General features: G+C 45.7%; 6 protein-coding genes and 1 long non-coding RNA gene across 11 annotated transcripts; 4 read left to right on the forward strand and 3 right to left on the reverse strand.

Moving 5' to 3' along the window:
* Positions 1 to 22,292: 22,292 nt before the first annotated feature.
* On the forward strand, positions 22,293 to 27,167 carry LOC109770117 (CRM-domain containing factor CFM3, chloroplastic/mitochondrial). Its single transcript, XM_020328831.4, has 9 exons — positions 22,293 to 23,632; positions 23,780 to 24,299; positions 24,390 to 24,520; positions 24,920 to 25,270; positions 25,430 to 25,586; positions 25,677 to 25,969; positions 26,054 to 26,113; positions 26,204 to 26,293; positions 26,557 to 27,167. Exons 1-9 carry the CDS (start codon positions 22,400 to 22,402, stop codon positions 26,638 to 26,640), a joined length of 2,919 nt encoding a protein of 972 aa, XP_020184420.3. The 5' UTR covers positions 22,293 to 22,399; the 3' UTR covers positions 26,641 to 27,167.
* A 1,205-nt stretch (positions 27,168 to 28,372) lies between these two features.
* On the forward strand, positions 28,373 to 35,275 carry LOC109770118 (uncharacterized). 4 transcript variants are annotated; one of them, XM_040390308.3, is made up of 19 exons: positions 28,373 to 28,934; positions 29,031 to 29,128; positions 29,281 to 29,416; positions 29,574 to 29,702; positions 29,777 to 29,899; positions 30,004 to 30,107; positions 30,262 to 30,397; positions 30,553 to 30,678; positions 30,770 to 30,871; positions 30,958 to 31,062; positions 31,159 to 31,269; positions 31,361 to 31,492; positions 31,584 to 31,691; positions 31,784 to 31,879; positions 32,837 to 33,020; positions 33,136 to 33,263; positions 33,384 to 33,454; positions 33,814 to 33,945; positions 34,928 to 35,275. In XM_040390308.3, exons 1-18 carry the CDS (start codon positions 28,502 to 28,504, stop codon positions 33,931 to 33,933), a joined length of 2,442 nt encoding a protein of 813 aa, XP_040246242.1. In that variant the 5' UTR covers positions 28,373 to 28,501; the 3' UTR covers positions 33,934 to 33,945; positions 34,928 to 35,275. The 4 variants fall into 4 exon arrangements, with proteins under 4 accessions (XP_040246242.1, XP_040246244.1, XP_020184421.1 ...); XM_040390310.3 differs by having other exon boundaries at positions 31,593 to 31,691; XM_020328832.4 differs by having other exon boundaries at positions 30,773 to 30,871.
* A 1,080-nt stretch (positions 35,276 to 36,355) lies between these two features.
* LOC109770119 (uncharacterized) lies at positions 36,356 to 39,989 on the forward strand. Of its 2 annotated transcripts, XM_020328836.4 has the most exons (4): positions 36,356 to 36,574; positions 36,714 to 36,953; positions 37,547 to 38,468; positions 39,003 to 39,989. In XM_020328836.4, exons 3-4 carry the CDS (start codon positions 37,567 to 37,569, stop codon positions 39,499 to 39,501), a joined length of 1,401 nt encoding a protein of 466 aa, XP_020184425.1. In that variant the 5' UTR covers positions 36,356 to 36,574; positions 36,714 to 36,953; positions 37,547 to 37,566; the 3' UTR covers positions 39,502 to 39,989. The 2 variants fall into 2 exon arrangements, with proteins under 2 accessions (XP_020184425.1, XP_040246246.1); XM_040390312.3 differs by lacking the exon at positions 36,714 to 36,953 and having other exon boundaries at positions 36,451 to 36,574.
* A 201-nt stretch (positions 39,990 to 40,190) lies between these two features.
* Positions 40,191 to 44,327, reverse strand: LOC109770120 (THO complex subunit 6). The gene is made up of 12 exons (XM_020328837.4): positions 43,964 to 44,327; positions 43,764 to 43,870; positions 43,577 to 43,653; positions 43,020 to 43,065; positions 42,845 to 42,905; positions 42,631 to 42,684; positions 42,374 to 42,454; positions 42,241 to 42,280; positions 41,849 to 41,955; positions 41,630 to 41,740; positions 40,609 to 40,725; positions 40,191 to 40,497 (listed from the first exon to the last, which is right to left on the reverse strand). Exons 1-12 carry the CDS (start codon positions 44,219 to 44,221, stop codon positions 40,402 to 40,404), a joined length of 1,155 nt encoding a protein of 384 aa, XP_020184426.1. The 5' UTR covers positions 44,222 to 44,327; the 3' UTR covers positions 40,191 to 40,401.
* Positions 44,328 to 44,574: 247 nt separating this feature from the next.
* LOC109770126 (uncharacterized) lies at positions 44,575 to 49,179 on the forward strand. Its single transcript, XR_005757261.3, has 3 exons — positions 44,575 to 44,760; positions 45,473 to 48,478; positions 48,578 to 49,179. It is a non-coding gene; the product is annotated as an uncharacterized lncRNA (long non-coding RNA).
* Positions 49,180 to 49,484: 305 nt separating this feature from the next.
* LOC141022801 (uncharacterized) lies at positions 49,485 to 50,818 on the reverse strand. The gene is made up of 2 exons (XM_073499071.1): positions 50,810 to 50,818; positions 49,485 to 50,651 (listed from the first exon to the last, which is right to left on the reverse strand). Exons 1-2 carry the CDS (start codon positions 50,816 to 50,818, stop codon positions 50,166 to 50,168), a joined length of 495 nt encoding a protein of 164 aa, XP_073355172.1. The 3' UTR covers positions 49,485 to 50,165.
* LOC109770122 (agmatine deiminase) lies at positions 49,485 to 56,162 on the reverse strand. The gene is made up of 11 exons (XM_020328838.4): positions 55,924 to 56,162; positions 55,328 to 55,441; positions 55,093 to 55,188; positions 54,930 to 55,005; positions 54,807 to 54,857; positions 54,445 to 54,488; positions 54,245 to 54,323; positions 53,845 to 53,979; positions 53,393 to 53,628; positions 53,039 to 53,179; positions 49,485 to 52,711 (listed from the first exon to the last, which is right to left on the reverse strand). The coding sequence occupies exons 1-11, from the start codon at positions 56,098 to 56,100 to the stop codon at positions 52,586 to 52,588; spliced, it is 1,275 nt and encodes a 424-aa protein (XP_020184427.1). The 5' UTR covers positions 56,101 to 56,162; the 3' UTR covers positions 49,485 to 52,585.
* Positions 56,163 to 69,293: the final 13,131 nt, after the last annotated feature.

Genomic DNA, 69,293 nt, shown 5'->3' on the forward strand with positions numbered 1-69,293 from the left:
TCAATTGTGGATTTGACTAGTTGCAAGCAGGAGGAGGGCGAGTCCACAACCCATTGGGTGTGCCGGGTCAAAGCCATAATACATTCGTCTGATAAGATGGATGCCGGCTGTCAGGGATATACCCCGCGGTGTAAACCGGCCAGATGTATAACCCGGCCGGAGAGTGCTGATTCATTGGTGACCCGCCCGGAGCTTGGCGACTCATGGCTAACCCGCCCTGGATTGGCGTAACCCGGCGGGCGGGTCAGACAGAGGATGAGGCCCAAGGCTTAGAAGGCCGGTTCATGTTATGGTGGGCCGGTTTAAGAGGAAAGGTGTAATGAATATTTTCCTTACAGAAGAAGCAAGACTAGGACTCCACTTGTAATAGAGTAATCCTAATCCTACTAGGACTAGTCATTTAACCCGCCCCTTCAACATATATAAGGAGGGGCAGGGCTCCCCAAAGAGGTACAAGGAATAAGAAATAATCTCTAGGGCTAGACACAAAGAGTCGGCTTACCGGCGACTCCCTCGTGATGATAATGAGACCTAGCCACAAACAGCATGTAGGGTTGTTACCGGATGATGTTTCCCGGGGCCCGAAGCTGTCTAAACCCTTGTCTTGTGTTGCGTCTCTCGATTCCGCTCAACCCCTCTCAAGCTACCACATAGATGCGCTGGCCTCACGACTAAGTCCTCACACTAGGACAGCTGCCGTGACAATTCTACGACAGTTGGCGCCCACCGTGGGGCCCGCGCACGGTGGTGTTGAGTTCTTGGAGGGATCTCTTCAGGGGTCGAGAAGCTCCTGATGAGCCGGATAAAAAAAAGCCGGCGCAGAGGATCTATATCATCAGCAGGCAGTTGGAACGGCCTATACAAGGTTCGATTGGATGAGTTAGGGTTTATGGCCGCGCGGCGCCGCAAGTCGCCGAGTCAAAGACAGTCCAAAACTCCGACGCGAGACGATCTGTCAATCGTTGTTTGCACAAAGACGGACAGGAAATCTCTGTTGCAGTTATTCTATCCAAACCATCAAGTTACGTTTGCTGCTCCGCGCCTCCACACGTGATCTGCCGAAGGATCAAGTCCCGAAGTAAACAGTGGTACTACGTCGGTGTTAATTTCTGGCGTAAGGGGCAAGTCAAATAGAAATAGTCATCAAGTACTACTACTACTACATCTCATGTGAAGCAAGCCACGGGCAGTCAACCAAGATAAGCCGCTGAGGAATCTGTCGGGTCACCAGAATTAAATATCAGTATTTGAAGCCTCAAGATTACTCAAGGAAAAAGTGCTAGTTGGAGCACGTTTCGCTAACAAGTGATGGATTAATACCCTTCTGCAAAAGTACTGCTAGTACAGCCTCACGTGAAGTGTCCAAGTAGCCAAGACAAGTTGGCATCATCAGGAAGCAAATCGTGAAAAAAGAAGAAGTCAAGGACGCCAGACGCAGCACAGCTGCATATATTGGGACAGAAGTGCCTGATGCAAACTGTGGCCTCTGCTCCCGTCATATCAAACTCCGCACGAGAGCAAAAGCTGCGGCTCTGAAGATTCATTGGGTCGCAGGCGAAGAAAAAAGAAGGGGGAAAGGAAGGGGACCGAGTCCCTATACAATTTGGCCAGCCATTGCTGTTGTCCGCTTTACCAAAAATCAATCTATTCGGTGCAACACAGACCGATGAAATCACGGACCAAGGTTAGACGAGTACACGCAACTGCGACCACACATCAAACTACATCCATGATGGTGCAGATACTAGATCGATTATGTGTACAAATTGCTGCGCCCGAAAAGAAAAGCAGGATACGTGGACATGGGTTTTTCAAATCCACCACGGCCCGGAGAAGGATGCAGTCATAGCACAGAGCTCGGACCCGAAAGATGAGATGAACGTGGATTTTTGCAGAATAACCGACCCGGAAACGGACTTCGCGAGTCGCCTGAGCCGCCGATTCGCCTGCTTCTGCCGATGGGCCGCTTCGGCCGCGCGGCCTTGCCTCACTTGGGGGCCATCAGCCTAAACCACCAGCTATCTCGCCATGAAGACTTAAGGATCATCTGTCGTCTGGACCAAACAGGTGCTATTTACCTTATTTATTTTCAAGCACATATTAATTCATCCGAACAAAACTACTTTGCCCTGCTATATTTTATATGCAGGAGAATTATCTATTACAAAGTGGTATTACGCCACGGAGATGGAGGCATGCCAACATCATTCGACACAGCTGGTCGTTCTTACTCAACGGATTCCTGCACCGGCTTACAATGCTGTGGTTATCTCTCGCGTCCGCGCCGGCTTACAACGAGGAGGATAACTTACTCGTCCGCACCGGCTTATAATGCTGCGCCCGACTCATCTGGATGACTCATCTGTCTGCTCCCGCGGCCGACTCACCCGGTATTGTTATACCGCGGACATGGAGCACGTGCCAGCATAATTTTGCACTGGCGTTCCTCCGGGCCATGCTGCTCGACGGATACACGTGCAAATCGCCGCCCCCGCTGTTTGGTTTACATCTGTCCGCGCATGCGGCCGACTCGTTGTCCGCGCCGGCTTACAAACGTCACGGCCGATTCACCCGTCCGCACCGGCTTACCACACTGCGGCCGGTTCACCCGTGATTGATTTCAGCTTCATCCGGTGATCATCAAGTCCGTGATGGATAATTTCCGGCCTAACATATCAGGTGAAATCCATCTAAATCTAGTTTGGACACATATTGTTTTTGTCAAAGAACAATTACGTTGGTTTGTATCTTTTTTATATGCAGGACAATTATTTCAAAGTGGCGTTATATCGTGGATGATTGTTCTTGCCGTGCCGCTCAATAGAGGCACCTAAATTGCTGCTCTTGTGGACCAATCTATATCAGCATATCAGGGTCACACCCGTTCATGCAAGCTGTCCAATGGACATATACAAACCGCCGCCATGTGGTCCGGTCTACATCAACATATCGGGCCGCACCTGTCTGCATGAGCTGTTTATTGAGCATGAGCAAGTCACAGCTTGGGTAGCCCGGTTTTCTTTCAAACAAAATGGAGGCACATTATCATATACTGTCAACCGCCGTCTGCACTGGGTGGTTCCATGGGCAGGCTCACAAGTCGCCGCCACTACAGTTTGGATAACTTCAAATAGCCAGTTGGAAGGAACCATTGGCCGAGTTGCTGACACGGCTCATATGGGATCATTTATAATCTGCCGTAGTCACCTCAACCTTCTGTGGATTCACATCGTGCTATCAATACCAATGATATACAATTTATGCCGGTTTATATCACGGTCAAATATGGAGAATCTCAAGCCAACTCCTCAAGTCACCTTTGAGACTCGGGGGCTACAATGATATGACTCGGTAAATGTTGTCGGTTTTCAGTGAATTCAAGAACCCCAGGACGTTGGAGGGAAAGATAACCCGGTCCCGGAGGCTACTAACATATTGATGAAAATTTAAAGGCCGTCAAAAAATTTCCGGCTTAGAAAGTATATGACAGTTATAAAATCCCGGCTCAATGAAGAAAGTTCTGGGTCATCAGAAAGGATTCCGGTTTAAAATCCGGCTCAAGTGAAGTCAGTCTCACTGAAGCTCTCAAATATCCGGTTTACAATCCGGTTCAAGGGAAATCTGTTTCCTACAAAGCTCTGAAGCTCTCAAATCCGTTTTAAGAATTTCCGGTTCAAAAAAGAATCAATCTCTCGCAAGTTTGAGTTTAAAGGCCATCAGAAAATTTCCGGCTACAAAGAAAGACTCCGGTTTAAAATCCGGTTCAAGGGAAAATCTGTCTCCCACAAAGCTCTGAAGCTCTCAATATCTGGTTCAAAATCCTGGTTCAAGAAGAATTTATCTCTTGCAAAAAGTTAAAGGTTGCCGAAGAGGACCTGTTAGCATGATGCGCGGTTCAAACATGGGTATCCTGCCTTATGGGCTTATCTTATTGGTCACTTGGGGGCTTGGTCGTATTCGAACCATAGCTACACCTCTTGATCGGCGCAAGGCCACCAGAAGAATCACTTGGGGGCTTGGTCGTATCCGAACCATTGCTACACCTCTTGATAGGCTCAAAGCCAAAAAGAACATTACTTAGGGGCCAAAGAGAGTGTTGTAAAAGAACAACTCAAACATGGGCACCCGTTGAGCACAGCTCAAAATGTTGCTTGGGGATTCTTTGCTGTCGCAATGAACAAAGAATCTACACTTGCAATAGGCTATCAAGCCACGGCTTGGAAGCCTGGTGTATACACCTAAAACCCCGGGTTAACCTGCCTTCATCAAGTAAGTCACTCCGCCCAGGTAAACCTGGTATGACCCGCCAACTTGACAAGTCAATCTCATATGACCCTGAACTTGTCAATGATAAACCGGTGATTGGTTAAGGATTGAGGACCATCTTAAAAGGCTTTGTGAAATGGTTTAACTCAGTGGCCTGGCAGCCCATGAAAAGCCTCGAATTTGGGCCTGGCAGCCCTCAAAAAGCCTCGACTACAAGTTTTCCTTTGCTTTTATTTGTCAATTTTTTCCTTTGATAAAGGTTTTGAGGTAAACCGGCGTCCAATGACCTGGCCTGACTATAAGTCATCAATATAAACCGGCGTTAACTATAAGTCGCCAGGGCGATAATCCGGTGTTTATTTACAACCCGGTACGGTTTTATCACAAACCGGAAAATATGGGAGGAGTTATCAGTACTCAAGATTTGGGTTATCACCCTTACTACAAAAACTTGGTAAACCAACGATGTGATTCAATGTCACAGATATGATATATTTCATATTTGATTATTCTTAAAGTGCAGCCTTGGTTATAAACCCGGGTTATATGTTGGGCATTATGACCCGTCTGGCGGTAAACGACCAGGACACTTTAAATTTGTTGTATGCAGAAACAGGTTGAATGAAGCATAATTATAAATCACCGGCGTTTATTAACCCGGCCTGGCTTTTTGACTATAAGTCGCCAGTATAACATAAACCGGTGTTTATTAACTCGGTCTGGCTATGGACTTTAAGTCGCCGGTCTATTTTGGATTGCGCCATTCGAATCATGCGCTTATCAATCATTGGATTATTGCCCTTATTGGATACGGCGATGTAAGCCAGCAGTATGAGCCAATTTCTACAGGTATATTTTCCTGGTTATATAAATATGCGAGGTTGGATAACCCGCCCTGGCTTTGACGTTAAGTCGCCAGGGCATATGTTGTTTAAACTTTGTGCAGGATTTGCAGAAATATGACTTATATAAATGATTAAGTTCAAGCTCATTATCAAAATCGATGCTTCAAAGTGATTATCTGTTCTGGATTTTCTCAAAGGCTATAAGCCGCTGGGTTATGAAATTCCGGCTTACAATGAGTGTGCATTAAGTCACCATCGGCCAAGAGCCGCCGAGTATTTGAACTTCGGATCTACTTGTCAACCGATAAGGTATTCAAATTTCTAATAGCCAAAACTTGGCTGGATTTTCATGATGATATTGAATGATTGAGGTTTTTCATACCGGATTATATTATTCAAATCTTGAATAGCCAACATGGCTGGATTTTTATTATGGTTATCAATATTATGATGGAGGTCTTTAAAGTCGCTTCAGCGCAATGGCTATTATTTTATCAATGGATATGATTTATTCTACAATAGATGGAATAGTCCCGAGTCGCTGCAGGCTTACGACCCGGCACTTGGGGGCTACATTATTCAAGTTGAGATTACATCAAATATGCAAGTCTCATGCCGCTGCAAGCATGCACCATGACAGTTGGGGGCTAATGCAAAGTCAATTTTTTGCTCACCTTATTGAAAGACCCGACTCATCACATTATAATGAGCCGGCCCTTGGGGGCTACCAATTGCTCCTGTCAAAATTCAAGGTACACAAGTTTTAATCCATTATATTGAAAGATTCATTGCTCGGTTGGTAAAGCACAAAGCTCTTAACCTTGTGGACGTGGGTTCAAGCCCCGTGATGAGAGTTACATCATATGATGTTATTTTCAATGAAGTATACATAAAGTCCCTGCTCAATATTATCTTACTAAGCCGGCCCTTGGGGGCTACACATTGCTGTTCAAATTTACATGATCATATTTATAAAGTCCCTACTCATTATTGCATAATGACCCGGCCCTTGGGGGCTACACTGGTTGAAGTTTTTGAGCATCAGGCAATTACAAGTCCCAGGTTGCTGCATGCATGACAACCCGGCACTTGGGGGCTACATAATATGGAATATTCAGTTTTTACTAGTGACTGAGATGAACAACATGGATTTCTTCAAAGTGGCAGTAATTATATGGAAACAAGTCTCAAATCATCACTTTGTTCTGTTCAAGACTTGGGGGCTACAGGTAATATGGATATAAGGGAGAAATATCTTCCAATTTTCAGTTTTGAGCAAACCAGATTGACTCGGCATCACCAATCATTATGACCCGGTATCTGCAACAATCATAACCCGGTGTCATCAATAATCATGAACCCGCGTTGGCAACAATCATGAACCGGCGTTGGCAACAATCATGACCCGAAATTATCAGTTTTTTATAACCCGACAATGGTGGTAATCATAAACCGGCAAGTTCTACATCTTCAAGCCGGCTGGATATCAGTTGAATATTTCAGAGACTAATATTTTTGTCAAGTCAGAGCATTGAAGGCCGACTCAAATGGATTATTTCTTATAATATTTCTCTACAACAAGCCAATATCAGCCAATTGGTTATGAAGCTGGTCTATTGACCCGGATTTTTCAGAAGAAGTGCCTGGATTTTTTGCATTGGTAATATTTGAACACATCTGCTAAAGGAGATTTGCTAGGAGATCATGAATGCGCAGCAAGGAGGAAATGACAAGGACTTAAGGATGATCAGGTGCTGGTTCAGGAAAATATTTAACCCGGAGCACTATCAAGTTTGTTCTTGTGTTTATTTTACAGGATCAGTTTAACATGGATAAATCCAAATTAAACTGGGGGCTAATGTCAGGGATATGCCCCGCGGTGTAAACCGGCCGGATGTATAACCCGGTCGGAGAGTGCTGATTCATTGGTGACCCGCCCGGAGCTTGGCGACTCATGGCTAACCCGCCCTGGATTGGCGTAACATGGCGGGCGGGTCAGACAGAGGACGAGGCCCAAGGCTTAGAAGGCCGGTTCATGTTATGGTGGGCCAGTTTAAGAGGAAAGGTGTAATGAATATTTTCCTTACAAAAGAAGCAAGACTAGGACTCCACTTGTAATAGAGTAATCCTAATCCTACAAGGACTAGTCATGTAACCCGCCCCTTCAACATATATAAGGAGGGGCAAGGCTCCCCAAAGAGGGACAAGGAATAAGAAATAATCTCTAGGGCTAGACACAAAGAGCCGGCTTACCGGCGACTCCCTCGTGATGATAATGAGACCTAGCCACAAACAGCATGTAGGGTTGTTACCGGATGATGTTTCCCGGGGCCCGAAGCTGTCTAAACCCTTGTCTTGTGTTGCGTCTCTCGATTCCGCTCAACCCCTCTCAAGCTACCACATAGATGCGCTGGCCTCACGACTAAGTCCTCACACTAGGACATCTGCCGTGACAATCCTACGACACCGGCTCTGCAGTCTTAATGTTGGAGAAAAATTGCCGTTTTCAGCCCCTGAAGATGAAGCTTGGGTGGCTCAAGCGCGATTGCAATGATATGGGTACTCTGATGGCAGCTCTGGTCAAGTACGCCGACTCTGACAGTACCAAGGATCCTGAATCTGATGATGAAAAGACAGGGAAGGGAAAGAAGAATGGCAATGGCAAGGGCCCTCAGCATAACCCGACAAATCAAGGGGGTAATAAACGTAAGGCTGATGGTAGCTTGGAGTTTGTGGCTAACACCAATGGGCAGGGTAACAATCAATGACACAAGGGGAGACCACCTTCCCGGTCCGGCGGGTCAAGCCCGACGCTTGAGCAGTTACTGAATGAGCCTTGTCCAAGGCATTTCACTCAGCAGAAGCCGACCACTCATCTCTGGAAGGACTGTACGATCATGAAGGCTTCAAGAATTCCAACATGTTCGACGGTAATCATGGACAGGGCGGCGGTTCAGGTGGAGGCGGCTTTCATGGCCCGGGCGGCGGTTCAAATTCCAATTTTCATAGTTCTCAGGGTAATCAAGGTGGTCACAACCAGCAATCTGGCCAGGGTGGTCAGCAGCAGTAGGGTGGATACCAGAGCCATCCAAAGCAGCTGAATAGTGGGCAATATCATGTTTTTACCACCATTTTGTGCAAGCGGGACCAGAAGCTTCATAAGAGGGTTGTGAACGCCGTTGAGCCGGTAGTTCCTCGTTATTTGAGATGGTCGGAGCAGCCTATTCTGTGGAGTAGGGAGGATCACCCTCCCCGGGTTGATAATCCGGGTCACTTGGCCTTAGTGGTGGCACCTCAGGTTGGTGGATACAAGTTCACGAAAGTGCTCATGGATGGAGGCAGCAGCATCAACATCCTCTATTATGAGACTTTTCGTCGCATGGGGTTAACTGATAAGAGTCTCAAGACATCCAGCACTGTTTTTCATGGAGTAGTGCCTAGTAAGTCGGCATACCCAGTGGGTAAGATTGAGCTAGAAGTAGCCTTTGGGGACGAGTATGATTCCAGAGCTGAGAAGCTGACTTTTGAGGTGGTCAAAATCAAGAGCCCGTATCATGCCCTGTTTGGACGGCCGACTTATGCAAAGTTTATGGCACAGTCGTGTTATGTTTACCTGCAGCTCAAGATGCCGGGTCACAAGGGCACCATCATAGTACATGGGAGTCGGAAGATAGCCTTGGAATGTGAGGAAGGCGATGCTGCTTACGCTGAATCTGTTTGCGCAACAGAGGAGTTGAAGTTCTATAAGGACAATGTTGACCCCGCGGATATGACATCTTTGAAGAAGCCAACCACAGAACATGAGCCGATGATGAAATTTAAGTCGGCCGATGACACCAAGCTTGTTGATTTTGTTCCAGGCGACTCATCTAAGCAGTTCTATATCAGTGCTAATCTGGATCCCAAATAGGAAAGCGTGCTCATCGAGTTCGTCCGTGAGAACCGGGACATCTTTGCATGGAAACCTTCTGACATGCCGGATGTACCGAGAGAACTCGCTGAGCACACTCTCAATATTGATCCCAAATTTAAGCCGGTCAGGTAGTTTCTTCGGCGGTTCAATGAGGAGAGGCGTAAAGCCATTGGTGAGGAAGTGGCCCGGCTCTTGGCGGCCGGGTTCATTGTTGAGGTTTTTCATCCAGAGTGGTTGGCTAACCCGGTGCTTGTGGTTAAAAAGAACGACAGTTGGCGTATGTGTGTGGATTACACAGACTTAAACAAGGCTTGCCCGGCTGATCCTTTTGCTCTCCCTCGTATTGATCAAATCATTGATGCTACGATGGGTTGTGAGCGTTTGAGTTTTCTGGATGCTTATTATGGTTATCATCAGATCATGCTTATTATGGTTATCATCAGATCAAGATGGCAGTTAAGGACCAGGAGAAGACAACTTTTATTACTCCGTTTGGAGCCTTCTGCTATGTGTCTATGCCTTTTGGGCTTAAAAGTGCCCAGGCGACTTATCAGCAATGTGTGCAGAACTGTCTTCACAATCAGATTGGGCACAATGTTCATGCTTATGTGGACGACATTGTGGTAAAATCCAGAAAGAAGGAGACCTTGATAGATGATCTGAAGGAAACCTTTGATAATCTCCGGGTCTACAAGATGATGCTTAACCCGGCCAAGTGCGTTTTTAGAGTGCCGGCAGGCAAGCTTTTGGGTTTTCTGGTTTCTAACAAAGGCATTGAGGCTAACCCGGAGAAGATCAAGGCAATCACCTCTTTGGCTAAGCCGGCGTGTATCAATGATGTTCAGCGTCTGGCAGGTCGTATTGCTGCTTTAAGCTGGTTCATAAGCCGGTTAGGTGAGAAGGCCATACCGCTGTATCAGATGATGAAGAAGACGGACGACTTTGTCTGGAGTGATGCTGCTAACGCTGCCTTTGAAGATTTGAAGAGACAGTTATCTCAGCCGCCGGTCCTTGCTGCTCCCATTGATAAGGAGCCCTTATTGCTATATGTGGCTGCTAACACACGTGCTGTCAGTGTTGCCATTGTGGTGGAGCGCAAGGAGGCTGGCAAGGAACATCCGGTTCAACGGCTGGTTTACTACATCAGTGAGGTGCTTATTGAGTCTAAGCAAGGATATCCACATTGGCAGAAGCTTGTTTATGGGGTGTTCATGGCAAGCCGGAAGCTTAAGCAATATTTCCAGGGTCATCCCATCACTATGGTCATTTCTGCTCCTTTGGGAGACATCATTCAAAACAGAGAAGCCATAGGACGAGTCGCCAAGTGGGCCATTGAACTTCGGCCGCATGGTTTAAAGTATGTGCCACGCACGGCTATCAAGTCTCAGGCATTGGTGGATTTCATCAATGATTGGACAGAACTGCAGATGCCTGAAGAGAAGCCAGACAACACGTATTGGACTATTCATTTTGATGGGTCCAGGCAATTGGAGGGCTCGGGGGCTGGAGTTGTGTTAGCTTCCCCTCGAGGTGACAAATTTTGTTACGTGCTACGGTTGATGTTTCCCTGTACTAACAATGCAGCTGAGTATGAGGCCTTACTCCATGGTCTTCGAATGGCTAAGGAGATGAGCTTAAGCCGGGTAAGGTGTTTTGGCGACTCAGGTTTGGTGGCTCAACAAGTATCAGACAAGTGGGATTCCAAGGATCCTCTCATGGCGGCTTATCGCCGTGAAGTTGATGCCATTGCTGGACATTTCAAGGGTTACCAAGTGGAGCACATTGACCGCAGAAAGAACGAGGCGGCTGATGCCTTAAGCCGGCTGGGCTCTCAGCGTAAGCCAGTGCCACCTAATACTTTCTTGAATATTCTACATAAGCCTTCTATCAAGTTACCTACAGAGGAAGACTTGGATGTTCCTGACCCAGAAGCACAATTGGTGGCGGCTCTTCACGTCATCCCAGATTGGACAGTGCCATACTTGGCTTACATGACCCGGGGCGAGTTGCCTGAGGATGAAACCTTGGCCAGACAGATAACCCGGTGGTCTAAGTCAATGACAATTGTCAATGGCGAGTTGCATCATCGCAGCGTCAATGGAGCGTTTCAACGTTGTGTCTCTCCTAAAGAAGGCCAAGAAATTCTACGTGAGATTCATGAAGGGGATTGTGGCCATCATGTCGGGTCAAAATCCCTTGTGGCCAAGGCTTTTCGTCATGGATTTTATTGGCTGACGGCTCATGCTGATGCAGAAGACCTGGTCAGTAAATGTGACGGTTGTCAGAAGTTCTCAAGACGTGCTCACGTGCCGGCTCAAGAATTGAGGATGATTCCAATTACTTGGCCGTTTGCAGTCTGGGGGCTTGACATGGTTGGGCCTTTCAAAAGGTCCAAAGATAAAAAGACCCACCTTTTGGTGGCGGTTGACAAATTTACAAAGTGGGTTGAGGCAGAGCCGGTTAGTAAGTGCGATGCAGCCACGGCGGTCCAGTTCATGAAGAAGGTGATATTTTGCTTTGGCTTTCCGCACAGCATTATAACTGACAATGGTACTAATCTGTCTAAAGGCGCCATGGAAGAATTTTGTCAACGTGAACATATTCAGCTTGATGTTTCATCAGTAGCTCACCCCCAATCCAATGGTCAAGCTGAGAGAGCCAATCAGGAGATCTTGAAAGGCATCAAGCCCCGGCTTTTGGTACCCTTGCAACGGACGCCGGGTTGTTGGGTTGAGGAGTTACCCTCTGTGATATGGAGCATCAACACTACTCCCAACAGGTCTACGGGTTATACACCTTTCTTCATGGTTTACGGAGCTGAGGCGGTTCTCCCCAGCGACATCCGTCATGACTCGCCCCGTGTGGCGGCTTATGTTGAGGCGGACAATGAACAAGCGCGTCAGGATGCACTTGACCTATTAGATGAAAAGCGTGACTTGGCAGCAGCTCGCTCGACGATTTACCAACAGGACTTGCGCCGCTATCACAGCCGCCGGGTTAGGTCCAGAACCTTTCAGGAAGGTGATTTGGTGCTCCGGCTCATCCAGGATCAAACTGATGCGCACAAGTTATCCCCACCCTGGGAAGGGCCCTTTGTGGTTAGCAAGAACTTGAACAACGGGTCATACTACCTTATCGATGTTCGAGAGCACAAAGACTCACGTAAGTCGGAGGAGGAGACCCACCGGCCGTGGAATATCGCTCATCTTCGGCCTTACTACACTTGAGCTACCGGCTCTCATGATGTACATATTTTGATGATGTATATATTATGATAAATAATAAAGCAGGACCTCTGTCCTTTTTTCATTCTTAAAGGTAATATGTCATTGCCATTTTTATTGTCATTTCACATGATCACTTGGGGGCTGATCGTATCCGAATCTAGCTTGACCCGTTTGATCCGGCTTATAATCGTATTCGAATCTAGCCGTTAAACCTTATGATCACTAGGGGGCTTCCTGTTCAAACATAGGTCGTATTCGAACCAAAGAGAACATAGCTATCGGTACCCTTTTGATTGGCACACTGCCGAGCTCACTAGGGGGCTTCTTGATCGTATTCGAATCATAGCTCAACCCCTTTTGGGAACCGACTTTGATCGTATTCGAATCAGAGTCGTTAAAAAAACTCTCAAGGTCATTAGGGGGCTTCCTGTTCAAACATAGGTCGTATTCGAATCAAAGAGAACATAGCTGTCGGTACCCTCTTGATCGGCGCAACGCCAAAGCCACTGGGGGCTACATGATCGTATTCGAATCCTAGCTTAACCCCTTTGGAACGGTTTACTGATCGTATTCGAACCAGAAGCCTTGACTTTTCTATATTCTATTTGGTTTAAATTTTCTTTGAAAACAACCTTTATTTGACTTGAGACTTTTTTTGAGATTTAAAAAGTACAAGTGTGGTTAATTTTAACCCGGCTTGATATTGACTGATAAGTCGCCAATATATGAGAATCGCCATACCTTTGGAAATATTGGTTTCCGGAGATTGGGTTATCACCCTTACTATCCGGGTCATATAAACCGGCAAGTGCAAATTAACATATCACAGGTATAAGATTATAGTTGTATTTCAACATATTATGTTACAACAGGCTTATTCGTGATTCTTTTTCTATCTTAATGTATCAAACTGTTATGACCCGCTTTGCGGTAAGCCGCCAAGGGATCTTGTGATATATTTCTATGTGCAGGACAGTTAAAAGACTTGGTCAAGCATAAGGAAAGCAGATGAAAAGTATAACATGGGTGAATATAACATGGCGGCTTAATAGTACTAAGCACCAAACACGTGCACGATGGCACGACCAAATCAAAGTTATTTCTATTCTATTACATGACTCCCCGAGTCCAAATGATTCATATTGTTTTTTAGCACACCACAGGTATGAGCCGCCACAGCAGTTTAGCTCTCATGTTGGCCTGACGCATCCGGGTTAGCCCTCTCCGCTTCTTCGCCTGTTCCCTTTCCTGGAAGGTTTATGAGGACCAGTCAATGTTGTTCAAAGCTTCAAATTCAGCTTCATCATCAACTAGTCCGGCTGGGTCAACTTCAGGGGCGAAGGTATGCTTACGGAGTGGGGGGATCAGACTAGTCACTTTATAGTGAGGCGTTGGAATTCTCCGGTTCTCTACATCATAACCCGCCTGGTACTTGGTGAGATCCACTTCATCTGCTATCAGGGTGGCCACGGGGCGTATCTCCTTTACACAAGCGGCAAAATCTTCCTGATCAAAGGAAGTACCATCCTCCTTCAGGCTTGGATAGCCAATAGCGATGTCGGCCGGGTCTAACTCTGGTAGCCAAGCTTTGGCCCGGCTTAAAGCATTCACCGCTCCAGCTCTCGAAGCTGACCGCCTTAGTTCGTTGAACCGTTGGGGCAGCACAGAAAGCTTCTTTAGTACATCCGCCAGAAGGGTAGGCACTTCATTTGACAGGGCCACTGTGGCTAAGGCACGCTGAGATCCGGTGTAGAGTTGTTCCACCAGCGTATAAACCGCCTTCAGCTTTGTCAGCATGTTTTGGTTAAGATTTGAACTCCTGGGGCCTGTATTACAATGTCAGGTGAGTTAATGACGATTTATATGCTCATTCGAAAGATTCAAATAGTTAACACTTACAGGGAGACTTACCAAAGATTGCTGAGACCATCTGAGATATATGGCATTTTAAGCCAGATAATTCGACAGTCGCCTCTGAAAGAGCCACCTCTGCTTTTTCAGCCTGATTGGTCAAGGCGATCTTTTCATCAGCCCAGGCCTTCTTATCCACTTCAAAGCCTTTTTTCAGTTTTTCTTGTTCAGAAACACTGAATTCGAATTTGGAGTTGGCTCTTTGGGTTTCAGTCTCCTGTGCTTCCAGGCGGTTCTTTAAATCAGATACTTCTGATTCAAGTTGACTAGTGCTGGCCTGTACAAATACTGGGTCAAAATATGGATTATCATGATGCAATATTAAAGTCCCAAGCCTTTTGCAAGCAATAACACTTGGCACTTGGGGGCTAATGTATACTGAAGAATTTTTGCTTAAAAGTGGCGGTTCATGACAGTAAGTCCCAAGCACTTTGCAAGCAAGAGTACTTCGCACTTGGGGGCTAATGCATATTGCAGTTCAAATCTTTTAAGTACTTTATTCTGTACAACCATATGAAGGACTGGTTCAACCATGCTGATTAAGCCGGCCCTTGGGGGCTACGGAGTAAGCCATTTTTCTTACATATTTTTCAAATATGTTACTAATGTTGCTAAGTTTGTTTCTAAGTCTACAGCGTATTAATCATAAGCAATAGACTTGGGGGATGGCATAGTAAAGATAAATAAGTATAGAGAAAGGATTGTACCTCAAATTTCTGGTGCATCTTCTTCACCATGTTAATTTCAATGTCACGGCTGCTGTGTACTTGACTCATGTAGCCGGAAAAGACCTCTCCAATACTCAGGTGAGTATAGTCAGTGACATCAAGTTTGACCCGGTGGTGTTCCAGAAGCTCCTCCTTGGCGGAGCACTTGGCCAGCACGGTTGGCCTCCCCGGCTCAACAAAGCTGGTTCCGGTGATCTCGACATCAGTATTCTGAGGATCATCCGTCCTGACCGGGCTAGGAACTTCCGGGTTTTCCGAGCTATCAACGGCTCGTTCAGCAGGCGGGTCAGTAGTTGGAGTTGGTGTGTCTTGAGCTGGTTCAGGCGGCGGCTCATGAGTTGACGAGTCAGGCGCAGCTGTTCCAAGTTCTGGCCCCATTACGACCGTTTCTTCAGCCGGCTTGTTCTTCTTGACCCTTTTGCTGGGCTTGGCTCGTCCACTGCATAAAATCAAAAGGTTAGGGCAAATACAACAAATTGAAATGAATACAGGATAAGCAGATTGTCATTACCCTGGCGCGGTCTTAAAAGCCGGCAGATTGGACTGCATTGACTTGCCAGAGGAAGGGGAAGTTTCCTGATAATCCGAGTCAAAAGAATTGAGTGGTTGACGAGTGAGACCCGCCAAAGGATAAAGGAGAGTTAAATCAGAGGTGACCTCGTTTCGACGCTTCCTTGGGGTGTTTGTTAAGCCGGAGGAGAGCTCCGCATCTTTGCTGGTCCTGGTCAGCCTCCGGCTCTCATGAATCTGTCGCTTCAAAAGAAATTGAGGATCTTGATAAGCTAAGGGATGTGAAAATCTTACTTTTCGGGTTACTCTGCGGATTTTCTGTCTTGGCAAAGGCTCGGAGTCGGAGGAAAGGATAGTTACCTCTTCAACCTTGCTATGGCTTGCTCATGTGTCCTCCTGCTGATAATCAGTGTCAATAAGATGGTTAAAAAAGGAGCCAAGAGAGTCAAGGGCTACCTCCGACTCAGAAGAATCTTCTAGCCGAAGCAAATCAGAGGCGGTGGCTTTCTTGCCCTTCTTCTTGGCAGCCTCTTTTCTGGCGGCTTTCTTGGCCTTCCTGGCTTTCTTTGCAGCTTCATGGTCATATTTAACCTTCCAAAATTTGTCACTCGCCTGTGAAAGTGAGCAGAGGTATGAGTATGGGTAAAACATCAAAAAACCAAAGTAATTTATTCAGATGGGCGGTTTACCTTTGGAGCCGGGTTAGCCTCGCAGAAGGGGGCTAGGCCCACCTTACCACAATCATCTAGGCTCTCGTTCAAAAGGGACTTTGTCATATCATTGATGACATCTTCAGGCAAGTCATCAGGGCTGTGTCGTAGAGGGTCATCCTTTTTGCCTGTGTAGGAACACATCAAGCCGGGGCGGCGGCTCAATGGAATGACCCGCCAGGCCAGCCAAACCCGGACTAAGTCGATGCCAGTTAACCCGTTCCCTAGGAGAGCTTTGATCTCAGCTAGGGTGGGGGCGAGTGTTTTGCGCTCGGCGGCTGTAATCTTGTCAGGAAGTGGATGGTTGGGCCCAAGATGTAGAGCACGAAAACCGGGCAGAGGGTTCTCACCAGCCGGAGAGGTGTCTTGGTAGTAAAACCATGTCTGATTCCAGTCTTTGGGATGACTCGGCGGGTTGGCATAAGGAAAAATTGCGTCTCTCCGACGTTGGATTCAGACACCACCAAGTTCCAAGCTTTGGCCATTGGCACACTCATTCTAGCGATTCAAGTAAAAGAGCTCTCTGAAGAGTAATATGTTGGGTTCTTCTCCAAGATATACTTCACTGAACACTTGAAAATTGCAAATATTAGACACGGAATTGGGTCCGATGTCTTGAGGACGGAGGTCAAAGAAATGCAGGACGTCTCTGAAGAATTTTGAGCCGGGTGGTGAAAAACCCCGGTTCATGTGATCCGTGAAAACAATAACTTCCCCCGCTTTGGGCTGAGGAATTTCTTCCTCCGGATTAGGAGCACGATAAGACATGACTTCATTCTTCGGCAGATAGCCGGTCTTTACAAAATCATCCAGCGTATTGTCTATGACGATGGATTTAACCCAGTTGCATGTAGTGGGTGCTTTTGGTGCCATTGTGATGAAAGCCTAAGACAGAGTAAAAATTCCCGGTTCAAATTTAAGCCGGAGAGAAATATTTCAATGCATATTCAAGATGGCGGCTTATAAAGGGGCCTAATGGTATATGGCTAATTATGTCAGATTATTTAAGCCGCTATGAGCAGTTAAATTATTTAAGCCACCATGAGCAGTTAAGTTATTTGAGCCGTCATGTGTGGTTGAGGTTATTTATTGAGCATTACAATTAAAAGCCGGTGGTATGAGCCGCCATGGCTAGGTGGATCTATCAAAACACAGATGTTGACTAAGTGTCACAAAAACAGGTTTCACAGATTGCAATCATTATTTTGGATCAACGGTTGCTCAGAAAAGAAAATATTCTAGATCTAAAAATGAAGTACAGAGGAGTTCATCAGTTCTAAAGAGGCCTTTGTATAAGGAAAGGGGATCTACTAGCATCTGAAATGGATGCGAAACAACTACCGCATAAGTTTCATACCTTTTTTAGATCAAAAGAGGTTGCGGTGGAGAAACTACGAAGAATCTGTGATGAACAGCGAAGAACGCAGAAGAACTCGCAAACCCTAATGTGGATCTAAGGTGCGGAGAGGCAAGGACTTACGGACGCAGATCTACTGCGGAGGGTCGCCGCCGTTTTCTGGACAAGCTCAGGTTGATGCAGCGGCCGGGGTCGAGGAAGACGAAGTGCGCTGCGGCGGCGGCGGAGCTCGAGCAGCAGTAGGGTCGCGAGAGGAAGAAGACGATGGAAAGGGGGAGAATGAAGAAAGACCAGTCGTGACTATTTATAAGGGAAGGACTGATAAGTGGGCGCGAAAAACGAGGAGGCCGAAAAATTATGGGTATCCAGCTTGCCAGGACGCCTCGATTCTCGGGATGGTTATTAAAGATAAGGATCCGTTGAGATATATTGGATAAAGGATGAATTAATGACAGATGATGTCATGGCGGGTTATTGCAAATCTAGAAGATGACGTCATGGCGGGTTACAAATTTCCGTGCAAGAAAGAGCAGAAGATTTTTTCTAAGTGTTGAAGATTGACATGAACCAGTTCAAATCAATCTGGGGCCTAATGTTAGGGATATAACTATTGGTATGACCCGCCCAGGAGGGGCCGGGTTATACCTACGACGACTCAAGAAGCCCAAGGCGACTCTTGGAGATGGCGGGTTAGTTAAGGGCCCAAGGCCCGAAGGGGGACTTAAGGCCCGTAGAGATAAACCGCCATATGTGTGTAAACTTGTATTATAAGGCAGGAATAGAGAGAGACCAAGCCGGACACTATTTATGAGCCGGCCGGGACTCTATGAGCCGCTGGGCGTCGACCTCTCTATATAAAGGGACGACTCGGCGGCGGTTCAGGGTAAGAAACATCAGATCGAGAGCTAGGTCAAGCGATTCCGCTCCCTAGTTATCGAGCCATAAGCAATCCCACCCAAAACTGGATCGTAGGCTTTTACCTTCACCGTAAGGGGCCGAACCAGTATAAACCTCGTGTCCTTTGTCCCGATTAACCCCTTTAAGCTTCCTAGTTGCGATGGCTCCACGACTAAGTCCTTTCACTAGGACATCTGACGTGACAATTCCATGACAATACCAGCAGGATAAGAGTAATGGAAACATTAATCACCATTGGGCAGATAAATTTAATGCCTGGGTGGAGATATGGAGTCTACTAGAAATTAGGATGTCAGGAAGGAAATTCACCTAGGCTAACAACCAGGAGAATAACATTATGTCTACAATAGATAGGATCTTCTGCACCACTGAGCTGGAGGCTATTTTCCCATTATGCACTTCTCAAGCTCTTCCTAGAACTGGGAGTGATCATACCCCCCTCCTATGGGACTCTGGCTTGGGAAGCAGCCCTAGGCCCTCTGGTTACAAGTTTGAAAAATGGTGGTTATTACATAGTGATTTCAAAGAGATGGCCATTAAAAACTGGACTGCTCCAGTCAATAAAGTTAAGCCAATAGATATTTGGCAGGAGAAAGTTAGGAGATTTAGGAAATTTTCCAAAGGTTGGAGTAAGAATGTAGAAGCAGAAATTAGGAAGAGGAAAATTGCTCTCACAGAAGAATATGATGAGCTTGATATCAAATCTGAAACAGCTTGTCTTTCTGATGTGGAAAATACTAGGATGAAAAACATTTTGCTAGAGCTTCAATTTATCTGGACTAAAGAAGAGACCAAAGCTAGACAAAGGTCTAGAGATAGAGATATTCTAGAAGGGGATAGAAACACCAAATACTTTAATGCAGTAGCTAATCAGAGGAGGAGGAAGTCTCTCATTCATTCCCTTGATGGTCCTAATGGTCCCACCTCTGACATCAAGGAAATGTTAAAAATAGCCTCTGGCTTTTATAAAGAACTCTTCAAAAAGGAAGATAGAGGGGGTTTCAGTCTGGGTTAGGATTTTTTCTCTTCTGAGGGAAAAATCTTTGAAGACAATAATGAGTCTCTTCAAGCCCCCTTTACTGAAAAAGAGGTAAAGAAGGCCATCTTTGGTTCATACTCTGAAGGAGCACCTGGTCCATATGGCCTCTCTTTCCTCTTTTTGCAAGAATTTTGGGATGTCATCAAACAAGATGTTATGGCTCTATTTGATGACTTCCATGCAGGCAACCTAGATATATATAGACTAAATTTTGCCATGATTACCCTCATCTCTAAAGAAGAAGATGCCACCAACATGAGAAAATTTAGGCCAATTAGCTTGCTGAATTGTATTTTTAAAGTTTTTACAAAAGTTTTGACCAATAGGCTTGTTGTTGTTATGAACTTCCTCACTTCTAGTAACCAGTCAGCTTTCATTAAGGGGAGGTATATCCTTGAAAGTGTGGTGACTGCGCATGAGGTGTTACATTCTACTTTTCATGCTGACAACTCAGGACTAGTGCTTAAACTAGACTATGAGAAGGCCTTTGACAAGGTCAATCTAGATTTCTTGTTAGAGATCCTTCACAAAAGAAACTTTGGTCATGTATGAATCAAATGGATTCATCAAATCACACACATGGGCTCTGTGGGGGTCAAAGTGAATGGGGTGGAAAGTGACTTCTTCATTACCAACAAAGGGCTAAGGCAAGGAGACCCTATATCCCCCCTACTTTTTAACATTGTGGTAGATGTTTTAACTAGAATGCTCATCAAAGCAACCTCTCATGATCTAATAAAAGGGCTCTGCTCTGACTTCATCCCTGGAGGGGTGATATGTCTGCAATATGCAGATGATACCATCCTATTCATGGATGAGGATGAATCTAAAGCAGCTAACCTAAAAAAGATCATGACCTGCTTTGAAAGAGTTCCAGGTATGAGAATAAACTATGCTAAGAGTGAACTTATTCCTTTAGGTGTTGAGGGGGATGGTTTAACCCCATTTGTTAGTATCTTTGGATGTACTGTAGGTACATTTCCAATAAAATACTTAGGAATTCCATTGCATTATGACAAACTGAGGAGGGAAGATATTCAACCCCTCATTGATAAAATTCTGAAAAGGATGGCTGGTTGGAGAGGAAAACTGCTTTCCTACTCTGCTAGACTAACCCTCATCAAAGCCTGTTTGGCTAGCATCCCTGTGTATCTGCTGTCCTTCTTTAAGTTTCCTAAATGGGCACTAGACTTGATTAATAGTCAGCTTGCTCACTGTTTATGGAGTGACTTTGAGGGGAATAGGAAACTTCATCTGGCCAATTGGCATTTGGTCTGTATGAAAAAAGAACATGGAGGGCTAGGGGTCCCTAATATTAAAGAGCTCAACTTATGTTTGTTAGGCAGCCGGGTCAAGAGATATGCCCAAGATGAGGGCAAGATCTGGAAAAACATCATAGATAGAAAATATATTAGGAACTCTCCTAACATATTTGCCTGTAGACCACAGGCTTCCTCTAAGTTTTGGCAAGGGGTCATGTGGGCTGCTAAAGCGCTTAAATTTGACTACAGATGGGTGGTGGGGAATGGGAGGAAAACCAGATTTTGGGAGGACATATGGTTTGGCACCTCCCCCTCTCTGTCCAGTTCTGGCCACTATATTCTATCTGTCATCAACAGTGTGTGGCAGTATCTGATGTTTGGGATGGGAATAGTATCAAGCTTACCTTTAGGAGGGTCTTTTCCCCTGCTATGATGGAAGAGTGGTACTGCCTTGAGCAAATTATAAAAGAGACTGCCCACACTGGAGATGAGGATGCTATGATCTGGCAATATGAATCCAAGGGGTTTACTCCTCCAGTTCGCTGTATGTCATTATTAATTTTAGAGGAGTGAAACCTGTCTTTATACCTTCAGTTTGGTCTATTGTTGTGCCACCCAGAGTCTAAGTTTTCCTCTGGTTACTAGCACATAATAAACTGATGACTAAAGACAATTTGCTTAAAAGGGGGATTGACAAAACTCCAGAGTGTCTGTTCTGCTCTGAACAGGAAACGGTAGACCACTTGTTTTTTGGTTGTGTGGTAGAAAAATACACCTGGAGCGAGGTTTCCTCCTTTTTCTCTATTGATTTAGGGTCTAGTTACCTCTTCATTGCTAAATTTTGGCCTGCAATTAAAAAACATGAAGTGTTGAATGCTTTTTGTGCTTATGTATTGTGGAGCCTATGAAAAATTAGGAATAAACATGTCTTTGATAATGATGTCTGGTCTGACATTAAGCAGATCTGGTGGCTGGTCTGGAGGACCCTCAAGAGGTGGATGGTTCTATACTCAAAGGACTCGTGGGAGAAAATGCAGAAGATACTGCACTGGATAACCTGCATCCTCAAAACACCCCTGCAGCTGACTATGGGATGAAAATGGATCGGGTGGACACTGGAGGTGTCGCACCAACCCCTTTTCTTTCCAAGCTGGCTTTGGGGATACGCAAGGACTACTTCAGGAGCCCAGGCAGCTCAAGACCAAGCGGGACGCCAGAGAAAAAGCTAGCCCAGGCAAACTCATGCCCTGCCTCGCCACTCAACTGACCTGGCACACCAACGCAACCTTTCAAGAAGATGAGGGGGGACATCCTGGATCAGATCAAGGAGGTTCGCCTAATGCTTGCTGCTGAAGACAAGAAGATGCTGGCTGATGCGGGTGGACCGCGCCCCGCTGTGACCCTGGGTGACTACGATGCTTAGTTAACTCCCTTTACATGCTCTAGGTTCTCTTCTTCGGAGATGTAACGCACGCATTGGTTGTGGGCCTTTTTGCTTCTTGTCTTTTTGAACATGCAGTACAGCATACTGTTCTCGGTTTCATTTTTCATTAAGTGGAAGGGGGGAAACTCGGGGTGGGGGAGGGCAAAACTCCCCTGATGATCTGGGAAAAAAAAAGCAAGGTCCAACAAGGTAAACCCACGCTATCCTCCTCGTTTCGTCATCTCCCCACCTCCCTCACTCCCTCCCCAAAGCTCCGCTCGTCCCCTCCAATGGCACTGCTCTTCCCGCCCCCGGCCCTCTCACCCAAACCCCCCTTCCCCTCCACCCTCCGATCGACGCGGCCGCGGCGCGCCACCTGCATCGGCAGCGTCTCCTCCCCTCGCCCTCCCGCTTCGGCATCCTCCCCATCCACCTCCTCGCCGTACAAGGCGCCGGCGCTAGACGGCGGCACGGAGATAAGGAAGAAGAAGAAGAGGAACCTGAAGCCGAGCTTCGAGGAGCAGGCGCTCCGCCGCTGGTCCGCGAGGGCGCCCTCCCAGCGCGCCTCCTTCCCCTGGCAGCGGCAGCAGCCGCAGCCGGCTCACCGAGAAAACGAGGGCGCGGAAGATCATGAGCCCAGTAGCGCCACGCTGCGGTCCATCGTGGAGTACTTCGACTACGACTCCTCGGAGGATGGCGGCGGCGGCGTCGGAGAGGGCAAGGACAAGGGCAATGACGGCGTGGCCCACGGCGAGGCGGCCCATGACCGGGACGAAGAGTCGCGTTCCCAACCGACCTACCTTCTTGGGAGCCGGCCGGTCTCCGCGCCGTGGATGCACGGGCAAGAAGGACCCACCGTCGTCGGCCGGCTGCTTTCGGGTCCGGTGGGCGGAGACGAGGAAGAGGCTGTCAGGAATGGTGTGTTCGATGATGAGCTAGATTCGGAGGATGAAGACGAAGAGTGGGTGGACAACAGTGAGGTATTGGAAGAAGAGCCAATGACAGTGAACTTAGAAGAGGAATTGTATGAGGATGAGGATTCTGCTGCGCCGACAACAAGTTCTTCTTTTCCGCTGGATTCTATACTGGAGGACCAAGCTTCCACAGGCGGTGGGTTCGACAGGAATATGAGGCGAAGCAGTGTAAGCTCAATTGTCAACACACTCAGGAATTCGATGGAGGAAAGTGCCACAATTGGGAGCTCCGAAGGGGAAGATTTTGTCCAGAAGCTGGGTTCTGTGCTCCTTCCATGGGAGAGGGAGGAGGGGAATGCGTTTGATGGTGACAATCGAGGGAGGCATAGCAACACCAAGTTGGCGGAGAGGACTATACCGGAACCAGAGCTGCGGAGGCTTAGAGACGCTGCATTGAGGATGAAGGAGAGGATGAGGGTTGGTCCAGGAGGGGTTACACATGCCATTGTGGAGAGCATCCACAGTAAATGGAAGGTGGACGAGGTGGTCAAGATGAGGTTTGAAGGGCCTCCCAGCCTGAACATGAAGAGAACCCATGAGATACTAGAGGTACCCGTTGCATTGGCCTTCTGCGCCCCTTTGATTTGCCTTATCACTACAGCCACAGATTGAGCAAAAGTACGTGTTATTATTTAACGATGCTTTCAGTTCAGTGAAATCTGATAGGCATTTGTGGTCTTTGTTATTGTCAATCAGGACAGGACTGGAGGAACTGTGATATGGAGGTCAGGGAGGTCGATTGTCTTATATCGAGGAATGAACTACAACCTTCGATGCGTGCAGTCATATGCCAAAATTGCGGAAGTTGATTCGTCTGAAAATGCTGGTGATGCCATTGGTGTTGTACCCAGCTCTGAAGAGCATAACTTGCAAAAGCCAACTGTTGAGCATGATTTGCAAAAGCCAATTGTTGAGCGCAATTCGCAAAAGTCAAGTGCAGACGATGTGAAAAGATTGAAATCTATCATGAATTTCTCTCAAGAAGCTACGGAAACATTTGATATCGATAGCTTCTTAGATCAGTTGGGACCACGGTACAAGGATTGGTCTGGTCGCAGCCCCATCCCTGTGGATGCTGACTTGCTTCCCGGTTTAGTTCCAGGGTACAAGCCACCATTTAGGCAACTTCCTTACAGGACTAAAATTAGTTTGAAAGATAAGGAAATGACAGCTTTGCGTAGACTTGCTAGACAAACTGCTCCACATTTCGCTCTAGGTACTGGAGTTTGTGAAGTTGCTTGCTTGTAATTACTTGTACTTAAGCTTCAATTATTTCTTCACACTTTTTTTACATATTTGTGGACAGGGAGAAACAGGGAACACCAAGGCTTGGCTGCTGCTATTGTTAAAGTATGGGAGAAAAGTTCTACTGTAAAGATTGCCATCAAGAGGGGGGTGCCGAACACATGCAACGATAGAATGGCGGAGGAAATCAAGGTAAATCGGACATATTTTAAGATCATTATACCACATTATCGAAATGCTTAAAATCACATGAGATTGCTTTATATGCAGATTTTCTGCTTTTGCTTACTTTTTTTATGAGGATGCAGTATGTTAGCAATTGCCCCTTATGACTGATTCAATATTTATTGCATAAATCATACTGTTTGAAACCTTGAAGAGTGAGTTGCTGAGAAAGCAATTCCATGAATGGATATATTTGTTGTTGTATCTCCTTTTCGTACCGTGCTATGTTTTATCTTCCCCTGTTGATTCTTCTGAAGTATGTTTTGGACTCTGAATATGATCATTGTGTCCCTGCTCACGATACAGCCTATGCATGTTTTTTCATGAGAACGTGTGTCTTGAATCTTTGTAACAAAACACATGCAGAAATTGACAGGAGGAGTACTTGTTTCGAGGAACAAGGAGTATATTATTTTCTATAGGGGAAATGACTTCGTGACTCCTAAAGTAAGGAAGGTCTTGGTGGAACAGCAACAACACGCAATTACTCAGCAGGAACAGGAAGAGCTGGCCAGGCTTAAAGCATCAGCCTCAATTACTGCCATCCCCAAAGCATTAAAGAATCCTCTAGTTGCTGGCACTCTTGCAGAAACTAGAGAAGCCACATCTCGATGGGGAGATTCACTTAATGACGAGCTGAGGAAAAAGGAGAATAATCGTTTGATTTTGGCCAAACATACCTCTCTTTTGAAGAACATGAAGAGAAAACTCATTTTGGTATGTTCTTCAAAATATACATGTAGAGTGGAAGTCCATATTTTCCTATTTTCATTGTTCATTTCCGAGACAGCATTACACTTCCTCTCTCCATATTTAGAAAATCTCATTGCAGTCTATATATAATAAAAATTAATAACAACTCTTTTGTATGTTCAGGCGAAAACAAAGGTTGCAAAAGCAGAGATGGCTTTGGCGAAAGTTCAGGAATATCTCTCTCCAGCAGAGCTTCCAACGGATCTGGAAACTGTTACAGACGAGGAGCGTTTCCTATTCCGCAGAATTGGCCTGAAAATGAAGGCCTTTTTGATGCTTGGTACAACTGAAACTTTTCACATAAAAGTTGCAATGTAGGATGCATAGGGTGAACACTCATGATTTACCTCTATTTGTTAAAATTTCATAGGCAGGCGGGAAGTTTTTGATGGTACTGTGCAAAACATGCACTTCCATTGGAAGCATCGAGAATTGGTCAAAATTGTTGTGAAGGGGAAGACCTTTGAACAAGTTAAACATATTGCTATCTCTCTAGAAGCTGAGAGTGGAGGCGTGCTCATTGCACTCGACAAGACAACAAAAGGATATTCAATCATTTTCTACCGTGGTAAGAACTATAAAAGGCCCCAAGTTTTAAAGCCACGGAACCTATTGACAAGGAGGCGGGCAATGGCACGGTCCATTGAGCTCCAAAGACGAGAGGTAACTCAACCGTAAACTCTGATCCTCCTCTTTTTGTACAATTTGTACTTACCTTTTATATATCGGATGGCTGAACGTTTTCAGGCATTAAATCATCATATCTCAGTTCTGCGACACAAGATCTGGAAGTTAAAGTCACAGCTTGTAAGACAATTTATATCTGATTTCATCGAATCTAATTTTTCCATGTTAACTCTTCTTGATGATGCGCTACACCTTTGTTATCATCATCAGGTACAGATGAGGGCTGCTGGGAGAAAACAGGACGCAGAGTTACTCCAAACGGTTGAGGATGATTTGTCTTCAGATGACGATAATATACAGGTAAATCATGCATGACCAGACTGGCTTAGCAAAATACTCGTTTAGAGAACCGTTTCCCGCAAGCTAGAGTGATCCCTTGCAAGCACTCTCTACAATCACAATGTGCATGTGTCCTTGCATATCGTCTCAGTATCACAGATACTTCAGTTTTTTTAAAAGTACTATCTCAGATACTAATATTAGTCTCGTATGATTTTAATAAGTTGCTTGAGGCGATTACCTCTAAAAACCAAGAGGCTGATAGGTAGCTTCTGCTGTCGCAGGATGAAGGGGATGAAGCTTACCTGCAAACTTACGGCAGCGACGATGAGGACGATGCCGACGATGATTCCAACGAATATCTCTGAGTTGTGACAGTTTTAACCGATGAAACTCCAGGCCACTGTTCTTCCCTCGCGTGGCCACATAGTCAGAACAAGGCACAGTTCCAATCGGTAAGGCGACGCATGGCTCGTGTGGTTTCGACTTCTGCACTGCTACAGCACACCGATAGCATGTCCGTAGCCTTCGACTGAAGATGTTGCCAGTATGTGGTTCATATGGCTTGTTACCACCAATGAGGTTGTAACTTCAGTGGCATCGTTTTGTATTTTGACAAGGAGCTCCTTGTCAAAATGCAGACTCAACGAGGTTTCCTCTAACATATGGCCAAGCTGGTGTTTTTTCGGAAGAGGAGGTTTGCAAGTGGAAGTGTGTATGAACCAGGCTTCGGTGCGTTCCTTCTGCAGCAGCCGTAGATTTTGAAAAAGTAATCCATGTGGTGTTCTTGGTTTGTAGGACTGGACATCTAAAAACATCTTAGAATCCTTTGCATTGTAACTAAATGTAGTGCAAATAAATCGTCAAGGAAAACGTATCTACGGATTGTACAAAACGACAATTCAAAAATCCCATGCGTTTTTTCTTTTCTTTTTTGAATCAATAAAATCCTCCAGAAAACATGATTTGACATCAAATCAATGTACTACAAGGCTTTACGTTTCTCGCGTTTGAAAGGCGCGTTCTACTCATGCGGGATTTCGCAAAAAAAGAAAGAGAAGAAAGGCGTGTTCTACTGAAAAAGGGATTTCACAAAAAAAGAAAGAGAAGAAAGGCGTGTTCTACTGAAAAAGGGATTTCACAAAAAAAGAAAGAGAAGAAAGGCGTGTTCTACGGAAAAAGTACGGGTCTGCTACGCGTCGGCCGGCGGATCCTTTTAAAAGATCCGCCGCCTCGCGAGCCGTTGGATGTGACACAGATCTAGCGGGGTGAACTTCTTTTCTCTACTTTGCAACAAAGACCTTGTTGCAGAAACATTTGTAACAGAGATTGTGTTGTAGAATTTTTGCGCAACAGATATTGTGTTGCAGAATTTTTTTGCAACACAGGTTTTGTTGCATATTTTTCTTTTGCAACATAGGTCTTGTTGCCATTTTTTTTTGCAACAACGGTCTTTTTTGCACATTTATTTTTTGCAACAGCAGTGATGTTGCATAAGTGGACGGGCGCTGTCGATCGAGAAGAGGGAGGAGGAGAGAGGGTGAGTGGTGGTGGAGGCGGCCGACGACGACGACGGCGGAGCATGTGCTCGCCGGCACCAGTGGTGGCACAACAAGGGTGCTCGCGACGATGCGGCTGGACGAAGGAGAGAAGAGGGAGGAGGAGATAGGGTTGATGGTGGTGGAGGCGGTCGACGCCCGCGACGGCAGAGCGCGTGCTCGCCGGCGTCAACGGTGGCACAACGGGGGTGCTCGGCGTGGCGCGACGGAGGTGCTCGCCGGCGTCAGCGGTGGCGCATCGGAGGTGCTTTGGAGGAGCACGGGTAGTGGCTGCTCTGGAGGGGGGTCCAGATTCGGATCCCGCAACACATCAGTTGTTATGGTGGGAGAAATCGCAACAACCGCTTAGTTGCAAAAACTAGCCTAGGTAATAGGTTTACTCTAGCCATCTTATTAAAATCTAATCCAACAGCTACGGAGATGGCGAATGCACGTGTTGTGCTTCGTCGGGTGATCCCAATCATTTCCCAAAAAGTATCCTGAACAATGGCCGTGTGATCCGTCTGTTTGGCACAGAATACGTCTTCGGCAGGGCTGGGCTTTAGTGCTTTACGCCTTTACCATTTCAGCGCCCCGCTGCTTCGCTCGCTTTGTGAGGGAGTTCCCTCTTCTCTTCTCCCCTTCTCGAATTTTGAATTCCCATCGAATTTCACCAATCCCCCACTCCGCCATGGACCCGGAGCCGCGGCGGTGGGCGGCGACGTACACCACGCAGCTGAGGCAGAAGCGCAAGGCCTACCACGACGGGGTCCTCCTCCTCCGCCCGGACTCCCGCCGCCTCGTCCTCCTCGACGACGCCGGTGTCACCATCGACGCCAGGTCCCTCCGCGCCGGCGAGTCCGTGTCCGAGGGCGCCTCCGTCGAGTTCCCGTGCCACCTCGTCGACGTCGGCGAGGCCCAGCGCGTCCCCACCACCGCCCGCCCCGGAAGGCCCTCCGAGCCCGCCGCTCCCAGAGCCGCCCACCGCGGCGGCGCCAGGGCGCGTCAGAGCGCGGCCAACACCTGCGCTCCCCGCGCGTTCGTGAAACCTCCCAAGAGCGGCGCCGGCAAGACCGAAGCCACGGGCTCCGGCTGCGCCAGGTCCGCCGGTTCGACGTCCCAAGGTTTGCGCGCCACCTGTTCTACGTATGTCCTGCGGAGGCTGAACAAGCTGGCTCTACCCCGAGGGCTGAACAAGTAGGGTGCGCTTTTGTTTGCAGAGTGGAGCGCGATGTACACCACCCAGGTTTCGCAGAAGGCTAAGAGGTATCACGACGGTTTCCTGAAGCTCGTTCAATCTGGGTTGTATTCCAAGCAGGTAGGATGCAATGCACATCTCTGATAAGTGTTTTCCATTTGTATATCGAAGGTCGGAGATGCTAATTAGTAACCATAGGCTGATTGGCATGTGATCAGTTTATTTCGGGTGATAAAATGTCATGAATCATCGTGTGAATTAAAATGTTTCAGATCGTTTTGCTGGATGAAGAGGGCCAAGTACTGGGGACCAGGCACCTCAAGTCAGGGGAGTGTGTGGAAAGCGGCAAGAAATGCAGTTTTCCTGGCTATCTGATTGAGATCGGCAAGGCCACAAATCTAAACAAAGGTTGGTTTCGTACATCTAGTATAGATAGACTTCTGTTACGAATATGCGCGTGTGCCTGCTGAGACTTTCTGACTTGTTGCGAGTTATAGAAAAATCCTAGAGAACGTTTTCTTTGCTGTCACTGAAAGGATGTGTTTCTGCATTGATAAATATGAAGGTGGAGATCCTAAATCTTCAGAAGAACACATGATGCAGACAAGACCAAAGGGAGTGGAGAATGCGAATAGCAAAATGGGAATTGGAACAACAAGTTCCCTGAAATTCATCAGTCCACAGAAGTTCCATTGTAGGTGGACTTGAAGTTACACATCCTTCCAGCATATCACAGTGAGAACCTCATTTGTCTCAGCAATTTTGTAGGTTTTGACAAGAGTAAATCAGAAGCCACTTCTAGTTCTAACAAGCCAGAGCTTGGAAAGAGTGAAGTTGCAGCTGCTGGCAGCACAGGGAGCCTTATGGGTTCGGCAGACTCAAGTTTCAAAGGTTAATTTGTAGCCTCCCGTATAAACGATGCTTGTGCTTTGAACATGTAATGTATTATTTTTATTATATATTGAGGCTTATATGGAATGTGCATCCTTTTGTAGAAGTGGAATGGAGTGTCTTATACACCGCCCAACTAATTCAAAAGGCAAAGAAGTTTCATGATGGCGTTATAAGGCTTGTCCAAGCTGGTCCAAATGTAAAGCAGGTTAGCAACTAACGCTCAGTTCTTAATGGACATGCTAATTTGAGGTTGGTGTTTTATGATAGCTTTAACAGAGGAGATGCTGTTGGATTATATCAAATCAAATGCTGTGATGACTGTACAAAGGTGTTTTTAGCTGTATTAACTGTATTTTCAGATTCTTTTACTGGATGAAGAAGGTGGAGTGCTTGGCACCAGATATTTCAATTCAGGTGAATCTATTGAATGTGGAAAGAGATGTCAGTTTCCTAATTATATTATCGAAGTCACTGAGCTCAGAAATAAAATGAAAGGTTAGTTTCGTTCATGCTTAAGGACAGTCATTTTTGTATACAGTTTTCCACTTATAATTCTGCATCTGCAAATAGGTGAGTTCTACTTATAGAAACATACTTTTTTTGTTCTGTGACATGTGAGATTTCTTATTAGTTTGCTAATTTGTATGCAGATGTAGAACATACACATGCTGCTGGGGAGGCTTCAAGTCACACAGTGCCTAAGAATGGAGAGAACACGCGTGAAAAGGATGACAAAAGTAAATCTCCAAAGTTTGTTAGTCCATTCAGGCTCCATGGTATGTGATCACAAGGTTACACGAACATTGGATGTGTCTTCCTGCTTACCACATATTCTATTTGCAATCATTCATCTGTCTCCACAATTAGCAGATCATCGGAAGACTAAAACAAGAAGCACTACCGACTCTAACAAGCCACAGGTCGGAAAATCAGCATGTAGTAACGTGGGCGATCCACTTAACTATCATGGTAGCTGAGCTTAACTTAATAATCAGTTTGTTCTATTTTCTGCTGCATGTATATCTTAATGTAGTAAAGCCGCTGTTTGTTTCCAGTATTTACAGATCTTCAGAGGGGTAAACCAGATTGCACGGTTGGTTACAGAAGAACAGACCTGGGGTCAACATCTAGTGACATCGATAATCAACATAAATTCAATGGTACCTGGGCTTAATTTTACACACTATTTCTAATACTTATGCAGTTGATTATATACTTTTATGTAGTGAGACACTGAGACTGCTGGTGGTTTCCAGATTTTGCAGATAACCAGAGGGGCACATCAGAATTTTCTACCAGCAAATCAACATTTAATGACCTGGGAAAATCAGCATTTGGTGGCATGGATGATCCACATAAATTTGATGGTACTTGGGATTAATTTTACGCCTTGTTACTATTTCTGCAGCTTCTTGTATACTTTTATGTAGTGAGAGTGAGACTGCTGGTGGTTTCCAGATTTTGCAGACACCCAGAGGGGTACATCAGGATTTTCTACCAGTTATAACCGGCCAGAAGTTGGCAAATCAACATTTAATGACCTGGGAAAATCAACATTTGGTGGCATGGATGATCCGCATAAATTTGATGGTACTTGGGATTAATTTTACGCACCATTACTATTTCTGCAGCTTCTTGTACACTTTTATGTAGTGAGAGTGAGACTGCTGATGGATTCCAGATTTTGCAGATATCCATAGGGGTAAGTCAGGATTTTCTACCAGCTATAACCGGCCAGAAGTTGACAAATCAATTCTTAATAGAATGGATGATCCACTAAAATTTTGTGGTACTTGGACTTGATGCTCATACTTTCATCCTAGCTCTACTACTGGCTGGTGTTTGAATGCAAAAATAACCATGTTTCTCCACAATTTGCAGGTCTTCGGGATGGGAAATCAGTGTGTCCCACTAGTTTTGTCGGGAGAGAGGTTGGAAAATTAACATTTGGCAACGCTGATGATTCTTTACGGACTGGTTTGTACACCTTTACTGAACTGCTAGCTTAAATATCTTTGCATAGTTCCTTCCAGACAAGACAAATAGGAAGAAAAATAGGTTAGTTTGTTATGCACCTGTGGTGAATGCCACAAGGACAGTGGACTTTTGAGAGGCAATTTACTGCTATTCCTTGGACTAGCCAAGAATCATGGATACACACCTCAAATATGACAATCCGATCAGTTGTTATACAAAGAGTGAACATATTAACATGCAAAACAGTAACTGGTTACCATTTATGAAACAGATTACAGCTGGCATTGTGTAATATTCCGTACATAACATGTAACGCCAAAGTTAATGGTGAACAAGTAGGGTTTTTTATTCGAGACTAATGCTCAGCTAAGGCGGGTTCGAGTAACTCCACAGTACCAACTCCAAATTAGTTTGATATAGGTGTCAATTAGCAGTTCAGGATGTTTGATTGCTTGCACCGTGAACTCGTGAAGTGTTCAGTTACATAGCACTGTGAAGCAACTGTTGCAGAGTCGTGATGTATGGAAAATGGTTCTTCCTTATTTCCTTTAATTCGCTTGATAGGTAAATAGTAAATCTAGATACATGATTCTGTAAACATTACAAGCATTAAAATTTGAAACAGCCGTGGTCTATTCTTCAGTTATGCACATTTTCCTCAACTTGTTCTTGCTTATTACCAGAAGACTAATTGACAATCAAAGTTCCGAACGTCATAATTTAGAAACAAGTACTTAAAGAGTCCCCACAGTGCTGCACTAGTTATTGCAAAGTAAGATGCTCATTCTGAAGGAAATATTGTTTCGCAAGGTGCCTGCTTGATCCTTGTGGTATCAACTTGGATGGCTTGCACAACTACTCCAATTCATGTTTATTGATGTGTTTGCACAAGTACTCCAATTCATGTATATTCATGTGTTTTTATATTAATAACAATAACATCATTTTGATCTATAGCTTCCCAAATACTATCTATCATGAAGCCCCCAGCTGGATTGTCTCACTTCGCTACCCAGCTTCGTACATCTGTGCAATCTTGCTTGAAGCTGGATACTGCACAGGCAAAGAACTCAGTAATCACTCATAATAGGAATGAATTATCAGGGAATGCGTATCGAAGTTACAATCATCAGGCCATCATGTAAGATGTTAATGCTTTGTTTCATGTTTAAATCCTACAATATTGCTTTACAGTGAAGCTCCAGCATGACAAATAGAATAACAAGTGAATATTGACACTAATGATGCTTCTGTAGGAAACCACCAGCTTTTGATGCTTCGGACTTGGAATTGATAGATCTCCCAGGATCTGAGATGTGCAATGCAAACGAGCAGAAACTAGAATCGTCAGGCAATCTTAACACTGTAAACTGTAATGGTACAGGTAAGTTTGCTTCAGTGAATTTACTTGCACCGAGACCAGCTTATACATCTTACAAAGTGTCCGTGCCAGTGCCACCGAGACTAAACGACAAATGCTGCCATACTGGTCTGTACTTGACAGGTTCTGCGCCAATTTCGAATGTCACTAGCATGCCAAACTTGCGAGAAGACAAAAGTGGAACTGCAGATCAGGTTTGCACCCTATGCTGTCGAAATTTTCCCTGAGGCCTTGTTCGGTTCCTTCAGATTTGAAGGGGTTTGGAGGGGATTGAGAGGGATTAAATCCCCTACAAGTCAAAATCCACCTCAATCCCCTCCAATCCCCTTGTGGGAGGGATTAACCGAACAAGCCTGAGGAGGAAAGTTTTAACACTGAATTTGAGGAAGTTACTGCTTCAGCTTACTGTCAAAATATTGTGCGCCCACAGCTGCAGTTTCATTATCATCAGATCAGGCTATGGAAGTTCTAATTTTAGTGTTACGTCATAAAAAAATTCTTGCACATACTATGTTATGTTAGTCGTTTGACGTGTGCCATTGTGCGTCTGCAGCTCGGCGCAAATAACACAGCAGAGGACCCCAAATATGACAGTGGCCCTTCTCGTACATGTAGAGATCCCACGATCCAGGATTTGATAGATGACTGCCCTTCTTTTGATCTTGGCTTCTAATGGAAGTGGAAGGTACAGCTCTATTTTGTACTCGTACTGCATAATCTTTACTCCTACAAAGATGTCTACCTCTCTCCTATCTTCGTCAGCAATTTGTATGCCGCCCCTGACCCTGCTCCTCCTTATTGATAGAGCCAGATACTATATGATTTTATTATTTATAATAACTTAGGGACAACTTGCTAGTCACATTAGATAACATAATCTGGGATATTTGCTTCGCATATTGCACATAGTGAAGCATGTCTGAACTTGACCGATCTCGAAGCGCATGCTTTACTTGCACAAAACTCGTATTTTGGGCATGTTTGACATGCCGCGTTTTGAAGCCACAAATCAGGATGAAAGTAAAAAAATCTTGAAATATCTTCCGTGGCAAACTTCAGTTCTGATAGGCATATGGGACATATAGCCAAGGAAACGCAGCTTCTGTGAAGACATGAACCGGTCACCATCGACCATCCATGACTTGGTAGAATCATACTGACATACGTAACGAAAACCCACGCCTTTCACAGCAGCACAGTAGAAGTTTCTGCCGCCCCTTTCATCTCGCCGGCAGCTGGTCACTGCAGCACGTGGTGGTGAATTGGATTCACGCGCCTACGTCCCAGTCGTGGACCAACAGCTGCTGGATCTATCTATGTACTGTTGGTTAGGTAAAACCACCGGCTGCTACATGCCCAATAGAGAGCATGCAGGCTGCAGCTCACAGCCCAATACATACGAGGCAACTTCCGAGGCCTAACCCGTGTACACTTGTTCGCTTCTCTGCTGCTGGACGGGAAGCTGTGCACAGCTTTTGCACGTTCTCTAAAAGCCTTGCACGTAACAGGAAAACGCACAGCCTGTGGCAAGCCAAAGATTGCTCTGTACAGTCCATTCGAGATGTACGCTCGGACGGCTTCGGAAACGAAAATATCTGTGCAGAAACTGCTGACTCCTGTGGTTTCCTTTGCTTGCTTGCTGAGCTTTGCTTTGGCATTGTATGCAGGGTGCCGTGCATGGCTTGGGCGGGCTGTGTCACGAAACGATCAAATCTCTTGATTGTTGGCGAGAGATCGGGCAAAAGCAGCAGTTTTTCTCAGGAAATTAAGCGCGTTGAGCGGGGAGAAGGACGACCTTACGTGTGGGTGGCCATGATTGCGCACTCTGCAGTTTTACTCTCGTCTTTTGCAGTATATATAGCATGGCCTTTTGTTTTGATATGTTGGTTTTTTTATAGCTTGCCGCATATAGCATGGCCTTTTGTTTATAAAATCATAGAGACTAGAACATGTGTTCGCAGTGAAAAGCCATGGATGCTGTTTATAGAATGGAAATCTTGTGGAGACTTTGCTTAGTTCTTTTACATTGTCGGCGATTTTGTGGAAATCAATGTTGTCGGTACTGGTTTCAACAACAGAAAATCCATACGGGCTTGTTTGATTCACAAGGTATCAAAGACATAGTAAGAAAATAAAATAAGAATAGGAAGAATAAAAAAATTCAAAATGTCACGTATTCTTAAATTCTAGCATATGACTAGAAAACTACAGAATTAGCAGCAAATAGTGTTTGATGCACTGCAACAAAAGTAAAGTGGACCAAACAATCTGCACAGACAAAAACTTGGGATAAAATTTATTTTGGTTTTGCTATTTATCAGATACCTGAAATTTTTCCAGGCGCCGGTCACCTCTTCCTTCCTTCCAACCCCACCGGAGAAGAAGAGAACTCGCCGGAGAAGCAATTGCCCCATTATCTATCTTAGGGTGAGTCATTTTCTCATTATCTATCTTAGGGGGTGGGTGTGCAGGGGATCGCCGGAGTTGTGCGGCGGGGCTTAGAGGGATGGCCGAGGTGGCGGCAAGCAGTGACGATGGGGGAAGGTTGAAGGGAGGGCGGGGCGGCGAGGTGGTATGCGGTAGCGCCCGCCGGCCGCGGAGGGTGGAGGCAGGTGAATGGGGCAGGGTAGGCTGGGGGTTGCGGGAGGAAGAAGATAAACAGTGACAGCACGTTTCTAACTGTTGGATATTGATCTGATGGCCTAAATCGTAAGTGACTGACATGAATCTCTATTTCGGGTGCTTGGTCCCAATTTATTTATGTGAAATTCCTTTGAACCTAAGGACATCCGCAGAGGGTTTTTTTTAATAGTAGAATGTTAAAGAGGTCTACTTTAACTGCTCGAATACACACATACATGTAAATAATGATCTAAACGCTTTTATATTAATTTATGGAGGAAGTATTTATTTAGTGTATTGTTTTTGGGAGGTGGAGTGAGTCACACACCCGGCTCAAGTGGAAGGTGATGTGGCGGCATCAGCGGGGCACACACGTCCCCACACACACCGCCCCCTGGCTACCCCACCCCTTACACCACTCCAAGCAGAAAACAGCAGCAAATTATAATAATATAAGTTAGAAAATAAAACAAAAGAGACGAGGAGAGAGAAACCTATGGATAGGATTCCACAGATTCCCATCGAGATCGAGAAGGCACGGATCCTCCCAGTCCCATTCCCCCTTCGCTCGCCCCCAGAAACGGAAAACCGGAATAAAATCGTAGTCAAAGACGAACGGAGAGAACGAACAGACCAGCAGCGGAAATCCAGCGAAGCACGGCGCGGCGCTGTCAGCCGGCCAGCCAGCCAAGGTAAGAAGAGGCGCTTGCGCTTGCGCGCCTAACAAAAATGACGAGAAAATTTTCTTTTCAATTTTATTTACAAGTAACTAAAATATCTATCTTTGCGTCTGATTGTTCCCCTTTGCTTTGCTTTCACGTCATTCTCCAGAGGGGGCAGACAAGCAACGCAAGAGACCTCCCGATCCCCTGCCCGCAGTCTCCGCTCCCCGGTTTCCCCCTTCTCCATTTATTAGGGGCACGTTCACTTGTTGATCCAGCTACTTCACCTTGCTAGCTGGGGATCGGCGTCTCCCCTCCTCGCCGCTCAAGTTTCCAAGCGCCTGGCTCGAATCTACTTCACGTGGGTGGGGCTCGCTCATCCCACCTCCGCTTCTTGCCGCCGATCCAGGTCAAGCACCTTCGCCTGAAAATTTTCTTGGGATGTCGTCAATGATTGTCCATGTCATGCGATTATTTCATGGAGCCGAGTTTTCTTGGAATTAAACAAGATAGGAGTCCGGGCAGTTCCCCGGGCCAGATCCAGCCGCCATGATTAGTCCCCTCACTCGGTAGGGGTCGGGGGGTCTGTCGGCGGTACTCGCGTAATCTTTTACTACTGCTTCCCTTCCAAAGTTGCACTCCCGCTGGAATCAGTAGTAATGGTTGCCTTCTTCTTGGCCATGGCCCATGGGTGGACATTTCTGTGCTTCAACGTTGCTTGCTTGCTTTGGGGAAGCGACATAGATAGTGCTATCATATACTGCACCGTAGCAGTGGCACTGTCCTATATCTGGCATCTAAATTGTTCCTGACACCAAGTAAATTAATCATGGACGTTTGTGAATGGTTTGTCCAATAATTTTGGGAATGCTTGTGAATTATTATGCATGTTACGTTGTGGCTCTCATCTCTTATATATAGAGAGAACGTTTTGCTGATACTGTTTTCACTTCGAAACAAGTACTATGAGCTAATGCTGATGGTCAACTTTCTGATGGGCAGATCCTTGACATGCGAGACTGATGGCGGCGGCAGAAGCGAGAGCTGCTTGGCAACGGGCCGCCAACCGCTGCCTATTTCAGGAGGATGCAAAGAGGGCTCCGAAACTGGCCTGCTGTCCACCGTCGATGCAACAGCATGAAGCAAACAGCGGGAACCCCACCAGTCCGCGAGACTGCCACATCCCAAACTTCATGCATCTGAACTGGAACCCGATGAACTCCAATCAGCCGATAGATGCGTGGTTTCTTCAGCTGCAGCCCAATTTCGGGTGCCACAAGGTGCTTTCTGGTGACCATCTGAATTACATGGGCGGAGAAGCCAATGTGAAGAAAGTGGACAGTTTCTCGCCCGTCTCTACGCTTGACGACATCAACACGAAGAAGAGCGAGTGCCCTTCTGAGCCGCCATGGATGGTCTCAACAGCTTTTATGAAGCAAACATCTGAAGCACCTTGCGAAGGGTGCCCTCAAACGAGTCTCAAGTGCAGAGGAAATTCCAATAACTTCCTTCACGAGGATAAAGAGGTTATGGACTTCAATACTTTTGACCCTTTGTTTCCGAAGAAACCAAAGAAGGCATGCTATGAGATGGATCCACCTTGGGAACAAGACAGGAAGTCTCAGCCCTGGTGGCAAGTAGCTGACGAGGAAGGATTGGCTTCGCTTGTTGCAGAAAGAGCAATGCAGCACATTGAGAACAACGATCTGCCAAAACCCACTCAGATAGTGCGTATTCATGGGGCAAAATTGAACGGCCATGAAAGCAAGGATGGCTGTGGGAAATCATCATCTTCTTCTGGTAAAGAGTCGCAGCCTCAACTACACGACACTATGATGTGCAGCTATAGCCTCTCAAGCACCAATGAGATGAATTCATCTGACGGTGGAGGCTGGCAACAGTCTCACAAAAATGATGCGCATGGGTATGTGTGGTTTCATTTGTCTTGTTTCATAACCATCAAAACTACAACTAGGTGTCCTCCTTTGTAGATTTGCCCGCCATATGTACTTTCTTTTCTTTTATTATGTAGTTTTTCACTACAAGGAATCTTTTATAGCTCCATTATCTACATATTACACCCAACCCTAGTTAGGCTGAAATTAAAGGAACAGGCTGTTAATTTTGCTCCAGTCTGTATATATGCAGTGAATCTCTGTCAGTCCTTTGTGCGTTGTCATAATCAAAATTGCAAGCCAGTTAAACTTGTTTTCGGTAATTTTGCGACAAGAACAAAAAACTTATTATGGATAAAAGTTAAATGCGCCCGGGTAAAAGTTGACTGAATTTAAGTTTAATGTAATTTGGCATCATGTCCACTGATGTCCATTTTATGCCTCTTTTGTATATTGTTATTATGTTATTCCTGGAAATGCCTGAGGTGCCCTTTCCTTTCATCCAAGCTTCTTCCAGATTTCTGTGCATTTATTTATATCATTACATTACATTTGAAATGCAGGGGCACGCAGGATTCATATAGTAGTGGTGATCACACACCAGGCAGCAAGCCCACATATCAGAATCAGAAAGACGCCGAGAGGGCCCAGCTACTGGACGCTCTTCGCCATTCGCAGACACGGGCTAGGGAAGCCGAGGTGGCTGCCAAGAATGCTCATGATGAGAAAGACCATGTCGTCAAGCTATTGTTTCGTCAGGCCTCGCACCTCTTTGCGTGTAAGCAGTGGCTGAAAATGCTGCAGCTGGAGAACATATGCCTCCAGCTCAGGTTGAAAGAGCATCAGATAGCAGCCATGTTCCCGGAGCTTCCCTGGACGGTGATGAAGGAGGAGAAGGTGGACCCAGAAGGGGAGCGAAAAGGCAGGGCAAAGAAGAAAGGCAGGAGGCAGAACAAGGAAGGTGGCTTCTGCAAGGCCATCATGTTTGCAGTTGGCGTAGGCATCGTTGGTGCAGGATTGCTCCTTGGCTGGACCTTTGGGTGGCTGCTGCCCAGGTTGTAAGTTCTTCTACCTAGCGTGCAGTTCGACGAATAGGTGGTAGGTAAAGCTCCCGATATCTGCTTTGTGGAGTAGGAGGATGAAATGATGGAATTCTTAGAACCACTTGTATTTGGAAGCCTTGCTGGTGATATCTCTCCACGGTCCACGCCACGCCTTTGTGTATATATAGGAAGGGTTTTAGTGTACATATTTGCCAGAGATGGGTATTTCTGGCACACCTGTTGGTTCCATGGGTGATGGGTTGAAGGTGTAAATAGTGTGCCTGAGTGGTGGTGGAACTCCAAAATCAGTCGACTTGAACGGTGTGTAAGCCTGTACTGTAAGTATGTCTGTTTAGACAATGTGTACTGCAAGCATATGTAACTTTGTTGTATTCTTGATGTAAGAGGAGTTGTATTAGTCGCTGGTTGGTAGCGACTACATGTAAACCTGGGCTGTAAGCCTATAACTTGGTTCTTTGTTTAATGTATGTAAGAGAAGTTGTATTACTCAGCTTGGTGTTGACTAACTGAGCACACAATTTGGTGGCAATTTCATCTTTTTGTTGTTGTTGTTGGTGATAATTTGAAGTTACCTAGAGCTATTTTAATCTCAGAAACCAAATTTATCAAGCAGTAAGAGTTGCAGGAGTAGCTCTTTCTTTCTAGCTACCTCCAAAAATTAACATATGTGAAACAGATTGAGACGGATTGTATCGAAACCTCCAACAGAATATCTTTGAACAAGGACATTTACAAAGAATCTATCCTTGTCAGGAAATCATTCCACAGACTGAAGTGAACTGATACTCGTATTACAACAGTGAGGGGAAAAAGAAATACAGTTTCGCACTCCACTGACTAATGTGGGAGTGGCAAACGGAAATTGCGCAGTAACGCTTCATCAGCACTCGGTAACTGATTACCTATCCAGGCCACGGCAGCAAAACGCGCAGAGATGGCTCCCAAATCCAGAGATGACATCCACCAGACCCCCATGCCCAGCAACAGCTGCCATCTGTAACGGCATGGGTAGCAAGCAAGTGAGAACAGAATTTCCAGCCCCAGATATTGGAAGATGACGCAGATCCAAGAAGTGGTCTCGACTAAAAGGGACATGGATACATACCCCGGACGAATGCATGGAGACAGAAAATGCCGATGGAGGAGCGCACTTTATTTGCGAAACAACAACCCCGTTGATCGTGAAACGGGAGAGCGCAGGTTCAGCGCCGACCGCTAAAATCTGAATGGATGTGGTATGAACAGGAAAAAAATGCGGAAACGGTTAGCATGCTATTGGAAGCAAAAGAGTTGAGATAAATCATGCATGCCACTTTGTTGTTTATATTACTCATCTCCCTTTTTCACATAAATAGTCTGGTAATCAACCAAATCTCAAATGCTTGGTGGTGTCTTTAGTGATAAATTCGAACAGTCTTCTGTGATAAAACATACACCAGTGGGAATTGTTGTTCACCTTAACCATATCAGATGCATGGAAATGATTGAAGTAATTGGATATGTGGGTGTCTAGTTTGTTATAGCCATAGTGCTTGCTAAACTCAGTAAAGGCAGGCATATGTCTCTAATATTATTGCCTGTCCACCTTTAAGCCAATGACGAGCCGCTTCTAATGATGGGCATTGAGTAACATTGGAAGTTCACCATATACTGATCATTTCCTGCCTATCTACAAATTAGTGATGAGCTATTTCTATTAATGAGCACTGATAACCTTACCAGTTTACGAGGCATTACTATAGTGGATGTTTCTTATCCATCTTCAAACTAAATAGTAGCTATTTCTAACAATGAGCATTGAGCAACCTTACCAGTTTACTGGACCAGTTTAGTGGCCATCTGAATCATGAGTTACACTGAATCATTGACCAATTTATTGAACAAAAAGGAAGGTCCATTGACCAATTTTACTAAACGTGTTCTCGGTTAAGTTATGGGTTTTAGTTACTGTCCTATTTATATTTTGAATCGGTGAAAAAAGGAAGAAGTGTTCTTCTATAAAACTCATAGTTATGAGCATTATAAAAACTGTTCTATTTTCAAGTTTTATTCCAACCTAACCAGCTAACTAAAGGTCTTACTTGGGCAGGGAGGAAACAAATGAACATCTACAGATCAGCACTTACTTGATTTTTGTCAAACAACAAATCTTGAACAGGAGCACCACAATCTGCGTTAAAGATGCACTCATTTGAAAGAAGACTCCAAACTGATATACCACTAGAAGTACCACAAGCCTGGGAATAGTACAACCCAAAACAAAGTAAGATACATAACATACAGCAAAAAACTTGGCTAAAACTAACAAACACTTAGTATCTATATGAGCTAGATGTGCCCAATACCAGCCAACTTTCACTCGCATCAATGGCAATGCAACCGACCCACGAGCCCTCAGTTTTCTTGTTCTGTACTGGACGTATCGTCTGCGTACACTTCCCACTTCTGCAATCTAGAGTGTCCACAAAGAGCATGAATAAGCATGATAACAGAATAAAAGCTTGCCAAAGTTGAACTTATATGATAAATTTGTTAGCATGTAGCATAAGTCTTGTGGCCAGAGAAGTAAAACTAATAGGAGCAGAGATTGCTATAGCGCGTTGCGCGTTTTTTCTTTGAACGAACTAGAAAGGCAGATATTGCTGTCAATACCACTAGGAACTGGAAGAGCACAGATAAACCATATTTAAACAAAAACGAAATACAGAAACTTTCTTGAATTGAGAGGATTGCTCACCCCAGATGCGGGCTGTCCCATCTTCTGATCCAGTTACCACCTAAAAAAAGCACAAGTTTGTCCATTAATAGCTATGGCAAAATCTAGCAGGTTTTCATAAGAAAATGTTACAGTACTAAAATAATGAGCTAACCTGGTGGTTTGCCTCACGAACTGCGATACTATGCAAATAGTCAGTATGCCCCTTAAAGGTCATTTTACACTTGCCACTTTCCTGAGACAAGCAGACATGATCGAAATTATTGTCAGACACCTCAAGCAGTCACATAGAACACTAATACTATGGATATGGAAGCTTGTGACTCAAATGGTTCTTAGGCAAAAGCATATTTCATTTCAATTAATTCAGGACTTCTATATATCATATTTTTACCTCAAGTAAATACATACCACATCCCAGCAATAAGCACATGCATCACCCGCTGCTGCGAAAAGAGATCCATCCTGTTTGAAAGAAGCATAGTGGAGAAAATCAATATCCATCATAACCAAATAAGAAATCAAGCATTCTACGAGAAGAATGAGGACAGACTGCACATAAGAGGCTGTTGTGCTGCTTGCTTTCTTCAAACAGTGTGAAAATATGCAAATCTAAAGAACTAACCTGTTTGCTAATTGCAATGGCATTATTTTCTGGTATTGGAGACCGTGCACCCCAAGGGCCTCTATAAATTGACAGAAACATATATGAGAAAATGGAGGGCGAGAGAACTGGTGTATTCCTCAGGAACAAAGAACTGTCAGATCTGCATGTCCAATTGTTTAGTATGGAATCTTACTCATGCTGAGGGTTAACCAAGTCAAGTATTGGTTCAACATGATCCCCTGGGGAAAAATGCAATGGTAAAATATCATGAGAAAGATCAAAATAAGTGCTCTACCTATTACGTAATAAATAACCATTATTTTTTAGGTAGCTTAGCTAGACAGATGATTTGTTTCACTCTGCACTCGTAGTAATATATTTGACTCAACTCATTGACAAATATCAACTTTATCATCAACGCAGGCCACAGGGATAATATTGACATAAAGCATCTGAAAAGCATTTTCAGTTTCATAGAAGTGAGCACAAATATCACGCACTTTTACAATTGTTGATTTAGATTTCATTCATGCTCTAAAATAGTAAGGCTATACTTCTTTATTCAACTGCTGTAAATCAACCATATAAGATGAGACTGAGACTATGCACAAGAAGCTGAATGCGCAAGATTGACATCTTTGCTAGTGAAAAAAAGTAGCTTTTTCTTCTTACTGAAAGTACATGTATGTAAGAACAGGTGGATAAGCACAGTTCCAACTAATCTAGCAAACCAAGCCACGAGTACATTACCTTGCAGAGAGAGTGGCAGAAGGCAGCTCTGCATCTCGTGCCATCTCCAACCCCGAATGTGGCCGTCATCCCCGCAGCTGTCACAAGCAACGGATCACGTTGTAAATTTTCCTTCTTGAGAACACTCTTGGCCGCCAATCCCACGGCACCAACAGGAAGAAATTGGTCAGAAAGAAGAAGCATTTACCTGAAGAGCAGCGGCTGAATCGGATCGTTGTAGAACTTGGCGTCGTAGACGGGGCCGCTATGCGCTTGGACGATGCAGACGGGGTCGACCAGCGCGGCGGCGGCCGGCTGAATCAAATCAAGGGGAACGGGGCGTTTGTATCAAACACGGAATAGAGCAGGGATGGGGGGAAGAAGGGGGAGGGAGGGGGGAGGCGAAACCTGGGGGGCGGCGTGGGCGGAGGCGGAGGAGGCGATGCAGGAGGACAGCGAGAAGGACGCGAGGGAGCCGTCGCTGGAGGCGGCGGCGAGGAGGACGTCCGGGTCGGGTTCGTCGCGCTGGTCGTAGAAGACGGCGCGGAAGAGGGTGCGGCAGGAGAGGTCGCGCTCCCGCAGGATGCCCCGCCGGTACGCCGCCTCGTCCCACTCGCGCGCGTCGAGTCCTGGCTGCGCCTGCACCGTCGCCGTCGCCGCCGCCATCTCCTCGCGATTCTTTTGCTGCTGGCTGCGCTGCTGCTTCTGCTTCCGGCAGTGAGGTACAGGGGGGCACAGGTCCGGAGAACAGCGGCTGGGCCTCGGTAAGAATGTGATGGTCTGGGCTGGGCCGGGCCTCGCATATATATGTATTTGAAAGAAGTATACAAATCACCCTCAAATCCACTCTTTGGGATACATACCCCCTGAACTCAAACCCCTGAAATTACTCAAACCGGGTTAATAACCCCCTTGAGCGGTTTATATGTAATCTGGAGCGGTTTATGTGTGCCCATGATTCTGATTAGGCGCTGACTGGGCAGAGAACGCTGAGTAGGCCAGTGTGGGTCCCATTAGTCAGATGGCTGTCTCGTTTCTTCCTTTTTCTATCGTCTCCTTCCCTTTTTCTTCGTCAGAGCTCTGCCTCTAGAAGAATCGCCTCCCCTCTTTCGTTCGCTAGGGCTTGGCAATCGCATGCGCCGTCCGCCGTCGCCTCCCTCATCTGTCGCTCATCCGTAGCGGGCGGAACCAAACCATGTGTCCAGGTGCTTCTCCCTCCATCTTTGCTGCTCCTCTATTTGGGTTCAGGTGTTGTTCGCCGACGGAATCGCGAGCGCCGGTGGAATCGCGTGTGCTGTAGAGGCATGGGTTCATATGACGGGAATTGAGCGCTTTAGTGCTATGATTTTAGGGGTAGATGTGGCTTTTTGATTGATTCCCTGTTTTGTCAACTGCGTCCTATGTTAGTTCAGAAAAAAGTGACCATATCTCTGGAACCGATGGCCATATATCTCTCTCTCTATCTTATGCCCTGTTTCTCCTACAGAGTAAATTGGAGAATTTGTTGTGGGTGGTTGCCCTGTTCCTATGATAGTTCAGAAAAAAGTGGGGCTGACTGAACTTTGAATGCAAGGAGAATTGGTAGGGAAAGGAGCGACCTTTCAAGATAATTTGGTGTAGGAAAACTTGCACTTTCTCCTACAGAGTAAATGAGGCTGAATGAACTTTCAGTGCACATATTTGTCTGAATTTATTGTAGATGTTTTTCCTGTTTGGTTTAGGAGAAAAGTGGACATATTTTGCCTGAATGAACTGAAGTTGCACGGTACATACTTTCAATGCAGAGTAAATGATCTGCCATGCTTGACTGAATGTTACCTTTTCCTGTACATACTTTCCTGGATTTTGTATGGTTAGAGCTAAAGATTCAACTTTATTTGTTTTCTGAATGTCGATTCTTCCTGTCTGAATTTGTAGGTTCTCCTGGTCCCGATCCATTGGACAACTTCTTAGTCAGGTTTCATTACTATGGATCATTTCAGCAAGTGGACGGAAAGTTGGATTACATTGGGGAATTGGTGGCAGAGATGTTCATTCCAAGGGATAATTTGTCCTATAGAGAATTATGTAACTATGCAGAAGATATTCATCAAGTGGAAAGAGGTCACTGCAGAGGTACTTACAGCTACAAATTACATTGGTTACTTCCAGGAAAAAAGTCAGTGATGGTCTTATGTTCCTGTCGGATGATGATTCGGTGAAGAGGATGGACATTGGAATAAAAGATGGTGGTTATGCTGATGTTTTTGTTGAAGAAATGAACATGCCAATTCAGCAGGAGCACTTTCTCCGTGATAAAGAAATGCACCAAGACCAAACCATGCTATCTGGTAGTGATGAGCAGTTTGACATATGTGTAGGTGATGAGCAATTTGACATGTATGCAGGTTTGTTGTCAGTAAATGTAAGAGAAACTTACTCTAGGCACAAAGGGAATTGGTTTTTGACTACCAATTGGAATTGCTGAGAACTAACCCAGGTAGCACTGTTGCTATCAAACTGGCAGATGATGTGAAGGATGATGAGCATGTTTTTGAGAGGTTTTACATGTGCTTTGGTGCTATTAAAAAAGGATTTCTTGCTGGCCGCAGAAAGGTTATAGGACTAGATGGTTGTTTCTTTAAAGGTGCTTGCTTTGGTCAGCTACTTGTTGCTTTGGGAAGAGATGCCAACAATCAGATGTACCCTGTAGCTTGGGCTGTAGTCGAAAAAGAAACATATGAGTCCTGGTTCTGGTTTGTTGAGAAGTTAAACAGAGACCTCAAAATCAGTAATCAAGGGGATGGGTGGGTGTTCATCTCAGACCAGCAGAAAGGACTAATAGGGGCTATAGAGGATATTCTTCCAAAAGCAGAACATAGGATGTGTGCAAGGCAGCACATTTACTCCAACTGGAAGAAAAAACATAATGACAAAGATTTGCAAAAGAGATTCTGGAGATGTGTAAAGGCTCCTAACAGGTCTCTGTTCAACTATAACAGAGCACGGTTGGCTCAATTCACAGTTGAAGGAGCAAAGGACATGATGAATACAGACCCAATTCACTGGAGTAGGGCTTACATGAAGCTGGGAAGCTACTGTGATTCAGTTGACAATAATATGTGTGAGTCATTCAACAATTGGATCATGGAATCAAGATATCTACCTATTATATCTATGCTGGAGTGGATAAGATGCAAAATTATGGTGAGGATACAAGAATGCATTACCAAGTGTTTGAAATGGTCATGAATCATATGCCCAAACATATTTAAAAAACTGAAGCAGAATATAACAAGATCTGGAAATTGTCATGTGCTCTGGAATGGAAGAGATGGGTTTGAGGTGTTAGAGCATGATAAATACAAGTACACTGTGAATTTGCAAACAAGGACGACGATTTAAATAAGGAGAGAACGAGCTGTCGGACCTCGTGACCCCGCTCCGCCGCCGCCGCCGGCCCCCTCCCCCCACCCTGCTGCGCCTCCGGCCGCACGTGCCGCGCCGCGCCCCGCCTCCCTCCTCCCTCCCGGCCCGCCCCCCCGCGTCGCCTCCCCGAGCGAGGCGACCGGGGGCCCATCTCCCCGCCCTCCAGCGCCTCCCCCTCCCGTTCCCCTCCTCCCGCCGCCGCCGGCCTGCGCCACCGGGCCCTGCCCGCGTGGTGTTGGCGGCGGCGGCGGCCGTCCCTTCCCCGCGCGCGGTGCCACGGCTCGGGTGGTGGCATCCCGCGGCGGTGCTCCTCGGTCAACGATGATTCCGGCAGCGGCGGCTGCTCCTGGCGGCGCAGCTCCGGGTGGCCTAGAGGCGGCGGCGCAGCCCCTTGGCGGCGCGCTGGCGCGGTGGATGGTGGCGGCGCCCTCCCAGCCTAGATCTGGGCCCTTTTGGGCCCCCTCTGGGTCTGGGCGGGCCTGACTCGATCTCGCCTGCGGCGGCTCCGGCGGGGGCGGTGGTGGTGCGGCTCGTGCGGGGGGTGGTGGAGACGGCGGCACGTCTACTGCAGCTCGGCGACGGGTGCTTCACGAGCCCCTTTTGGGCTCGGCCGGGCCTCGAGGGCCTGGTACGCTCCCCTTGCCGCGTCCGGTCGGTGACCGCCGATGGCGGTGGAGGTTGTCTCCTCCGGCGTGGCTGCTCTCGCTGCCGTTCCTCGTTCCCGGCTGCTCCCTCTCGTCCTCGTTGGTCTCGCTTCGATGACCACGGTGAGGCGGCGGTGATGATGGCAAGTCCGTGGTGGCGCACGTTCGTGGGTGGCTTGTCTGGTGGTGCGCGTCGGACCGTTCGGGGTTGTGGGTGTTTGGCGGATGGGAGAAATCCGGGCCGGCTTGCCGGCACCGACGCAGTGACGCCCGTGGGCGCCATCGTTCCTTCCTGAAGGGCGTCGGGTCTTCCCCTTCCCCACGCCCCTCCACGTACCGGGGGAAACCCTAGGACCTGTCCGGGCAGCAGCGTCGTCGTCGTCGTGTTCCTTCCTGAAGGTGCTACTTGGTATGCGGAGGTTCGAGGTGCCTGGAGCGAGGTGGTACATCTCCGGTGGGCGCAACGGTTTTGGGTTATCATCGTTTTCGTCGATCCGACGTTGTGGACATTATTTTCTCTCTTCTTTCTCTTTTGTTTCTTTTGGGCATGCTTGTGCTGTTTGCCCCAGCATTGGACTCTTTGTTGTATCGGGCGGTTGCTATATCAATATAGCGGGGCGAAAGCCTTTTTCGTAATTTGCAAACAAGGAAAAGAGAAGAAGGAGAAGCACCAAAAGGGATAAAAATGAGCAAGGTGGGTGGCCAAATCACTTGCAGTTCATGCAATAGGACAGGCCATAACATGAAAAGTTGCACAAATAATGCTGCTGCAACTAAGCATCATGGAAATGCACATATTGTCAGAGAAAGGTCTAGGAAAAGGAAACTACAGAAAGAAGCCTATGAGGCAGAAACTTCAAAGAAATCAAAGGTAATGTGCTGAACATAAGTAATTTCAAATGTTTACTACATTCTCACATGTCATATTATACCCATGTAGTCCATAAGTTTTAATGTGTACATGTAATAGGCTGAAGAAGTTGCAAGGCAGAGCAAGGGAAAGGCTGTAGCTCAAGACCTACAAGTGCACGAGTGCAGACGACCTACAGGCATTCAAATTAGGGAGCCAAATTCACAACCGAGCTCATTGCCTGTGTCACAACCAAGCTCGCTGAAATATGATAAGCATGCTCCAGGCAGCAAGGCTAGATCAGCAAAGGTTCAGAGAAGTGCTGCTACTCCATTTGTTCCACCTAAACAAGTTACAAATTTGCCACAACATTGTGTCTTCAATTTGGCTGGATACAAAGAAGCTAAGAAAGGCAGAGCAGGTCCTCCAGTTTGATGTTGAGGAGTCATTTTTGTGTCAAGAGTCATGTCATGTAATATATATCTATATGGAGTCGTGTATTCTCTGTACTATCAGGCTACTATGTTCTGTATTATAAATTAGGGTTGGTGTTTCATATGATCTTTTCATACTGGCATACAATATCTTTGTATTTTTTTTTTGTAATATTTGGTTCAGATGATCTTTGCATACTTGCATACAATATCTTTATATTTTTTGTAATATTTGGTTCATTGCAGATGATCTTTTCATAACAACATACAGTATATTTGTTTTTTGTACTATTTGGTTCACTGCATATTTTATGCTGTTCATAACAACATACAATATATTTGTTTTTTTTGTAATATTTGGTTCACTGTAGATGATCTTTTCATAACGGCAAACAATATATTTGTATATTTGGTTCACCGTAGATAAAACACAGTGTTGCATACATCACAACACATATAAGAAGATCAGACATACATTCTGAATCTTTTCGTATCAGCATTCAGTATACATTCTACATAAGAAGATCAGACATAAAACTGAGAGTTTGCATTGTACCAAATTCTGGATCTTTTCATAACACTTGCAAGAGGCATTGTACCAAATTCTGAATCTTTTCATAACACTTGCAAGAGGCATTGTACCAAATTCTGAATTTTGCATAAGAAGATACAGTACAAATTCTGAATCCTTTTAACAGCATACATTCTGAATGCTTGGTTAAAAGCTTACAAAGCAAAACAGCATACATAAATGACTCCTTCACAAACTAGCTTCTTCTTCTTCTTCTTCTTCCTCTTCTTCTTCACGACAATCATTTCCAAGAGTGTGAAATGACAAAGCAGAACAGAGCAAGCACAAAGAAGAACTGCAGTTTCTGAATCTTATTCTTCAAGACATCAACTTCTCCACGATGCTTGACTTCCAAATCACACACATACGCATCCAACATTTTGTTCTTCGACAAGCTGGCGTCGTTCCTTCAGTCGATACACAACATCGCTGGACCCGCAGGAGCCGTCCACCGAGGCGCCCGGGTCGGCCCACTTGTCCGTCCCGCCCCGGAGACTCCGGCGACCGAAGTTGACGTAGGGAGACTCCACCTCCTCGGCGGAGAGGCCGCTGCAGCAGGAGCCCGAGCTCGCCGTCTTCGGGCGGGCGCCGTCGCCGGGACACGCCACCTGGACGAAGAACCCGTCGTCCCCTTTGCCGGCGACATTGCTGCTGGGATTGGGATTGGTCTTGGGGTTGCGGAACGCGGAGACACCCCTGTGCTTCATGCTCTGCTCCGGGACGCCAGGAAGGCCCCCAGCGGCGGCGCCGCGGGCGCGTGGCCCTTGAAGGAGCAGTAGGCGTACCGGCATGCGCGGTGCCCCTCGCAGCCCCCGCCGCCGCTCTTCTGCGCGGAGGCGCACGTCGGCCTGGCCGCGCGCGGAGTGCTCCCAACGAGCGCCGCCTTTGCCACCACCGGCTGCGCGGCGTGAGTGGAGGTCGCCGCAGCAGCCTCCCGGCCGGCCCTGGCGCCGGAGCTGCTGGTCGGCCTCATGTAGCCGGGGTCCGACGACGCGGGCGCCCTCGCCGCCACGGCCTCGGCCTTCGCCCCCGGCGCGCGCGCGGCCCCCGTCCCCTCGTGCGCGGCTGCTTGCAGTGCACCATGGCGGGCGGCGGCGGCCAAGAAAGGAAAGAAAGGCGGAGAATGGAGATTGGGGTTTGTTGGGGGTTGCGATCCTGGTCTACTCAGCGTTCTCTGCCCAGTCAGCGCCTAATCAGAATCATGGGCGCACATAAGGCTGGGGGAGGAACTTAGAGCATGGTTAATAGTATAGCCAGCTGCTGGCTATAAGCCAGTGTCATATACAGCCCATTTTATAGGCAACATGTACAATAGTAGATCAAAAAAGTGTACTACTTTTTTATTACGTGGCCCATCTTTCATTCTCACAAAGTGCATAGGAGCACGTGCTAGAGCTGGCTCTTCATAAAGAGCCCGCTTACCTTCTCTCTCCTCTTCTCTTTCCTCCAACTAAGCAGAAATATACTAGTTTATTCCTTATAGCCCGCCGACTCATCTCTATTATACTTGCTCAGTAACATCACACACTCCAATACAACTTTGCTTATGTGACACATATTTAATGAAGAGAGAGGTGCTTGTGGTAACTAGCTTAAGTTACCGAAACATCACATACTCCAAGAAACAATGGGTCTATAACCTAATAAATACATCGTTGCATGACACTACATAGATGTTCCTACCCACTATGGAGGTAGTAACATAGTCTAGAGAAGTGTGTAAGTTACTAGCTTATGTTCTTGCCCATTGTGACCAGCCTAAACCGCTCCAGATTACATATAAACCGCTCAAGGGGGTTATTAACCCAGTTTGAGTAATTTCAGGGTGTTATTTGCCCTGGTTTTCAGTTCAGGGGGGTATGTATCCCAAAGAGTGAATTTGAGGATGATTTGAATACTTCTTTCTATTTATTTTTTTCAAATCTGGAGGCAAACTGCCGAGAAGAGTTTGCAAGTTCAAAAAATGAATTTAGGAGAGTTTCCCTATATTCATCTAAAAAAAGGAGAGTTTCCCTATTTGTATATGATCTCTTCATAGAATTACTATGCACAGGGAACAAATCTTTGGTCTTTGATGTATTTGTGCTTATGAAGATTTTGACGTGGATCAAACATTAGCAACGTCCATATAAAAATTTACCTTGTTCATATTTTTAAAAACCTCTTACAAAATTAGGTGGTTTATAGGAAATTTGGAGAACTAACGGTTGAGAATAGGCTTATAACTTTTGTATCGAGTCAAATGGTGCAAATTTTGACCAAATTTGTAGGAAAATATATTCACAACTACAATATCAAATATATATAATATAAGATGTATCTTATTGTGTATTTAGTATTACTAATTTTGTATTGTAGTTGTTTAAAGTTTTTTTCTATAATTTTGGTTAAATTTTGCATCGTTTGACTTAAGAGAAAATTTATAGGCCTTCTTTTGGGAGACGGAGGTAGTACATGGTATCTCATTCCTTTGTGCTTTTCCCAAAGTGTTGATGGTGCAATTTGGGAGTTAGTATTAGTATTTCTGGTCAGCCAAATTAATTTAGGTGTTAGTTGTCAGGCTATTCAGCATTTTCCAATGAGGAATCTGTGGTGCTGTGCGGATCAATTTCCCGCAGCAACATAAGGCTATTTGATCGCATTCAGAGAGTTTTTTTAGGATTATGATAAAGTATTTGATTTATTTTTAAGAAACTGCAAGATCAAAGAGGCTGGAACAATTTCATAGAAAAGACTATTTTGTATGATTTCACTCATAAGTTCCTGAACAATTTCTAGAGTTGTAACGGAGGCCTAAAAGGGAATGCTTGGTTAGGGAAAATGAACTAGGCTTCAGAAAAATAGGCAACCTAGAAATAATAAAAACATTACTACTACGTAGGAGTATTACCTAGAAGAGATTTGTGCAAACAAGAAGAAGAGAGAAACACTTGATCTTTTGCGTGTGCTTCGTTCAGTTTGCAGACTTCTATAGGATTTGTTGATCCCTGATCCCTGAGACCACGAGACAGGCATAAATCGTCTATCTTCAAGTGGGCAACATTACCACCGTATATGCTGGTATTTTTCCCCTCTCCTTTTCTTTTGCCTGTCCATCATGGTGCCAGCTTCTCGCCCCTTCCCTCAACCCTGACCCTCCATGGTGTCCGCATCAGAGGGATGGGGGCAAACGGCAGGTTGCTGCTGCGTCGCGCAATGAATGTTTCCTCCTCCGAGGACAATCTCCCTCCCCCCTTCCACCATCACTACCTGCAACAGGCAGCAAAATCACATCACATGGATGAACTCATGATACAAAAAGAGAGGTGTACAAAGGTGTAATCCGTCGAGTAAGATACAGATGGACCTATGCATAATATGCACATGTTAACAAGACTCGGCCAATGTTAGCAATTTGAGTAGATTTCCACCGGACAAACTTTGCAGTGCTACTGGCTATCCACATTCGGCCAAAGAAAACTTAAACACCCATTACTGATAGTACAAGTACAAGGCTCCAGACGAATAGGAGGATGGTACAAGAAAAATCTCTGGCGCCGATTAAGTTTCTAGCGAATGTGTTGCTGGAGATATCACCTCGTGTTTGGGAAACACTTTCTCCAAAATTTTGCGTGCTTCTTCATCCCACTTGTCACCAAAGGCTGGTGCTACAACCCCACCATTGGCGATGTAGAAGTTCACATACGATCCAGCTAACCTCTGCTGCCCTAATGCCACCTGCAACCATCATATATTGTCACCGCGCAAGAACCAGTGAGATATCGAGAGCTCCTAAGGAGCACTCGCTGAAAATATCTGTTTAGTCCAACATATGCCGGCACAGCTGAGATTCATGTGTATTTGCTTAGATTGTAAAGGAATTTAACCTCGGGTGAACTAGGGTAAGACTGCAAAGCAAAACTGAAATATATCTTTATCAAATACCCTTACCGAGCCTAGAAATGGTTGTGCTACTTCTTCAGTCATGCACAGTGGCCCAGGGACATGAATCTTGATAATATCTAACTTCCGGCCCTTGGCATCAGTGGTATTGGACAGAACGTCGAATGCGGCAGCTGAATGCTCATACTGAGGATCAGATTTGTCGTCGATCCATGATAAGAGAACAGTGGATGGACCAGTAAAGCAGCATATGTTGTCAACATGCCCACTGATCATTTCATCCCCTGCAGAGTCAGAGGCTCAGTAGCAAGTGGGTAGCAATGTAAGCACCAAACAATGATACTCCCTCTGTAACAAAATATAAGACGTTTTTTGGTGTAGTTGGCTACAAAAATACATCCCACATTTTGTTACAGAGGGGGTAATTTAAGTAAATGGTACAGAAGAAAAAAAAACCTTTATACACTACGAATATGGGGTGTTTTTTTTTAATAACATACCGTAAAGCCCTTTGGGTAACCATATGACCTTCGACACACCAAGATGAGTCTTCAGCTGGTTCTCTATCTCATCCTTACTCATGTGGGGATTTCTGTTCCCATGGCATAAACACTGCTCAGTGGTGATACAGGTTCCTGTGTAAAGGGGGAGGTGTCTTTGATTTATGCAATAGGATGCCAATATTAGAGAGCTCTACAAAATCTAAATCTGAGAATCATAAGGATAAATCTGAGAATCTCACAAGGATAAAAGAAATAGCATAGGATGAAAGTATGCAGTGCAGCACTTCTGGCACAAATAAAGTGGGGGAAATAGAATAGCCAGCACTTCTAATATTTCAGAGAGCAGAAAGTGTTTCCGAAACATAGAAGTTAAGTGGGTTGATCATCTCCATGCTACCTTCTCCGTCGACATGAATGCTTCCACCTTCAAGAACAAAATTGGTTTCAAACCTTGGAATCCTCTCCAATTCCAAAACCTACAAATAAAAAAATAGTAAGCACTACCTGGAATTCAAATGATTAAATAAGACGAACTAGAGTGATAAGTTGCCAAAACATATTAAATGCATGTCAATTGGGATTTAGTAAAAATTTTACCTTCCTGGCAACAAGGTTGTCTTCAGTTATATGTTCTTCATGTCCTGTGGATCCAAACAAGAAGTGTTTGTTGAATTCAATACATGTTACCCATTAGCTGCCAGAGCTCCAGAATTAGGGTGCAGTAACATGTAAATTGAAGCTCTACATGAAAAAAAATTAGCATTTGAATGCACCGAAAGCATGTGCCAACTATGTACTCACATAAAAGAACACTATGTGGTAGCAGAAAAAACTGCACAGTAATATCCAAAAGTAAGACTATAAGCCACATATTGCAACTTTATAGGTACATTGTTAAGAACTATGCAAGTATAATGTAAAAAAAAAGTATGGTAGTTCAAAACAATGGCAGGATATACCTTTTCTCCTATTGAGCTGATGATCTTCTGGCCCAAATAAACCATTATAACCTTGACAACAGCACAAATTAGATGTTGGCACATATTTCTTGTTATCACAGACTGTGGAGATGGAGGTAGTACCTCCATATGCATTGTACTGCCAATCCACCCCTGCAATTTCTCTCCTCAATCTTGTGTCGCCTTCACGCACGACAAACTGATGATAGAATAAATAGTGGGTCAACAAAGCCAATTCCAGTGAGTACAGCGATTTCCTCCATAAAACAGAGAGGAGAATTCTTACACTGGGGCCCAAATCACGCAACCAAACAAGACAAGCGCTCATCTCTACCACTCTAACATTGGATTTATGTTCCATCAAATGGGCTACCCTCGCGTACTCCACGGATGCAAAAATAGAGCAAGGTAAACCTCTAGGGTGAAAGCAACAAAAATTGAAGCCGATGATATTCGTATCCTGAATTTCTGACAAATCATCCAGACAAGAAAAAGATTCTCTGATGGATGAGTCTGCATACCTGGGTAGCGTTACAGCATACAGTTACTGGCTCAAACCTTGAGATTGCATCTACAACATTTGCAAAGGCTTTTTGAGCAGGGGCAGCCGCATCTCTCCAAAATCCTTGAGCGTCCTGGCATATGGCAGTGCAGATATGTGAGCCTCGAGTGCAGATCTTTAACTGTCAGGCCATGCGAGTAATGTGGCAAGCATTTCTTCGGAAGAGCACAAAGGTAAACTGCCACGCAATTCCACACAGGTTAAAATCAGTAGTAAATCAACATGAAGACGAACAAATGATACTAAAAAGATGAATTACCACCACATATAATTAACTACGTCCAATGTAGTCAATCATTGGTCTGGTCTACTATATCTCACTGGAAGAAATTTGTTTATAACTACTACCAACATTGTGAAGTTTGGTCCGCAATCACCAGAACAACAGTACATTTCCGAAATGTAAAGACCGCAAATCGGCAAATGAATGAAATTTTGTGAAATTTTCATCATCTAGCTAGGGTTCCGTGTTGGCCTCACAGAAGTAAATAAAACTTCAAGAAAGAGCAACCAGGTCTCTCAAGAATCAAGACTCAAGAGCACTTCAGTACTGACCGGCCACCCAATCCAGCACTGGTCGTGCGGCTCCCACTCAGCCGGCATCCGGAAGCCGAGCGCCGCGGGGGTTCCATCAAGAACCTTCCTCCTCGCCCCTGCCTTGGACGCCGCGACGGCGGCGGCGGCGGCGGCGGCTCGGTAGCCTCGCCGGAGAAGCCGGAGCTGGGTGGGCATCGATTCTCAGCTTTGCTTCCTGCGCTCAAATTGGTCAGGGTGGACATCAGCAACGTGGCACATAACCTGGCCAAATGGCCCGGCCCGGCTGTAAAAGGGTCTGGACAGGCCGTGCCGTGCCGGGCGAAGGCCTGGCCACGCGGGTAAGCCCGGCACGGCACCGCTAAGGGCCAGCCCCGAGAACTAATATTGAAAGGCATGTCTTAAAAAAAAAATATATTGAAAGGCTTGTCTTAAAAAAAAACTAATATTGAAAGGTCCCCTTCGAAGGTCACTTTAGGTGGACTGAGCGTGCCCACTATCAGGTGTCGCGTTTTGGGTGTCTTCTCGGGATTTTATTTTTTATTTTTTCTTCCTGCGTTTTTGGGTTTTAGATGGTTTTTTTTGGCTTTTCGGTTTTTGCCCATTCCCCCTAGGTTTTAGACAAAACAAAAAAAAACACGCAAAAAAAGTGATTTTTCTTCCATGAAAGGGACAAAGTTGCTTCTCGTTGAGGCGCAGATTTGCTTACACGAGAGACACACAACTGTGCCTCTCAAAAAAAGGAAAAACATGTTTTTTTCTTTCATGATAGGCACAAATTTGCTTCTTGTAGAGACACATGTTTGCATCATGAGAGACACAATAGTGCCTCTCGGAAAAGCAAAAAAGCAAAAAGCAAAAAAAAAAACTTCTGTGAGAGACATAGATTTGCTTCTCGTGAAAGGCATAGTTTGCTTCGTTGTTCCTCTCAGAAAAGGAAAAAAAGACTCATTCGATCGCTACCCCGCCAGCTCCCCTTCGATCGATCGTTGTCAATGCTTACAATGAATTTTATTTTTCAAACCGGTTTACTAATTTTTCTATCTCTCCTGATTTTATGCCGGTTAGTCTAGGCGGGAAGAAAAAAGAAATAAAGTGCTTAAAAGGGGACTTGAACCCATATCTAATAAGTAGCTACTAAGCTCAATAACCAACTCAACCGCTTTTACATGTTGTCACAAAAATCTCAAAAAGAAACTCGTTGTCACGGGGGAATTTGAATCCTTCTTCCTTCTACAATGTCAACAAAAAGGTTAATTTTAGCATTGATAACTTTGGCATGAGCATCATGATATAAACTATGGCATGTGCATCCTTGTAACTTCAACATTGGCACACTGGTAACAAAAAAATGGCATGATAAAGCTGGTAATTATATCGTAAGAAGGCTAGTAACTACATCATGAGAAGCACGGCAACTTTAACATGTGCAACATGGTAACTTTGCACAGAAGTTACCAGGGGATATATTTGAACAACTCCTGCTCTCCTAGGTGAAATTTATTATGGTGTTTGACCGTAGGTTATTGTTGGAAATATGCCCTAGAGGCAATAATAAATGGTTATTATTATATTTCTTTGTTCATTATAATTGTCTATTGTTCATGCTATAATTGTGTTATCCGGAAATTGTAATACATGTGTGAATATATAGACCACAACGTGTCCCTAGTAAGCCTCTAGTTGACTAGCTCGTTGATCAACAGATAGTCATGGTTTCCTGACTATGGACATTGGATGTCATTGATAACGGGATCACATCATTAGGCGAATGATGTGATGGACAAGACCCAATCCTAAGCATAGCATAAAAGATCGTGTAGTTCGTTTGATAGAGCTTTTCCAATGTCAAGTATCTTTTCCTTAGACCATGAGATCGTGTAACTCCCGGATGCCGTAGGAGTGCTTTGGGTATACCCAACGTCACAACGTAACTAGGTGACTATAAAGGTACACTACGGGTATCTCTGAAAGTGTCTGTTGGGTTGACACAGATCGAGGCTGGGATTTGTCACTCCGTATGACGGAGAGGTATCTCTGGGCCCACTCGGTAATGCATCATCATAATGAGCTCAATGTGACTAAGGAGTTAGCCACGGGATCATGCATTACGGTACGAGTAAAGTGACTTGCCGGTAACGAGATTGAACAAGGTATTGGGATACCGATGATCGAATCCCGGGCAAGTAACGTACCGATTGACAAAGGGAATTGTATACGGGATTGATTGAATCCTCGACATCGTGGTTCATCCGATGAGATCATCGTGGAACATGTGGGAGCCAACATGGGTATCCAGATCCCGCTGTTGGTTATTGACCGGAGGGGCGTCTCGGTCATGTCTGCATGTCTCCCGAACCCGTAGGGTCTACACACTTAAGGTTCGGTGACGCTAGGGTTGTAGAGATATTAGTATGCGGAAACTCGAAAGTTGTTCGGAGTCCCGGATGAGATCCCGGACGTCACGAGGAGTTCCGGAATGGTCCGTAGGTGAAGAATTATATATAGGAAGTCCAGTTTCGGCCACCGGGAAAGTTTCGGGGGTTATCGGTATTGTACCGGGACCACCGGAAGGGTCCCGGGGGTCCACCGGGTGGGTCCACCTATCCCGGAGGGCCCCATGGGCTGAAGTGGGAAGGGAACCAGCCCTTAGTGGGCTGGGGCGCCCCCCATGGGCCTCCCCCTGCGCCTAGGGTTGGAAACCCTGGGGGTGGGGGGCGCCCCACTTGATTTGGGGGGGAAGTTTTCCCCCCTGGCCGCCGCCCCCCTTTGTAGATGGGTTCCAGGGCCACCCCCCCCTCCAAGGGGCCTATATATAGTGGGGGGGAGGGAGGGCAGCAGGAACACAGCCCCTGGCGCCTCCCTCTCCCCCTGCAACACCTCTCCCTCTCGCAGAAGCTTGGCGAAGCCCTGCCGAGATCCCCGCTACTTCCACCACCACGCCGTCGTGCTGCTGGATCTCCATCAACCTCTCCTTCCCCCTTGCTGGATCAAGAAGGAGGATACGTCGCTGCTCCGTACGTGTGTTGAACGCGGAGGTGCCGTCCGTTCGGCACTCGGTCATCGGTGATTTGGATCACGGCGAGTACGACTCCATCAACCCCGTTCATTAGAACGCTTCCGCTCGCGATCTACAAGGGTATGTAGATGCACTCCTTTCCCCTCGTTGCTAGTATACTCCATAGATGGATCTTGGTGATGCGTAGGAAATTTTAAAATTCTGCTACGATCCCTAACAGTGGCATCATGAGCCAGGCCTAGCAGTTGTGGGCGTAGATGTTGACAATTCTTCTTGCCGCTACTAGTCTTATCTTGTTTCGGCGGTATTGTGGGATGAAGCGGCCCGGACCGACCTTACACGTACGCTTACGTGAGACAGGTTCCACCGACTGACATGCACTAGTTGCATAAGGTGGCTAGCGGGTGTCTGTCTCTCCCACTTTAGTCGGAACGGATTCGATGAAAAGGGTCCTTATGAAGGGTAAATAGAAATTGGCATATCACGTTGTGGTTTTACGTAGGTAAGAAACGTTCTTGCTAGAAACCTATACAAGCCACGTAAAAACTTGCAACAACAATTAGAGGACGTCTAACTTGTTTTTGCAGCATGTGCCTTGTGATGTGATATGGCCAGAAGATGTGATGAATGATGTATGTGATGTATGAGATTGATCATATTCTTGTAATAGGAATCACGACTTGCATGTCGATGAGTATGACAACCGGCAGGAGCCATAGGAGTTGTCTTTATTTTGTGTATGACCTGCGTGTCATTGAATAACGCCATGTAAATTATTTTACTTTATTGCTAAAAGCGTTAGCCATAGAAGTAGAAGTAATCGTTGGCGTGACAACTTCATGAAGACACAATGATGGAGATCATGGTGTCATGCCGGTGACGAAGATGATCATGGTGCCCCGAAGATGGAGATCAAAGGAGCAAAATGATATTGGCCATATCATGTCACTATTTGATTGCATGTGATGTTTATCATGTTTTGCATCTTATTTGCTTAGAACGACGGTAGTAAGTAAGATGATCCCTTATAATAATTTCAAGAAAGTGTTCCCCCTAACTGTGCACCGTTGCGAAGGTTCGTTGTTTCGAAGCACCACGTGATGATCGGGTGGTAGATTCTAACGTTCGCATACAACGGGTGTTGACGAGCCTAGCATGTACAGACATGGCCTCGGAACACACGCAATACACTTAGGTTGACTTGACGAGCCTAGCATGTACAGACATGGCCTCGGAACACGGAGGACCGAAAGGTCGAGCATGAGTCGTATAGAAGATACGATCAACATGGAGATGTTCACCGATCTTGACTAGTCCGTCTCACGTGATGATCGGACACGGCCTAGTTAACTCGGATCATGTTTCACTTAGATGACTAGAGGGATGTCTATCTGAGTGGGAGTTCATTGAGTAATTTGATTAGATGAACTTAATTATCATGAACTTAGTCTAAAATCTTTACAATATGTCTTGTAGATCAAATGGCCCACGTTGTCCTCAACTTCAACGCGTTCCTAGAGAAAACCAAGCTGAAAGATGATGGCAGCAACTATACGGACTGGGTCCAGAACCTGAGAATCATCCTCATAGCTGCCAAGAAAGATTATGTCCCAGAAGCACCGCTAGGTGAAGCACCAATCCCAGAGAACCAAGACGTTATGAATGCTTGGCAATCACGTGCTGATGATTACTCCCTCGTTCAGTGCGGCATGCTTTACAGCTTAGAACCGGGTCTCCAAAAGCGTTTTGAGAAACATGGAGCATATGAGATGTTCGAAGAGCTGAAAATGGTTTTCCAAGCTAATGCCCGGGTCGAGAGATATGAAGTCTCTGACAAGTTCTTCAGCTGTAAAATGGAGGAAAATAGTTCTGTTAGTGAGCACATACTCAGAATGTCTGGGTTACACAACCGCTTGTCTCAGCTGGGAGTTAATCTCCCGGATGACGCGGTCATTGACATAATCCTTCAGTCGCTTCCACGGAGCTACAAGAGCTTTGTGATGAACTTCAATATGCAGGGGATGGAAAAGACCATTCCTGAGGTATATTCGATGCTGAAATCAGCGGAGGTGGAGATCAGAAAGGAACATCAAGTGTTGATGGTGAATAAAACCACTAAGTTCAAGAAAGGCAAGGGCAAGAAGAACTTCAAGAAGGACGGCAAGGGAGTTGCCGCGCCCGGTAAGCCAGTTACTGGGAAGAAGTCAAGGAATGGACCCAAGCCTGATACTGAGTGCTTTTATTGCAAGGGAAGTGGTCACTGGAAGCGGAACTGCCCCAAATACTTAGCGGACAAGAAGGCCGGCAACACCAAAGGTATATGTGATATACATGTAATTGATGTGTGCCTTACCAGTACTCGTAGTAGCTCCTGGGTATTTGATACCGGTGCGGTTGCTCATATTTGTAACTCAAAACAGGAACTGCGGAATAAGCGGAGACTGGCGAACGACGTGACGATGCGCGTCGGGAATGGTTCCAAGGTCGATGTGATCGCCGTCGGCACGCTACCTCTGCATCTACCTACGGGATTGGTTTTAAACCTCAATAATTGTTATTTAGTGCCAGCTTTGAGCATGAACATTGTATCTGGATCTCGTTTAATTCGAGATGGCTACTCATTTAAATCCAAGAATAATGGTTGTTCTATTTATATGAGAGATATGTTTTATGGTCATGCCCCGCTGGTCAATGGTTTATTCTTGATGAATCTCGAACGTGATGTTACACATATTCATAGTGTGAATACCAAAAGATGTAAAGTTGATAACGATAGTCCCGCATACTTGTGGCACTGCCGCCTTGGTCACATTGGTGTCAAGCGCATGAAGAAGCTCCATGCAGATGGACTTTTGGAGTCTCTTGATTACGAATCATTTGACACATGCGAACCATGCCTCATGGGTAAGATGACCAAGACTCCGTTCTCTGGAACAATGGAGCGAGCAACCAACTTATTGGAAATCATACATACCGATGTGTGCGGTCCAATGAGTGTTGAGGCTCGCGGAGGATATCGTTATGTTCTCACTCTCACTGATGACTTAAGTAGATATGGGTATGTCTACCTAATGAAACACAAGTCTGAAACCTTTGAAAAGTTCAAGGAATTTCAGAGTGAGGTTGAGAATCAACGTGACAGGAAAATAAAGTTCTTACGATTAGATCGTGGTGGAGAATATTTAAGTCACGAATTTGGTACGCACTTAAGGAAATGTGGAATCGTTTCACAACTCACGCCGCCTGGAACACCTCAGCGAAACGGTGTGTCCGAACGTCGTAATCGCACTCTATTGGATATGGTGCGATCTATGATGTCTCTTACCGATCTACCGCTCTCATTTTGGGGCTATGCTTTAGAGACTGCCGCATTCACTTTAAATAGGGCTCCGTCGAAATCCGTTGAGACGACACCGTATGAATTATGGTTTGGGAAGAAACCTAAGCTGTCGTTTCTGAAAGTTTGGGGATGCGATGCTTATGTCAAGAAACTTCAACCGGAAAAGCTCGAACCCAAGTCGGAAAAATGCGTCTTCATAGGATACCCTAAGGAAACCATTGGGTATACCTTCTTCCTCAGATCCGAAGGCAAGATCTTTGTTGCCAAGAACGGGTCCTTTCTGGAGAAATAGTTTCTCTCGAAAGAATTAAGTGGGAGGAAAGTGGAACTTGATGAGGTGATAGTCACCCCTTCCGAACCGGAAAGTAGCGCAGCGCGGGAAGATGTTCCTGTGGTGCCTACACCGACTGGGGAGGAAGTTAATGATGATGATCATGAAGCTTCGGATCAAGTTACTGCTGAACTTCGTAGGTCCACAAGGACACGTTCCGCACCAGAGTGGTACGGCAACCCTGTCCTGGAAATCATGTTGTTAGACAACGGTGAACCTTCGAACTATGAAGAAGCGATGGCGGGCCCGGATTCCGACAAATGGCTAGAAGCCATGAAATCCGAGATAGGATCCATGTATGAAAACGAAGTATGGACTTTGACTGACTTGCCCGATGATCGGCGAGCCATAGAAAATAAATGGATCTTTAAGAAGAAGACAGACGCGGATGGTAATGTGACCATCTATAAGGCTCGACTTGTCGCTAAGGGTTATCGACAAGTTCAAGGGGTTGACTACGATGAGACTTTCTCACCCGTAGCGAAGCTGAAGTCCGTCCGAATCATGTTAGCAATTGCCGCATTCTATGATTATGAGATATGGCAAATGGACGTCAAAACGGCATTCCTTAACGGCTTCCTTAAGGAAGAATTGTATATGATGCAGCCGGAAGGTTTTGTCGATCCTAAGAATGCTAACAAGGTATGCAAGCTCCAGCGCTCCATCTATGGACTGGTGCAAGCATCTCGGAGTTGGAACATTCGTTTTGATGAGATGATCAAAGCGTTTGGGTTTACACAGACTTATGGAGAAGCCTGTGTTTACAAGAAAGTGAGTGGGAGCTCTATAGCATTTCTCTTATTATATGTGGATGACATACTATTGATGGGAAATGATATAGAATTCTTGGAAAGTATAAAGGCCTATTTGAATAAGTGTTTTTCAATGAAGGACCTTGGAGAAGCTGCTTATATATTGGGCATCAAGATCTATAGAGATAGATCAAGACGCCTCATTGGTCTTTCACAGAGTACGTACCTTGACAAGATATTGAAGAAGTTCAATATGGATCAGTCCAAGAAGGGGTTCTTGCCTGTATTGCAAGGTGTGCAATTGAGCACGGCTCAATGCCCGACCACGGCAGAAGATAGAGAAAAGATGAGTGTCATCCCCTATGCCTCGGCCATAGGGTCTATTATGTATGCCATGCTGTGTACCAGACCTGATGTAAACCTTGCCGTAAGTTTGGTAGGAAGGTACCAAAGTAATCCCGGCATGGAACACTGGACAGCGGTCAAGAATATCCTGAAGTACCTGAAGAGGACTAAGGATATGTTTCTCGTTTACGGAGGTGACGAAGAGCTCGTCGTAAAGGGTTACGTCGACGCTAGCTTCGACACAGATCTGGATGACTCGAAGTCACAAACCGGATACGTGTATATTTTGAATCGAGGAGCAGTAAGCTAGTGCAGTTGCAAGCAAAGCGTCGTGGCGGGATCTACATGTGAAGCGGAGTACATGGCGGCCTCAGAGGCAGCACAGGAAGCAGTCTGGATAAAGGAGTTCATTACCGACCTAGGGGTGATTCCCAATGCGTCGGGCCCGATGACTCTTCTGTGACAACACTGGAGCTATTGCCCTTGCCAAGGAGCCCAGGTTTCACAGGAAGACCAGGCATATCAAGCGTCGCTTCAACTCCATTCGTGAAAGTGTTCAAAATGGAGACATAGATATTTGTAAAGTACATACGGACCTGAATGTAGCAGATCCGTTGACTAAACCTCTCCCTAGAGCAAAACATGATCAACACCAGAACGCTATGGGTGTTCGATTCATCACAATGTAACTAGATTATTGACTCTAGTGCAAGTGGGAGACTGTTGGAAATATGCCCTAGAGGCAATAATAAATGGTTATTATTATATTTCTTTGTTCATGATAATTGTCTATTGTTCATGCTATAATTGTGTTATCCGGAAATCGTAATACATGTGTGAATATATAGACCACAACGTGTCCCTAGTAAGCCTCTAGTTGACTAGCTCGTTGATCAACAGATAGTCATGGTTTCCTGACTATGGACATTGGATGTCATTGATAACGGGATCACATCATTAGGAGAATGATGTGATGGACAAGACCCAATCCTAAGCATAGCATAAAAGATCGCGTAGTTCGTTTGCTAGAGCTTTTCCAATGTCAAGTATCTTTTCCTTAGACCATGAGATCGTGTAACTCCCGGATGCCGCAGGAGTGCTTTGGGTGTACCCAACGTAACTGGGTGACTATAAAGGTACACTACGGGTATCTCTGAAAGTGTCTTTTGGGTTGACACGGATCGAGACTGGGATTTGTCACTCCGTATGACGGAGAGGTATCTCTGGGCCCACTCGGTAATGCATCATCATAATGAGCTCAATGTGACTAAGGAGTTAGCCATGGGATCATGCATTATGGTACGAGTAAAGTGACTTGCCGGTAACGAGATTGAACAAGGTATTGGGATACCGACGATCGAATCCCGGGCAAGTAACGTACCGATTGACAAAGGGAATTGTATACGGGATTGATTGAATCCTCGACATCGTGGTTCATCCGATGAGATCATTGTGGAACATGTGGGAGCCAACATGGGTATCCAGATCCCGCTGTTGGTTATTGACCGGAGGGGCGTCTCGGTCATGTCTGCATGTCTCCCGAACCCGTAGGGTCTACACACTTAAGGTTCGGTGACGCTAGGGTTGTAGAGATATTAGTATGCGGAAACCCGAAAGTTGTTCGGAGTCCCGGATGAGATCCCGGACGTCACGAGGAGTTCCGGAATGGTCCGGAGGTGAAGAATTATATATAGGAAGTCCAGTTTCGGCCACCGGGAAAGTTTCGGGGGTTATCGGTATTGTACCGGGACCACCGGAAGGGTCCCGGGGGTCCACCGGGTGGGTCCACCTATCCCGGAGGGCCCCATGGGCTGAAGTGGGAAGGGAACCAGCCCTTAGTGGGCTGGGGCGCCCCCCATGGGCCTCCCCCTGCGCCTAGGGTTGGAAACCCTGGGGGTGGGGGGCGCCCCACTTGACTTGGGGGGGGGGGGAGTTTTCCCCCCTGGCTGCCGCCCCCCTTTGTAGATGGGTTCCAGGGCCGGCGCCCCCCCTCCAAGGGGCCTATATATAGTGGGGGGAGGGAGGGCAGCAGGAACACAGCCCCTGGCGCCTCCCTCTCCCCCTGCAACACCTCTCCCTCTCGCAGAAGCTTGGCGAAGCCCTGCCGAGATCCCCGCTACTTCCACCACCACGCCGTCGTGCTGCTGGATCTCCATCAACCTCTCCTTCCCCCTTGCTGGATCAAGAAGGAGGAGACGTCGCTGCTCCGTACGTGTGTTGAACGCGGAGGTGCCGTCCGTTCGGCACTCGGTCATCGGTGATTTGGATCACGACGAGTACGACTCCATCAACCCCGTTCATTAGAACGCTTCCGCTCGCGATCTACAAGGGTATGTAGATGCACTCCTTTCCCCTCGTTGCTAGTATACTCCATAGATGGATCTTGGTGATGCGTAGGAAATTTTAAAATTCTGCTACGATCCCTAACAGTTATTAGGAGTATGGTTTTGTAGATATAGTTTGAGACGTATCAGCATCCCTTGTTTAATCCCTACTCGTCCTTGAGTAGATAGATGATAAAAATATATATTTTGGTTGTGAATGACACTAGCATGAATTCTAATCAATTCGATGTAATTGCGAATGATCTTAAATGATAGTGATACAAAGCAATTGTCTATAGTTGATACAAAGCAAATAATATCAAAATATGCAAGTAAAATCATTATTGCTTTTCATGGATCAGAAGTTTCACGACACAATAATCAACACTATAAGGTTTAGAATGAATGTCAATTGTATCATGAAACGTGATGCTCAAGGTTGTATCGTATCAAACGTTTTATTATAACATGACCCAGAGCACAGGTCAAGTAACTAATCACATGACTCCCTTTTCGACTACTTAGTACCCACACGATGTTCGAACACGAGCTTTGATCTTTGCACTTATCAAATGGACAAATAGGATAATGATGAGGTTTAGTAAGAAGTCAAAAATAAAGAAAGTCACATACCAACGTGTCTAATCATTAGACAATGGAGACGCCTTATAATCGATATTGGTGCAAGGAGTAGGAATTAATTGCCATGTAATGGACACACTAGAGCTATGAGTGTATGAAAGCTCTCCTAATGGACTAGTGGGGTGTGCATCCAACTCACTTGCTCTTAAAGACATAGAGCGTTTGAGGATGCTCCTCATAGGAATATGCAAGCAAAGTTCTATTATGTGGAAAAACCCCAACTAGTATAGAAACATAAAGCATATGGAAACTCTCTATATGATAAATCAATGTGCTACATTATGAAACACATATTCTATGCAAAAAAAGTATAGTAGTGTGCCCCCTCTCTCTTATATTCCCTTCTCCTTTTTTTGGTGGCTGATACGTCTCAACTGTATCTATATTTTTTTACTGTTTCATACTATTGCATTATCACTTTTATATAATTTTTATAGCAATTTATATTATTTTTCTGGACTAACCAGTTAATTTAGTGCCTAGTGACAGTTTCTATTTTGTGCTTGTTTTTGGTTTCGCAGGAAATCCATATGTAGGAAGGTCAAAACACGATGCCAATTTTTGACGATTTTCTGGACCAGAAGAGACCCTAGAAGCTTCAGAGAGGGAGAAGACGACCACCAGGGGGCCCACACGGCCAGGTGGCACGCCGTATTTAGAAGAATTTTATCACCGCCGCCAGTTCCTGTTTCACAAAGATCCAATCTAGAGGCCTGTTCCGGAGCTCTGCCAGAGGGGGAAGCAATTGCAGAAGCCTTCTTCATCGACCTTGTTGCCTCCATGCTGATGTTGAAGGGAATATGCCCTACAGGTAATAATAAAGTTGTTATTTATATTTCCTTATATCATGATAAATGTTTATTATTCATGCTAGAATTGTATTAACCGGAAACTTGATACATGTGTGAATACATAGACTAAACACAGTGTCCCTAGTATGCCCCTACTAGACTAGCTCGTTAATCAAAGATGGTTAAGTTTCCTAACCATAGACATGTGTTGTCATTTGATGAACAGGATCACATTATTAGGAGAATGATGTGATGGACAAGACCCATCCGTTAGCTTAGCATAATGATCGTTAAGTTTAGTGCGATTGCTTTCTTCATGACTTATACATATTCCTTTGACTATGAGATTATGCAACTCCCGAATACCAGAGGAATACCTTGTGTGCTATCAAACGTCACAACGTAACTGGGTGATCATAAAGATGCTCTACAGGTATCTCTGAAGGTATTTTTTGGGTTGGCATAGATCGAGATTAGGATTTTTCACTCCCAGTATCAGAGAATACCTCTAGGCCCTCTCGGTAATACACATCATGATAAGCCTTGCAAGCAATGTGACTAATGAGTTAGTTGCGGGATGATGTATTATGGAACGAGTAAAGAGACTTGCCGGTAACGAGATTGAACTAGGTATTAAGATACCGACGATCGAATCTCGGGCAAGTAATATACCGGTGACAAAGGGAATGATGTATGATGTCATTACGATTTGACCGATAAAGTTCTTCGTAGAATATGTAGGAACCAATATGAGCATCCAGGTTCCGCTGTTGGTTATTGATCGGAGATGTGTCTCGGTCATGTCTACATAGTTCTCGAACCCGTAGGGTCTGCACGCTTAATGTTCGATGACGATTTGTATTATGAGTTATGTGTTTTGGTGACCGAAGATTGTTCAGAGTCCCGGATGAGATCACGGACATCACGAGGAGTCTCGAAATGGTCGAGAGGTAAAAATTAATATATTGGATGATAGTATTCGGACACCAGAAGTGTTTCGGAATGTATCGGGTACGTATCAGAGTACCAGGGGGTTACCGGAACCCCCCGGGGGAAAGATATGGGCCATATGGGCCATAGGAGGGAGGCAAGGCAGCCCCAAGGGGTGGCGCCCCCCCATGGGGAGTATGAATTGGACTAGGGGAGGGAGCGGCGCCCCCCTTTCCTTCTCCTCCTCCCTCTCCTCCCCCCTTTCCCCCTCCGATGAAAGGAAGGGGGGCCGAATTGGACTAGGAGCCCAAGTGGGACTCCTCCCACTTGGGGAGCCCCTAGGCCGGCCTCCTCCCCTCTCCCTCCTTTATATACGAGGGCAGGGGGCGCCTCTAAGGGACACCAATTGTTCTTAGCCATGTGCGGCGCCCCCCTCCACCATTTACTCCTCCAGTCATATTGGTGTAGTGCTTAGGCGAAGCCCTGCGCGGATCACTTCACCATCACCATCACCACATCATCGTGTTGACGAAACTCCCCCTCGACACTTTGCTGGATCAAGAGTTCGAGGGACCTCATCGAGCTAAACGTGTGCTGAACTCGGAGGTGTTGTACGTTCGGTGCTTGATCGGTTGAATCGCGAAGACGTTCGACTACATCAACCGCATTAAACTAAAGCTTATGATTTCGATCTACGAGGGTACATGGACACACTCTCGCCTTCTCGTTGCTATGCATCTCCTAGATAGATCTTGTGTGATCGTAGGAATTTTTTTGAAATTGCATGCTACGTTCCCCAACAGATGTGTGAGTAGTTCCATCAGAACCTTAGGGTCCATAGTAGTAGCTAGATGACTCTCCTCTTTTTGGATCTTCAATACCATGTTCCCGTGAGCTTCTCACATGATCGGGATCAA

The sequence above is a fragment of the Aegilops tauschii genome, chromosome 5 (assembly GCF_002575655.3).
Source record: "Aegilops tauschii subsp. strangulata cultivar AL8/78 chromosome 5, Aet v6.0, whole genome shotgun sequence".
Classification (NCBI taxonomy): domain Eukaryota; kingdom Viridiplantae; phylum Streptophyta; class Magnoliopsida; order Poales; family Poaceae; genus Aegilops; species Aegilops tauschii.

Bases quoted from the DNA above. Each gene is read 5' to 3' on its own strand.
- LOC109770118 (XM_040390308.3), top strand. From the start codon at position 28,502: ATGGACCCGGAGCCGCGGCGGTGGGCGGCGACGTACACCACGCAGCTG. The intron at 29,703-29,776 runs GTAGGTGGACTT...GCAATTTTGTAG, and splicing joins CAGTCCACAGAAGTTCCATT to GTTTTGACAAGAGTAAATCA. The intron at 31,270-31,360 runs GTACTTGGGATT...GGTGGTTTCCAG, and splicing joins TGATCCACATAAATTTGATG to ATTTTGCAGACACCCAGAGG.
- LOC109770119 (XM_020328836.4), top strand. From the start codon at position 37,567: ATGGCGGCGGCAGAAGCGAGAGCTGCTTGGCAACGGGCCGCCAACCGC. The intron at 38,469-39,002 runs GTATGTGTGGTT...TTTGAAATGCAG, and splicing joins CACAAAAATGATGCGCATGG to GGGCACGCAGGATTCATATA.
- LOC109770117 (XM_020328831.4), top strand. From the start codon at position 22,400: ATGGCACTGCTCTTCCCGCCCCCGGCCCTCTCACCCAAACCCCCCTTC. The intron at 23,633-23,779 runs GTACCCGTTGCA...ATTGTCAATCAG, and splicing joins GAACCCATGAGATACTAGAG to GACAGGACTGGAGGAACTGT. The intron at 25,587-25,676 runs GTACAACTGAAA...AAAATTTCATAG, and splicing joins GAAGGCCTTTTTGATGCTTG to GCAGGCGGGAAGTTTTTGAT.
- LOC109770120 (XM_020328837.4), bottom strand. From the start codon at position 44,221: ATGGCGGCGGCGACGGCGACGGTGCAGGCGCAGCCAGGACTCGACGCG. The intron at 42,906-43,019 runs GTAAGATTCCAT...GTCAATTTATAG, and splicing joins TTGGTTAACCCTCAGCATGA to AGGCCCTTGGGGTGCACGGT. The intron at 40,498-40,608 runs GTATGTATCCAT...ATGCCGTTACAG, and splicing joins TCTCCATGCATTCGTCCGGG to ATGGCAGCTGTTGCTGGGCA.
- LOC109770122 (XM_020328838.4), bottom strand. From the start codon at position 56,100: ATGCCCACCCAGCTCCGGCTTCTCCGGCGAGGCTACCGAGCCGCCGCC. The intron at 55,442-55,923 runs GTCAGTACTGAA...GCCATATGCCAG, and splicing joins AGTGCTGGATTGGGTGGCCG to GACGCTCAAGGATTTTGGAG. The intron at 54,324-54,444 runs GTAAAATTTTTA...TTTTATTTGTAG, and splicing joins ACAACCTTGTTGCCAGGAAG to GTTTTGGAATTGGAGAGGAT.